The sequence below is a fragment of the Crinia signifera genome, chromosome 4 (genome assembly GCF_055691185.1).
Source record: "Crinia signifera chromosome 4, ASM5569118v1, whole genome shotgun sequence".
NCBI classification, from domain to species: domain Eukaryota; kingdom Metazoa; phylum Chordata; class Amphibia; order Anura; family Myobatrachidae; genus Crinia; species Crinia signifera.
In genome coordinates, this window is record NC_139220.1 from 287,843,441 (window position 1) to 287,915,529 (window position 72,089).

The following is a 72,089-nucleotide window of genomic DNA, read 5'->3' on the forward strand; positions in this document are numbered from 1 at the left end:
CGCCTGTTGGAGTACCAGCAGTCAGGATTTGGTATACAACTATAGGACGGAAAAATTACCTCCGATAGAACTGCACGATTCCATGTAATCTGTACCCCCTCCCAAAGCATTTACCTTCTTTGTTTTGATAACTTAAGAGGAACGTATCAATGTGAATAGGAAAAAAACAAAACAAAAAAAAAGACAATTTGCCTCTTATCAGCCTATTTCTCTCAGCCACGACCCATTTATTTGGTAGAACAGATACTGTAGTTTGTATTTTCCCTATCTCAGTACTGTTTCTAAAGCATTGTAGGCTTTAATACATTGCCAATTGATAAAAAAAAAGTCACTTTAATGCAGATGGGGAAATCCACAGCCATATTGTTATAACAAACTGTTCTTTTTCAGAGACACATCTTCTACAAACAGCAACTATATGGTGATATTGAACCGCTACAAATACTCTGTAAACGTGTCAGGACAGTACTGCAGTAGTGTTTCAGAACTTGCCTTTCAATGACACCCATGCTTATTGCTCACGCCCCATCTATCACGTGCTGTACACAACATTTCCTAGTTCACAGGTGCCAACCTCTGGCACACGCAGCCCTAACTCTGGCTCTATAATATTTGAAAGAATTGGCATTAAGTAAGGTTTAACATTCACAGTAAGGACCAATCGAGAAGGGACGCATCACTATATGACGGGGGGTGCACTGGCTCTGGATCATGGGGCCTCAGCTGCCTCTTCTTCTGCTTCTTCCTCCTCCTCCCCCCCATAAAGTGTCCCAACAGTATCCAGCGTTATGAAATCATTATAGTCCTGTGGAAGAGCAGTTTCTGTCGCTTCCAGCTCACTGCGAGAGTCCTTCTGATCAGGGTCCTCATCAGGATCTTCATTGTGATGGTTTTTAACAACTTTGCCATCTTCATCAAAGACAACATGGTCGTCTTCCTCCGCAACTAGGACTTCATAATTGGCCACTCCCTTCTGTACCGTGGCATTTTCTGCTGTGTCGGTAAAGGGATCCTGTCCCTGGAAAGGATAAATGTAAGTTTATTAGTCTGACTGGCTCAGTACTGTAATTCAATTGTACAGTGAAAGTATCAGTATAAAAGGGGCACCAATATTGATCAGTGAAGGGCCTTCTTTGTATGGCAGGAATATGACAAATTAGTCAGAATCACTGCATACACAGTAGGCCACCAAGTCCGGCAGATCGGAGAGACATATCCAGCACTGGACTAGCATGTACCCTCTACCGTGTGAACCGTCCCATCAGAAGTGGGGCACAACTGACTGAATGACCTGGCATGCAATTGAATTAGCCTGTGAGCAATATATAATTCACTGTATACAGGATAGCCGATGTATCGTTATTGGCTTTGTACACACTTCATTAGGTGTGTCCCCAACATAAGACCTATAGAGGTTGATCCTATTAACCCCGAAGGGTGTGGATGAATCGCGAGATGCGAATCATGACACCGGGCCGAATTCGCTGAAAAGTGCTCGCACCTCCATAGGGGGAGGAGGAGAGGGAGGTCACAGCTGATGTAGGAGACACATAGTAGTTTCCTCAGCATATGTAAACCTTCAGCTGGTTTTGGATATATATATCCCATGTACAAGCAGGACTCACTTCTTTCAGTATTTTGTTGGGGAATATGGGGAAGATGGAAAGAAACCTGAGCACAAGTTGCACCTCTAGTCAATTTGTATTAATTAGTACAGAAAACAATGAACCGTGACAATATTATTATGTCCACGATAGTCAATGAACCTACAGTGGCAGTGCTCCCAGGCGCTGATGAAGCTCCTCCCGGCGAAACCACCGTTTGACCCTTGACCGCTCACACGGCAATTAACAGTCCCAGACCACCGCAGCACATAGATACCACCCGGCAAGCAGTGGCAACAACATTCCTGGCGTGTGCTCTCCCTCACTCTCTCCCACCTACTCCTATACATAGAGGAGTGATTACCACGCTAACTCAGGCAGCATACAGAACGCTGCCCGCCTTCAGCTTGGGCAGCCTTACTACAATCCCCGCTGCACTGCTTCTAATTTGCTGAATCTTAGGTAAACCAGAGGCTTACATACCCCAACTGATTACAAGCAGCCGATTCATGATGCCATTTCCAGCACAGGCAGCATAGTTATCTCTACTACTCTACCTCCTCTTTACCTCATGCAGAAGGGCAGCTGATGACGCTCACTTGCTATCAAATAGCAAGCAGCAGCTCATCAGCTAGCCAAGTGTAAGATGTACATCCATAAATTCCACTGTCATTTACACTTTCAGGAGCACTCATTACCCTAGGTGGGGTTACGAATTAACCCCACGCTAACCGTTAGTTATGAGGGTGTTCGATCCTTCCGAGAAAGCAGATGCTCTGCCTATCGGAATTAGGTTCTGTACATATAGATTGAATAACACATCTCGCTCACTGGCCCACAGGACGATCCTGGGGATCAGCAGCAGCAGCTGTGTTCTTTACAACTGTGGAGCCACTGTATCTTTTCATACTCAGTCTCCACATTTACAATACCTTTATCTATAAGCACACTTCCGCGGCAAATGCTGACATGCACCACGGGGTGTTTCTTTCCTTATTATCAAATACTATTTCATATTTATGCATTATTAATAAGGAACTGCGACTGGACTGTACCAGGGATAGGGCGATCCCTTCCTGGTCGACTTTTATAAACTAATAATTATCATAAATTTGGTTTAATATATTTTGCTAGCTTATAGCATTTATATGTGCCCAAAAGGTATCAGGGACTCCACATTTTGAGAATTTTTCTGACATAGTAATTCAAGTCTAAATCCGATACATCATTCTTCCAGAGATCCCTGAACCTTTCTGGTAAATTCACATGCTAATTTTCTAGATGTGCAGAGTAAACCATCACTGTGTTATCCAATGACTCAAATTTATGAGGGGATATACTTGAAACAATACAGTGAAAAGACTGTTACCGGTACACATCCTTTTTACATTTCTCACTTTATTTCATGTTCTATGTTGTTTGTCTGTGTCCATATCTAGATTTTAAATTTTCTTAAATAAAAGTTACATTTTATAAAGCAAAAATCTTTTTTTTTTTTTTTACACATACAAAAGTGTGCCTAAACAAAAAGAGTACTTTTTCTTCCTTTTGCTCCCTTCTTTTAGTATCGGGGGGAGCCAATCTCCTGTGGAAGTGCACCAGCTCCATCAATGTGGATTAAACCAGAGCGATGGAAGGCATGGCACGGGAGACCAGTTTAGTAAGAATGGCCAGCTGTACCAGCTAAGAGAAAGTCCCAGGCCATACAGTGACAAGTCAAGAGAGCTTTAGTGTGGAGTAGGAAGTACATGGTAAATGTCCTGTAAGAAAATATGTAGCTTGTTGCAGAATCTGGAGAATTTAGGTACAACCAAACATTAAGAGCCATAGATCCTGATACAGAACCATCTGAGACTATAAAACACCATTGGAATGGTCTTCTTGTAGATTTACTGAGCTAAGAGCTCCTATTGTACAGGGAAGGACAATCACGTGGTAGCTAATCAGGAAATCATGGCACCATGGGAATGATAGCTGCGACCACGCTGCATTCCCCCATACCCTAGAAGGTCTGTATAAGGAAATCTGCAAGATAATGCAGGACTGGATTGTAGGACCATGGACAAACCTACAAAGACTCACAGGTGACACAAGAGACTCCGTGAATTATGCAGCACTTGTAAGTACCTAAAACATAGGTGTAGGGTACACCATAAGAGACTGTTTTAGGAAACGCCAAAATGTCATAAAGCTCATCAATATTGAGGAATTGCTGTGATCAGGGAGGATTTCTATCTCTCCAGGAGATAAGTGGTGTCAGACCTCATTATGGAAACCCTGGCGGCTAGGATTCACAAGAATTAAACTACCCACAGTATATGTACAGGGCCTTCTGAACATAAATTGTATTGTATGCCGACAGTATTAATAGCTCTCTCACATCCGGCCCGATCCCTTCCCTTTCTTCTCTATGAAACACGATTTTATTCTCAACATTCTGGTTATAATAGAGAAGACTGAGGTCCTTGAATTTCATATTCCACAATCACTCAGACCGGATACGGAGTCCCTGCTTCCCTTTAATTGGCACAAAGAAATAAAAGTATCTCCGGATCTTTCTGACCCACCACTATCATCAATTGTTTCAGGAAAACTTCCCCCGCCATTTAGATACCATTAAATCTGATCTCAATATGTGCTCCACCCATTTTATTTCTAGGTAGAATAAAATCTGTTAAAATGAACGCGTTCCCTAAGCTCCTTTACTTATTTCAATCCCCCTCTGCACATATAAGGGTATCCTTATCTAAAGAACCATATTTATCAGAGCATCAAGCAATAGAACACACCTAACCAGGGAGTTGCCTCTGAAAATATACATACCAGGGAGTCCAAATTGACCTGAATTTCCCCACCGAGTCATGTAACAGCGCAGTGATATACTCCAAAACCAGACTTTGTTGATTACAGCCTGAATGGAAGGGGCAGCAGGTTGTTTCCAGTTTGTTGCAATCAACAATCTGGTGGAGTTGAATACGTGGCCACATCCCTCTCTACATTTTTAAATTCCTACAACACCAAACCACCCATTTTATTAAGACAAGAAACGCCCACGTATTAGACTTAAACTGCTTCAATGCTCTTCTAGACAGGGCAGTCTAAGCATTCCTGACTTCCGAAAATATTATGCTGCAGTTATCCCAGTGCGTTCAATGGTGCAACCCCAGGGGTGCAGGAAAGGTCTGGGTGAATATTGAGGCAGGGGAGTTAGGACTGGCCACAATGTCCTCCCAGCAGTGTGGATTAAACATCCTCGTATATCTCTTTCCCACTCTGTGGTCTCTCGGTCATTAGCTGTCTGGGATTTTGTTAATAAAAGTTTTAGTTTAGCGCCAAACCCATTCTCCTCTGACCCCCCTTTGTTTCCTAACCCAGATTTTCCCCACTGGTCCTCGTAAATCTTCCTTTACTAAAATGGAAAATATTTATAATCTGAACGATATAACCAGTGATACCAATTTTCCCCAGTTCTCGGACATTAGTGATGGAACGACAATCCCAACCACAGATTTCTTTCCACACGAAAAACTATAACAGTTCTCACTGCTAGACCCTTAAAAACTTCTTTTAAATATATCTGCTGGAAACAATCCTCCACTAGAGGACTAATATCTATTATCTATACACTCTTAGGAGAGGACTCGGGTTCTACACAAAATCCGCATGAGCTAGCATGGGAACTATAGATTCTGAAGAATGGACTGAAATCTGGGACAATGCTGCTCCAGCTCGATATGTGTGACTATTAAACTTCTATACCACTAGTATTATATCCCCGCTCATTTAAAAATTATGTTCCCGAATGCTTCACATAGGTGTTGGAGGGGTTGCGCAGTGGAGGGTTCATTTATACCTATTCTGGTGGTCCTGTCTGAAAATGACCAATACTTGGAGGGAAGTTCAAGTCTATTTGACGTTACTGTTCCCTCTGATCCCAAATACTTCCTGCTTCCCAATCTTACTCACCACCAGAATAAACTATTCCATCATATATCTTGCTATGACATGTCAAATTGCTGTTGATTGGAGAAAGCCCTCCCCAGCCCCCTTTGCAAGAGATTATATTCTGTATTTGGGATGTTTATAAAATGGAGTACATGACTGTTTTTATACACAATTCCTGCAAAACATTTACTAAAACCTGGTCCCCTAGGCTGTGCTCTCAAAGTACTCCTCCCACCCCCAACTTGGTTTTTAAAACATTTTCAACCGCAATATGTCACCCGTTTTTTTTTTTGCTATCCTATCGGAGGTCATCCCTTCTTTCTCCCTCTCTTTCCTGTCCGTTTTCTTTATTACTATTCTCTCTATTTTTCTCGTTACCCTCTCGGTTCTACTACTGAAATGTTCTTCCAGGCGGTCTGCCATACCGCCGTCTCAAGGTTCTTTTTCTTTTCTCTGATAACTTAAAATTTTGTAAAATGTATTGAAGGACAGTATGCGAGATGCCAAGTTTACAACCAACATAAGCCCAGGTCACGTGCGTCTCAGTAAGGCACCTATGGTGTAAAGGCTCCTAACCACTAGGGCGCAGTATCACATGCGATACCCACCAACTCACCCAGCAAGGGCTACATGCATCGATGAATATTCACGGAAGCCTGTAGGATCTGTGATGGGAATGAGACTCACATCGGAAGAAAATGACATGCAATGTGTCTTTTTTTTTTTTTTTTAAGTGATCCATCCTTCCTAGCAATGCGTCGGAATCGCATACAAAAAGTGGCCATATCGCACTAGTGGATGGCGGCCTTGAATGAACTGGAGAAGTCCTTTAGCAGTGTACAGAAGCGAGAATAACCCTTCCTCCAAATCTCTATAAGCAGCGTGCTCCAACCCTGAAATAGGAACCCTCTGAAACGCAATATGTGCTTAGGGTTTTTCTTTTTAGTGTCTTTTCTACAGTGCCAAGCATTTTGTAAAGGCTGCCATACATCATGTTGCATTTTGTTTCCTGATAGCATCTACCTACAATATGTTAATTTGGGGGAAATATAAATGTAATTCAGCCTAGTAGTGAGCGTGCAATGTTCTCCAGTATGGTATAATCAATGTCCTCACCTTATTATATTTCTCCAGCAATTGTAAAACTTTTTTGTCTGTTAAAATTGCCTTTGCCGCCGCAAGGCAGTTGCTTTTTATGTCCTTGTTTGCAATCTGTTGAAGACAAAACAATTCATTTGTTTACAGTAAACACTGTCCTGGAACATGGGGGAGACCACGCAGCCCCTGCAAGAATAATCGGAGTGGGCACGGCAGCTGGGAGAATCGAGCTTCGATATAGTAAGTAGTACAATTAGAAGGGGGAAAATATTTACTATTGTTCTAACAAGGGCAACAGTACAGTGCTGGAATACACAGTCGAAATACCAAGCGCAAGCATGCCGGCGCGGGTTAGGGTCAGGTTGTGGAAGGGGCAGCGGCTTAGGGTTTGGCTGCGGGGAGGGGAAGGTTAGGTTTAGGCACTAGGGAAGAGGGTTAGGATCAGGCTGCTGCAAGGGAAGGTTAGGTTATGAGGGCAGGGAGAGATGGTACATACAGAGCACCTCTCGGGAGTCTCCAGATCAGAATGCAGTTTTCGGTCTTTTAACCGCCAGCATATTGTATGCATCCCCCAGAAGCAAATGATTGTCTATAAAACACCTTTCTAGAGGTTCTGCTAATGTTACAAGCCGCTGTGCGACTTATCTCCATGACAGGTCCCGGTTGTTGCCCAGCAATCAGGACAAGGAGTCTTCCACCAAAAGGGATGACTGTCCCCAACGGTTGCTGGGCCAGCCTGGAGAAGTAGCTGCATATTATTTAATTATTTATTAACAGTTTCTTATATAGCGCACACATGTTCCGCAGCGTTTTATAGAGAATAGTTGAACAGTCACATCAGTCCCTGTCTCAGTGGAGCTTACAATCAAAATTCCCTAACACACATTCATTCTAGGGTTATTTTGTTCGGAGCTAATTGACCTATCAGTATATTTTTGTATTGTGGGAGGAAACCGAAGTGCCCGGAGGAAACCCATGCAAGCAAGGGGATTATAATCAATCACTCCAGGCTGGTTGCTCTTCCTCTATATAAAAAAAAAAAAAAAGCCAGCCCACTAAAGTTTTGACAGTTAGAGCTTACATTTATATAGCTATTATCACTGTTCTCTGTCAGAGATCCTGTTTATCTATCCTGTCTGTTATCTGCTGTCAGTCCAGCTTACTTAATGGGTTACTGCTTCTGTTCCAGATTCCAGTAGTTTCCATCCTCAAGGTGCTGCACATACCATCTCATGCACTGAATCTGCATACCAATCCATGGTGTCACACTCACTTAGCTGCAGTTTAACTCCACTGTTTCCAGTACTGTATACTCCTATTGCTCCAGCCTATACCCTGTGGTCTGCAGCCAATTGGCTAAGATGTAAGTCCTGGCAGCATCCTAAGTACTGGGGTCTACAGCAACAATGGAGCAATGGGAATCTCAGGCTCGCGATTAAGAACAATAGTGCAAACCCTTTCCGCTAGCCATATTGGGGTAGATATATGAAGTAGTGATAAGAGTGGAGAAGTGCATTCTATAAAATTATACATAGCCTCTGATTGGTTGCCATGGCACATTCCTCCACTCTAATCACAGCTTCATTCTTCTACCCCAATGTGCCGTATCCACAGGCTTGCAGACTCTCACAGTGACAGCAGTATATACAGGGTAGTAATCAAGCGCTGGTACACACAACTGGCAAGTGTAAAAACATTTATGGGTACTTGTTTCCTAGCACGGCGCCCATCGCATCGCATGCCATAAGGCATACGATGCGATGTTACGCGATGGCAGCCAATGTTATACAATTTTAAATTGTATAACATCGCATTGTATGCCATATACGATGGTATACGATTTAAAATTGTATAAGCACCCTAATGGGTGTTGTTTTCAATGTTAAATGTGCCCCCTATAAGATAATTAATTGAAGTTGATTTGATATAGTGTGGCGAGCTCAGCGAGCCCGAAGCGTGGCGAGCCCTGCTTCGGGCTCGGTGGTTCGCCACACTATATAAAATCAACTCCACGCCGACGTGGATAGTGGGGGTATGAAAAGGTCCAAGGACGCGTACCGCCTCCCCTCATGGGCTCGCCACGCTTCGGGTTGGCGTTGATACTAGGGGTGCATTTAACATTGTAAGCACCCATTAGGGTGCTTATACAATTGAAAATCGTATAAGGGCTTATACAGTTTAAAATCGCATTGCTTCGCATGCAGGCATATGGCATGCGATGCAATGTCATACAACTTAATATCGTGGGCGCCGTGCTAGAAAACAAGTACCCATTTATGCTCTATTCCATCAGGGGGATAGGTGGATAGATCACTCCGTCAAAGGAAGGCATTACAGTGCTAACCTTGCATTTATTTGAATGTTCCTCTGATTTTGTGTGCTCCAACAGCAGCTGCGGTTCATCCTTGATGAAGACATTACAAGCCACGCAGTGGGCAACTGAGATGCGATGCAGGAAATGCTCCTGTCCTATCCCTGATAGACAAACACAATGGATGCAGAGTAAGAAGCAAATAAAGGGTCATACTTGCAAGAAAACAAACAATCAAACAGAATGGCACAATAGCAATAAGGAAAAAACAGGAATGTTCAATTGATTTCTATAGGTGGGAAAGAAACAGGAATAGAAACGAAGGAAAAGAAAGGCCTGATGCCACACCTGGGAATGAGCCTCTGATCGGGCGCAGATTCTGCCTCTTCTGTTCTCGGGACACTCTCCTTTTCTGATACAAAAGGTATTCCTAGAAATAAAGAGAAAGAGTGAGAATCACTTCTGATGGGAAGAGCAAACCTCACAGGCTGCCTGCTAGTTCATCACCTACCTGAATAAAGTCCACTCTCTGGTTGGGTAAGAAGATATACAGGTACTTTATGATGTCTCGGTGTTGAGTGGAGTTTATGTGCATCTGATGTTCAATCTCATCTTCAGTGTTAAACTTGCACAAGTTACAGGAAAACATTGTGCCTACATCCCCGTTCCCTTGTCGGTCATCTGATGGGGTCCTTTGGAAACAGAGTAGAAAGTTTACAAAAAGGAAACAGAAACAACATTTGTTGCTGGAACTCCTGTATTCGTACAGAAGTTGAGGCAACATCAATACTAAACATGGATCATCCATTATAGTTTGGTCTTTTCCCAACTAGCAGGACAGCTAGAAGTTAGCATCAGATTTACCTGGCTACTAGATACTGTTTATAGCATAGGAAGCTGTATACTCCTAACGGTCTAAGCTGGAACTACCCAACTCATAATAGTAAGTAAGGCAGCAGAGGGTTAGGATAAGTGGACCATAAAGGGCGCAGTCCTTACTGATTTGCAGTGGAGGCTGTCTCTTCTGTCTTGAGCTTCTGGTTTGACTGACTGTTCACATCGTCTAGGGAATTAAACAGTTGCTGTAACCAAAATCTCTCACTCAATGATTAACATGTACTGTAACAAAGCCTTCCCCCACACTCACTTTTCTTTGTGCCTCCATTCTGTGTTTCAGTCTCCTTTACCTAAACAATAGAACAGAAGACATTATCCCCTTTTCAGTCTACGAACAATGCAATTTTTTACGGCTATATATGCAGAATTATTTGCAGTAAGACACGGCATCCATACAGCTGGCAATTACCTCTACTACACAGGCAGAGCCATCACCGGAAATCGTGGGGCCCGGGACTGCCAAAATAGGCAGCTATTAGTTACAAGTCAAGGTTTGGCCTTCTAAATGATTGCCGCTTTAAAAAAGCGTCAGATTGGGCAGCATCCTGCATCTCTGACAGACTTGGGACTCATTTGCTCCCACATCAGTTACATTAAATAGGACACGATGAACTATTCAGGGAGACTTTTCTTTAATCACTTTGCGGCAATGATGACATAAGATACATCCTTTCTAAAATATTTTAATTGGACATGAAAATCAAATTAACGTTAGATTAATCTATGGTGCAAGATGCCGTCTTCAACTATTGAACATTTTTATGCTTCCATATCAACGTTTGCCTTAATGATGAAAATATACCATATTTCAAGTTCTTATAAGCACCGTAGACTTCAACAGCTGTTCATGAATGCGATAGAAGGGTTTCTTATTTTTAAGGTATGTGCTTTAGGTTTGGTCATCTGTTAAAGAGCAAGAAAAATGTTGCTAGTTGGATGCATAATCCATCTTGCAAGATGAACAGTGTTTTCCCTAGAGCCTTTACCATGGGCCCAGAGAACAGCTGCGGAGGCACAGCATCAGGTACCAAGGGTCAGCGTGACTTATAGGAGCAACATGAAGCCGCCCTACTAAAAAATACGATCTGGCCAGCGCTTCCCTCCACTGTCTCAATCCAGGCCCATACCACACCCTGGATACCTCAATGCGGGGGAGAACGCTGCTATCCCAGTGCCATGCTGAGCAGTGTGCATACAGGAAACTAGCACAACAGCTACTGCACTACTTCTGGCGGGTGGCCAAATTGGCCTCCTTTTAATGTAGTAAACATCTAAATTTGCAGTGAAGTAAAAACGGGCAAACCCAATATTATAAAAACTTTGCTCACCGTGGCGCCTGATTTTGTTGGTTGGCTGGCAGCTTTGATTGGTTGTTTTGGAGCCTGTGTCATGCCTGCCAGGGAAAAGGAAAAGTAGTAGTGAGCATGCAAAGAGAAGCCAGCATTATCCCATAGATAAAGTAGTAAGAACAAGAGCTGTGGAGCGACCGTATGGCCAGTTACCGTGGAGTGATCGGTCATAGCTCTGCCTGATCTTTAGTTTAATATTCTATGAATTTGTGCCCACTGCCCGTGCCCACATTATGTGCCCTAAAGACGATTGCCAGGTACTGGTATAACAAAAATAAATGAAAGTAGATATAGTTCTAGTGGCAATATGGCCTTCACTCATTCCCCAGACGGGTGTGGTATATTTCCCCGACAGTCGGGATTCCGACAGTCATTACTCAGACGTCGGAATCCCGACTGCACAGCGTGGGGAGCGTAATGAAGCCCCTTGCGGGCTCGCTGCGCTTGCCACGCTGTGGGCACGGTGGCTGCGCTCGCCACATATTTTATTCTCCCTCTATGGGGGTCTTGGACCCCCACGAGGGAGCAATCGGAATCCCGACTGTCGGGGAGCCATCCTGCACCCCCCCAAACTTAGTCATTCACGTCAGAGTTTGGAGAAGCACGTTCCCTGCATCTAGTTAGATTCCTGCAGAGAGACTTTTGCCCAGCCCAATGTCCCCAACCAGGAAACCAGTGTGTGACCTTAACTGTCTAGGCCTTTCTATTTACCCATATAGCTGGGGACGGGCAAGGTTACAAGCCTCCTATCCCTTGCAACAACAAGCTGATCCAGTCTATGGGCCCGATTTAGAGGCACACGGAAAGTTGATGCACATAGGTGCGCAGTTGCAATGTGCGAAACCTTTACAGCGCCTGTGTAACAGAGGTTACACACACACACACACACAGGTGCTGCTATGTTTGGGTCAGACAGTATCTGGACCTTCCAGGGAAGTGGCTAGTAACGCAGGCAGATGGTCTAACCGGTGGCCATATTATGTAAGCATCAGTGCCGATAGCAGAAATATAATATAATACACACACACACACACACACACACACACACTGCAGAATCCAGGAGAACCCTGGGACAGAACATACGTACCACTCTTTTTCTTTGCAGAGCCCAAGCCTGGAATTGTCTTGATTTCCACACAGTTCTTTTTTTTGTATTTTATGAGGTTTTTTTTGCTCATCTAAACAAAACAAACCAGTGCCAGAGAGACAAAGATTAAAGTGAGGGAAAAAGACTTCAAACATTTTACAAATCTACTAAACTGCAAGAGTGCTCCCAGGATTCCTACAATGCACCTGTAGAGGCCATCGCTGGAATAATGATTCCACCAAATAGTAGAAGAACCAAATGTTGTTTAGTCTAGGAACAAACCACATTTTAAAAACCCTCTTCATGGTATACGATATAATATATATATATATTTATTTTGGTACTTGTTTCCTAGAACGGCGCCCATGATTTCCATCATATGGGCTTCTAAAAATCTCATCGCATCCCCCTGGAATATTGCGATGCAATTTGATTTTTAACTGTACAAGCACCCATGCCATGAGATGTGATGGGTGCTTACAATGAGATGTAACCCCCAGTACCCACGTCATCCCGTGGCCTCCGACATTTTCATACCCCCACTATCCACGCTGGCGTGGAGCTGATTTTAGATAGTGTGGCGAGCGACACGGGGAGGACGTGGAATACGAGCCCAAAGCGCGGGGAGCCCCAGGAGGGGACACTGATTACTTTACATGTATTCCGCGTACGCTCGCCACGCTTCAGGCTCGCCACACTATCTAAAGTCAACTCCACGCCGACGTGGATAGTTGGGGTATGAAAATATCGGAGGACACGTACCGCAGCCGCTCGCCACGCTTCGGGATTGCGTAGACACTGTGGGATTGCGTGGATCTCATTGTAAGCACCCATCACATCTCATTGCATGGGTGCTTGTACAATTAAAAATCGCATCCCATTTGCTGGCATGCGATATTTAATTGTACAAGCATCGCACACCACTAAATAAACAAGTGCCATATATTTATTTATTTCCAGGGGCTGATCAGCATAAAATTAACCAAGCATGCACACTCCAAAATTCCAGCAGTGAAAATTTATTTAATACATCACCATCACTCGGATCATTTAAAGAGGGGACTACCACATTCACAAATGATCAGAGTTGCTAGATTACCAGCAACCTGGATGGGAGATCTGAGAGTCTCGATAGCGTGGTACACAAGTTTAGAGACAGGGGATATAGTGAACAGGAGTTGGTAGAGGCCAAACAGAAGGTGATGCAAATGTCCAGAACAGAATGGTTAGGATCCTCTCAGAAAAGTAATGACAATGTCTTAGCACATGGGTCCTCAAAGTGCGGCCCTCCAGATGTTGTGAAACTACAAATCCCGCCATGCCTTGCCACAGTTTTAACACTTCCTTATAGCAAAACTGTGGCAAGGCATGCTGGGATTTGTAGTTTCCCAACATCTGGAGGGCCGCAGTTTGAGGACCCATGTCTTAGCATGTGACTACTCCACTGTACAATGGGCCACAAAGGCTTTGTGGCCTATAGTTAGTACTGATAAGGACCTCCCTATTTTTTAAGGATAAACGCCCTATCCTGGCCTTCACTCGTGGTAGGAATTTAAGGGACAGGTTGGTACGGTCAGATATTACTGGGTTAGGAAGAGGTGCCCAGTCCAATACGTACTTGAAACCGCTAGGATGTTATAGCTGTAACAACTGCATTACCTGCAAAATTTTAATTCCCTGCAAGTCGTTTAAGCACCCACATTGCCAGAAAAGTTATGATGTCCGTTTCGTACTTTCCTGCAACACCACACATATGGTATATATTATTGGTGTGTGTGTGTGTGTGTGTGTGTGTGGGGGGGGGGTATAGAAATTGACCAACCAGTGGCTAGGCATTTCAGAGAGGTAGGTCACTCTTTGGACTCTGCGATACTTTATGATCGATCATGTGCCCAAGTCTCTCAGATGTGGTGATCGATCTGAGGTATTGCTAATGAAGGAATCACAGTGGATCATCCGCCTGGGTACTACAAATCCGGGCGGACTGGATGAATTTTTTTTTACTGGAATAGTCTAATCTAGTAGGAGTTCAGGGTAGTGATGCCCACATAGTAGGGGGTGTAGAATTTATTACAGTATTTTGTCTGACCATCAGATGTCATACATTAGTATTTAATAATTGACTAGGTCTTTATAGTTTCTGTTTTTGATAGTTTACATATTTATTTTCATTTTCTTCTATTTTTGTATGTATATTAGTTTGTTTTTTGTAGACAGGTCATTTTTTTGTTTCGGCTTGTTGCATTCTGTGGGGCATTGGGGGCAGTATCACTGTGCCTTGGTGCAGTGGGCAATCCCCATATGCCTCACTATATGTATTTGTGTATATATATGTAATTATATGTGCCTAGTCTGAAGTATTCTCAGCTGTCCAGAAGGGGCTGCCACAACTCTGCAGGATGGGAGATTACAGAACAGGGGTGTGGAAAGCAGGATTACTGAGTTGGAACGCACGTCTGCGAGTTCAAACTTTCAGGTGGCGCGAACCCGTAAGTGATGTCCGGTGAACGTCCGGCAGAGGGGACGGCGGCGCCGGACAGCGTGGGTGATGGACGCGGGACCCATGAGGTACATATGGGGGTAAGTTATCACTGTCAAACTGCTTCTCTCCTGTGTATTTGCTGCCCTGAGGACGGGGGAAACACCAAAAGCGCTAGGCGCTTAATACACATGCTTTATTCTTAAGATGTATTGATGTCTTCATTTTAAGTGCCTCCCTCCTCCCGGATTCTGTATGCAATTTTCTTGGGGATGGCACCTGCATTTGTTTATTTGTTCTTTACATAGTTGAATGTGCTGACAACAAAATCACACAAATTATGAATGGAAATCAAATGTATTAACCCATGGAGGTCTGGATTTGGAGTCACCCTCAAAATTAGTGGAAAAACACACTACAGGCTGATCCAACTTTGACGTTATGTCCTTAAAACAAGTCAAAATGAGGCTCAGTAGTCTGTGTGGCCTCTACATGCCCTCCCTACAACGCCTGGGCATGCTGCTGATGAGGTGGCGGATGGTCTCCTGAGGGATCTCCATCCAGACCTGGACTCAAGCATCCGCCAATTCCTGGATGTGGTGCAACATGGCGTTAGTGGATGGAGCGAGACATGATGTCCCAGAAGTTCTCAATTGGATTCAGGTCTGGGGACCGGGCTGGCCAGTCCATTGCCTTCATCCATTGTCCAATGCCTTAGTCTTGCAGGAACTGCTGAGACACCCCAGCAACATGAGGTCTAGCATTGTCTTGCATTAGCAGGATCCCAGGGCCAACCGCACCAGCATATGCTCTCACAAGGGGTCTGAGGATCTTATCTCTGTACCTAATGGCAGTCAGGCTACAGATGGTGCGTGTCTCCCTCTTGCAGGGGATGGCAGAAGATTCGCCATCCCCTGCCGTAAGGGGGAGGAGACAGACAGGCGTTCCCGGCCCCCCGCCGACAGGAACCTGAGACTTCTCACACGCACGCGCGTCTCAGTCAGATGGGGCGCCTCTGCGCCAGATTCTGTCGCATCGCCAGCAAAAATGAGAGGCGCTCCATCTGTACCTCTGGCAAGCACATGGAGGGCTGTGCGGCCCTCCAAAGAAATGCCACCCCACACCATTACGGACCTACTGCCAAACCGGTCATGCTGGAGGATGTTGCAGGCAGCAAAAGGTTCTCCTTGGCGTCTCCAGACTCTGTCACGTGCTCTGTGTGAACCTGCTTTCATCTGTGAAGAGCACGGGGTACCAGTGGCAAATTTGCCAATCTTGGTGTTCTCTAGCAAACTTCAAATGTCCTGCACGGTGTTGGGCTGTAAGCACAACCCCCACCTGTGGGGGTTGGGTCCTCATCCCACCCTCATGGATTCTTTTTCTGACCATTTGAGTAGACACATGCACATTTGTGGCCTGCTGGAGGTCATTTTGCAGGGCTCTGGCAGCGCTCCTCCTGTTCCTCCTTGCACATAGGCGGAGGTAGCGGTCCTGCTGCTGGGTAGTTGCCCTCCTCCTTGTCTTCTGATGTACTGGCCTGTCTCCTGGTAGTGCCTCCATGCTCTTGACACAGACACAGCAAACCTTCTTGCCACAGCTCGCATTGATGTGCCATCCTGGATGAGTTTCACTACCTGAGCCACTTGTGTGGGTTGTCTCATGCCACCACTAGAGTGAAAGCACCGCCAGCTTTTAAAAGTGACCAAAACATCAGCCAGAAAGCATAGGAGCTGAAAAGTGGTCTGTGGTCACCACCTGCAGAACAACTCCTTTATTTATTTTATTTTTTTTGAGGGGGGGGGGGGGGGGGGGGGTTGTCTTGCCAATTGCCTATAATTTCCACCTGTTGTCTATTCCATTTGCACAACAGCAAGCAAAACTGATTGTCAATCAGTGTTGCTTCTAAGTGTGATTGACTCGGAGTTACATTGTGTTAAGTGTTCCCTTTATTTTTTTGAGCAGTGCGTTATAGAAACCACTCCCTGTCCACAGAGCGCACCTATCTTACACACACACACACACACACACACACTCTACACTCCTAGCCGCATCGTAATACTTTTCTATACCCCACCTCAAATATCTTCATCTGATGCAGGTATCTCCCCCTCAGGTTCATTCTCCCTCTCACATCACAAACCCAACCATTTCCCCTCAGCATCATGAATGCTCGCAGACTAAGCATCTCCATCCCACTTCCCAACATCTGTCTTTTTATATAATCCCTATCAATTTGCCTCTTAAACACAAGCCTACCTCCCTAAATGGTTTTGCAGAAGCATCTGGCCACCGAGCACCACAAGCTCTCAGGACCAATACCCTGTCACCCCTAACCACAGAACAGGAGGATATTGCGGCGAGCTGCGACTGCTTCAGGACTGCACCTCAAACTTTGGACTTCTATGAAATGGCCTGTTCCACTGAAGCACAATTCTGTGCTCACCTCAAGTTTACATAACCCAGAACTAGGGGCGATGCACAAACAAATCCAGCTGCAGCATGCACTTATAAATGTAGGAGCAACACTTTCACAGGATGGTGAAACCCTAAGGAGCACTGGCTTACCTTGTAATCTCTCGGGTTAAACGGTCTTGAAAAGTTTGGGCGAGGTCTTACTGGTCTCTCCCAGAAGACATTTCCCCTGTCATTTTCCCAACCTGCATTTCCGTGAAATGCAGGATTTCCAGAGTCAGGGTGGAAGGGGGGTCTGTAAGAATGAGAAATTGTACATTGTTACAGACTTTAGGGGCTCAATCCAATTAGGAGTAGGTCTGCGAATGAGTTTAGGTCCTGAAACTCACAAAACTTTGCACAGATGGGAATGACCAAGAAATGTGAGATCCAAATAGAATTTGCAGTACAGTTCCGTCAAGTTCAAGGTTTCCAATTTATTTTTTAGAACCCCAATAAAAAAGGCATATATTTGCCAAATACCTAATTATCAATTAAGGGGGGCTTCTGAAAAAAGTTGCAACATTCTCTTACCTTGAAGATTTTCCCTTCCTTTTTACACCACCCACTGGGGTGGGGGTGTTCGGGGTGCACATAAAAAAAAAACCTTATTTAGGGTTTTTTCTCCCCCCCCAGTATATTCTTGCATGCCATGTTTGTTATGGATCGCATTAGGTGTAACACACAGTAGTTCGCTTAATTTCTTTGTACCATTGCATTTATCCTTCCGGAACGACTTTCCACTTCATGCTAGACATTTTTTCAGTGAGTCCAGCTCCCTCAGTGTGTCCCCTGCACTTATGGCAGCACTGTCCTGTCCCATCCCCACTGAGATTTGTGGTTTGCACTCACTACTGGTGAATAGATACATGCACAGCGAGGGGAAGGCTTCAGGGTAGGCCAGCATCTCTGTAGATGAGAACACGTTGCTGCTGTCCCCCGGGGTGCCCGACTACTACTCTGCCCTTTTTGGGATCAGGTTATTTCTATCTCCAAGTCAATAGCAAGTAGCATTCTGCTACCTCATTCTGGCTCCTTAATCTATACCCTGACCCTCTAATGGCTTATAAAAAATCTTTATTGAAGTTCCTTAATAGTGCTGCTAATGCGGTGATCCCAGTCCGCTGGCAATCTACATCCCCTCCCACTATACAAGAATGGTTCACCTGAACGAATATGAATATGTCCATGGAGGATTTGAGGGTGGCCCTGGCAAAGAATCAGAAGCTCACAGCTACGTGGTTGGAATTTAAGTGTTCTCCATTGTATTTCCTGAACACTGCTTGGAGTTTTGCCGTTTTGATCATCCCTGACTGGCTCTTAAATAGCATTTTTGTATATCCTCTGGGGCACCACACACTTCCACTCCTGTACTTCCCTGCCCCTTCCATTATCCTGTAGGTTTTTGTTTATTTCAGCATTTGCTAGTATTTATTAACCTGGTTTGATTTGCTTTGTAATGGCCACGTTTCTATGGATTTTGTTGGCTTGTTATGCGCGATGTCCCATGATCCATTTCTGCTGCATATAATCCATATTTCTTTGTTTCAGGCATTACCATATGATACATTTTGTATTTTGCTTACAAAATTCCATAAACAGACGTAACACAAGGAAAGATCTGGTCAACTCCGAACTGCCCGGAAAGTGATAAATGCAGAAATTTTCTTCACTAAACTTGCATTTCCGGGTATAAAAGGTGCAGCTGCTTCCGACTTAGTCGGCCTCTTCATTTTTTTCAGCCAAACAGGCATTCACCATCCACAGTATGAAATGCCTAGCTATATATCACTTTAGTTGAAAACCACGTCAAAATGACAGCTTCTGCAATGTAATGTCACTGACCTCTCTCAGCCCACAAACTCTCCACCCCCTATATGCTCCTACCTCCAATCTGTTTTCACAGCTCTCTCCATATCCAGCAAGTTTGAGACAAATCATTACAAGATTGCTGTTCTGTGGACCAATTCGGTCTGTCAGACGGCCTCAAGTGGTCACTGGTGGTCCTATATAATGTATTTGCTGTTGTCTACAGCGTTTCGGGCGTTAACCCATCTTCAGGACACAGATGATACTCAAATCTACCTACCCTACTTGTCAACATCTTCGTTAAATTTCCACTGATTAGTCATTAACAACGTGATAACTATCACTGTTGAGAATGCTTAAACAATACCACCTCACTGCTTAGGTGTCATCTAATCAATATCATCCCACAAACTCGCTAGCTAGGTGTAATTTAATCAATCCCACACATTCGCTGCCTAGGTATCATTCAATCAATCCCATCCCACCCCACAAACTCACTGCCTAGGTGTCATCCAATCAATCCCACCCCACAAACTCACTGCCTAGGTGTCATCCAATCAATCCCACCCCACAAACTCACTGCCTAGGTGTCATCCAATCAATCCCACCCCACAAACTCACTGCCTAGGTGACATCCAATCAATCCCATCCCACAAACTCACTGCCTAGGTGTCATCCTTGATTCTGAGCTGTCCTTTGTTCCCAACATTTAATCAATCTCAAAATGACTCACTTATTCTCTCTTCTGATCCTCGTGACCCCAGACAAACATGGCTGGGTCACTGTATCATACAGCCCACCATGAGCATATGCAAGCTGGCTGAACTAGTGTTCCCGCTAGGCTGTTTTAGCGGGGCACTGCGCCCTGCCCGATTTTTAAAGGGCAAAATGCACCCTGCCCGTCTCGCAGCGCCCCGCTAAAACAGCCTCACGGGGAAGCCCAGCGTTGCCGTTGACGGCGATGCCTGGCGCTTCCCTGGCAGCACAGTGGATTCGGAGGGGCCGGGCCCGCCCCCTTTGAGGACTGTGGTGACCGGGCCCGCCCCCTTTAATGACATCGGCGGCCCAAGCACACCTCTCATTACGGCCGCTGCCCGGGCACGCCCCCTTCATGACGTCGCGGTCCGGGCACGCCCCTTTCATGACGTCGACGCCCCGGGCACGCCCCTTTCATGACGTCGGCGTGCCCGGTCCGCCCCCCCAGCGCCCTGCCCGGTGTCACTCCTAGAGTGAACACTACTGAACCATTATGCAACAAAGGATGTCACCTATCCTGGTGTATTAATGCCTATTCCCTTATAAACTGTAAGCTTGCATGCAGGGCCTTCCTAACTTTCTCTCTGCTATGACCCAGTTTTGTATGATCACTACTGTTCAAATTGTATAGAGCAATAGAGAGTTTGCTATGCTACATATTAAATTAATGGAATATGTAAAGGATGCTACAACGAGCACTACAAATGCTGGCAGTGTGACAGAAATGTGTCTCATGTAAAAATGTCCCATGTGCATAGTAGGGACTGGCTATAGGCCCAACTGATGCTTTTACAAACAATCTAAGAAAATGAAGTATCAATAACTACCCCTCATGGTGAGGAAAGTCTTGTGACTGCATCCCAAAACCTTCATTGTACCAGGGGCCACCATCAGAATTATTCATCATATCATCCTGGGCACTGTCCATTGGCTGATTAGAGAAATGAAACCCTGCACAAAAAGAAAGCCAGAATTAGGAAAAGGTGAACCTTGGCTAGACGTGGGAATGATCTTTAAAACATCTACAAATGCAGAATGGCATGACTTGGTTGGGAAAATACAAGTCGTGATGTGTAATATTTGGAGACAAATATGGGGATATCCTGATAGCAGCAGTAATTCACCACTGCTAATACATTTTCCAGGAGCTACCCTATTAGCCCCGATACGGAACCTTAATTCCCCCGATGTGGCCACTTATCGGGCATTATGCTTTGAACCCCTCATCCCTGATAAGAAGCCCTCAGATCTGCGATAACACATGGGTGTGGAAACTTATCCCAGATGCCATGTGATATTACCCAATAACGACACATATTTCAGCTGAAAAGAGAAGATGCAGTAATAGCATAGCCAGTACTCCCCATCATGCTAAAGTCCCAATACCAGAACATTTTTGGGGGTCCAAAAATGATTGGGGCTAATAAGATACTAGGCTAAGCCAGACTTGTGAAAGTGCATTCCTGCTAGCCCAGAGCACATAACATACTGTATCTACTGCTCCAGATGGAGAGCGCTACAGGAGGTACAAAATGTAGCATGAACAGAGAGGAGGAACTACACAATCCATGATGTTTAAATGTAACTGCCAGATGGGCGTACGTGGGCACCGCCTCTTGCAGCCACATGTAACAAGTTTTCCATCTCTGGAATTAGTTATATTGATTACATTTAAAAAACAGGATTTACTGAGCATTCAATCATTTTCCTCACTTTTAGGGGGATATGTACTAAGCCTGGGAGAGTGATTAGGTGGAGAGAAAGTACCAGCCAAGCAGCACCTAACTTCCATGGTACAGGCTGTGTTTAAACAATGACAGGACCTGGTTGGTAGTTTCTATCTGACCCCTAGTGCCAACCAGCCAGTTTGCCATTTTTCGAAAGCTTAAAACGACACTTAAAAAGTGGACTGGTTAGTATTTCCTCTATATCCATGCCTTGATAAATCCCCATCTCTATATTCTAGGGCCAGAATGTCAATGAAATGCATTTCCAAAATGACAAAACAATAAACAGTACAATAACATGTAATAAATACACTTATTTTAATAGGTGTCAATGGAGGAAAAAACTTACAATACAGTGTCAGAAAGTTACGCTAACCTAAACTTTTACTCTTAACACCATGTGCATTTCAAGCTAGACTGATAAATGGTTGAGCACTTTTTTCTTAATCCATTTAACACCTTTAGCTGGGCTCGACTACAGTGGCAACCAGCAGTAAGACAAGGGGAGTATTCAATCCGGAGTTACGACTGTCGAAACAACCAGACAGTCCTGGACGTTTCTTCATCTGATCCGACAGTACACAGGCCAACAGACGGGCACCTACCGGTAAACTGTTGATGGAAGCTGGTAAACCGTCATGCCACCGGCTTCTGCTGGGGCTTAGGCTCCTGGACTCTTGGAGCAGCCTGAGGACGGGCTCTGGCTCTGGAACCTCTGGATGACTGGAAGCCTCTCCCTCTGCCCCGGAAGGGGCGCTGAGTCCGAAAGGACTGAAAAGACGGACCTGCGAACTGTCGCCTAGGAGGAGGAGGAGCTGCAGACGGTAGGAAAGCCGACTTCCCCCCCGTCGCCTGCGTGATCCATTTATCTAATTCAGGACCGAAGAGGATGTCCCCAGAAAAGGGAAGACCCTCCACAGCCCTCTTAGATTCCGCGTTTGCCTGCCAAGAGCGAAGCCAGAGGGCTCGCCGCGCTGAAATGGCGCTTGCTGAGATTCTAGAAGAGATCAAGGATACATCCTTAGCCGCCTCTCCTAAGAACATAGCAGACTCCTTAATGTGTTCCGCTAAGCATCGTATCTCATCCATAGGCATACCTGCCTCCAATCCCTCGATGATTAACTCCGCCCATTTGACATTTGCCCTATTTACCCAGGCCGAAACTATTGCCGGTCTGAGTTGAGTCCCTGCTGCTACATAAATGGCCTTGAGAGTAGCCTCCATCTTTCTATCAGAGGGATCCTTCAAGGCCGAAGCCCCCGGGACTGGCAATGTCGTCTTTTTGGAAAGCCGGGAAACTGAGGTGTCCACCGGAGGTGGAGTCTCCCACCTGCTTAAGGCGGCTGGCTCAAAGGGATACAGAGAAGTAAAACGTCTGGGAATCTGGAACCGTTTGTCCGGGTTCTTCCATGCTGCCACAAGCTGATCCTGATTTGGGCAGGGAAAATATGCGAATTATACTCACCGATAATTCCTTTTCTTCCTAGAGATCCCATGGCAGCCATGACAGTGGGATATTCCCCTCCTCCTACCAGATTAGACAGGACTTTTTTCAGGGACCGCCCCCCTTGGGTATAACAGCTCACACCTCCCTCTCCTCTGTGTCTTTCGAGTGTCTCCGCACCAACGTCCCTGAAAAACTTCTAGCACAAAGGGTGGGAAATAAGTGGCTGCCATGGGATCTCTAGGAAGAAAAGGAATTATCGGTGAGTATAATTCGCATATTTCTTCTACGATCCCCATGGCAGCCATGACAGTGGGACATACCCAAGCTGCATAATAAACGGGAGGGAGCCAATATGAATGTAACAGAGATTTATTCAAGAGACTTATCTTACGGACAAGGCCTCTTCAATTACAAGACTCCCAAAATGGGCTGTAGACACGTTCAAGGCATAGTGGTTAGTAAAGGTATGGACGGATGACCATGTAGCGGCTTGACAGATCTCCGATACTGACGCCTTGGCCCTTCTAGCCCATGATGTGGCCACTGCCCTGGTTGAATGTGCCTTGATGATTGGAGGCGGTCTCTTATCTTCATTTTTGTAAGCGAATACGATAACTTCTCGTACCCATCTTGAAATGGTTTGCTTCGTAGCCCTAGAGCCCTTCTTCGGACCCTCAGGGATAATGAATAAGTGATCAGACTTTCTGATCTCCTTTGTACGGTCCAGATACACTGAAACTGCTCTCACCAGATCCAGCGTATGATAGGCCTTCTGTTCGTCATTAACCGGCTCAGGGAAAAACCTAGGCAAGGATATTTCCTGATTTAAGTGGAACGCTGATATGACTTTTGGCATGAAGTCTGGGTGAGTTCTCAGCACAACTCTGTCAGGGAAAATCACTAGGTACGGTTCCTTGATCCAGAGGGCCTGAATTTCGCTGACCCTCCTCGCCGATGTTATAGCTATCAAGAACAGTACCTTCCATGTTAGGTACTTTACCGATGAGTCTTCCAGGGGTTCAAAAGGCTGTAGCATTAGTGCTTTTAGCACCAAATTCAGATCCCACGGGGCCACTAAAGATTTTCTTGGTGGCCGTATTCCCTTGATTGCTCTGCAGAACTTCTTTACTAGCTTTTCCTCAGCTAATCTTCTGTCCAACAGTACACTGAGAGCAGAAATCTGTGACTTAATGGTGGCTACCGCCAGCCCCAACTCGAACCCTTCATACAGGAATTGCAAGACCTTGGCCGTAGAGATATCGGCAAACTGACCCTCAAAGTTCCCCCATGAGATGAACTTCTTCCAGGTTTTGTAATATATTAGCGAGGAACCTTCTTTCCTTGCTTTCAGTAACAATTCGGTCACTTGTTCGGATAAGTTATGGCGCTTTAGGGACGCCCGCTCAATCGCCATGCCCTCAGCGAGAAGCTTTCTGGCTCTGGATGACATATTGGTCCCTGTTTCAACAGGTCTGGTATCACTGGCAACACCCACGGTGGTTGCACCGCCATCCTTAGTACTGTAGTAAACCAGGCTCTTCTCGGCCAAAATGGAAGCACTACCAGTACTTCCACTCGGTCCTCTCTGATTTTCTTGAGCACTCTGCTGATCATGGGGAATGGCGGGAAGATATATCCCAGAGTGAACTCCCATTTCACTGAGAACGTGTCCAGTGCCGCGGCTTGTGGGTGAAAGGATTTCGAGCAGAATCTGCTCACCTTCTTGTTGGAGAACGACGCCATCAGGTCTATCTCGGGTTCGCCAAACCTGGCGACTATTTGACTGAACACCTTCGAGTCCAACTCCCATTCTCCCGGCAGAATCCTCTTGCGACTTAGAAAGTCCGCTACAGTGTTCTCTGGACCCGGAATGTACACGGCCGAGATTGATTGCAGGTTGTTCACTGCCCACGACATGATCTTCCCCAACACTCTCAGTACAGGTAAGCTCCTTGTACCGCCTTGGTGGTTTATATGTGCCACTACTGTCATATTGTCTGACATGATCCTTAGGTTGGTATTCCGAAGTTTGTTTTGTAGGCAACAGATTGCCTCCCAAACGGCGAGCAGTTCTCTGACATTGGATGACCTTGCACTCTCTTCCGCGGTCCAAGCCCCCTGCACCGAGCTCCTCCCAAGGTGAGCGCCCCAACCTTGAAGACTCGCATCGGTCGTCATAACCACAAATTCTGGGCTTGAGAGACTGGAGCTTCTCCTTAAGCCAGAGCTCCACCACCTTAACGAATTCTTCGTCTCGGCATTCAGGATTATCTGGAACCCCTCGTGGGTCTGATTCTTCATGAATGGGAGCAACTGCCACTGTAGCTTCCTCATGTACCACTGGGCCCATGGAATGATATGTATACATGATGTCATCATCCCTAGAAGTTGTAGCGCCACCTTCAGGGGGCATCTTCCTTTTGTTAATAACAGTTGCGTCAGATTTTGTATCTTCAGACAGCGGTCTACCGACAGGCTCACTGAAAACTTTACTGTGTCTATAAGGACACCCAGGAACTTGATTGTCTGGCATGGCTGCAGCTGACTTTTTTCTTGGTTGATCACCCAACCATGTTTCTGCAGAAATTCTATCGTAATTTTGACACTCATCTGGACCTCTCTCGCTGATCTTCCTGCCAGCAATAGGTCGTCCAGGTACGGCCAGATTTGGATTCCCTGCTTCCTTAGTTCCGCCACAAGTGTCACCAAGACTTTTGTGAACACTCTCGGCGATGTCCTGAGCCCGAAGGGAAGGCAGGTAAATTGGTAATGTTGGTCGAGAAGCGAGAACCTGAGAAACTTTCTGTCCTCTAGTGACACGGGGACGTGATAATAAGCGTCTTTCAGGTCTATCGACGCTAACCAATCTTCTTGTCTGAGACCCATAAGGATAGAGCTTATAGTTTCCATCTTGAACTTTAGCTTCTTGACAAAGAGATTCAATCCCCTCAGGTCCAAGATGGTCCTGAAACCACCTCTCCACTAAGAAGAGGTTCGAATAATACCCCAGACGTACTTGGTCTTTCGGGACATGTTCTATTGCTCCTATTTGTAGGAGCTGTAAAATCTTCAAGGTGAGAGTCTCTTTCCAGTTTCTTCACTGGAACTCTTGACCTGACAAATTTGTTCTTCCAAGGCCTCCTTAGAAATTCTATTTGGTAGCCCCTTTCCACAATATTGATGACCCATCTGTCTGATATCGATGTCTTCCAGACTTCCGAAAACTGAGACAACCGGGCTCCAACTCTCACCATTGAACCACCGTCATAACTTGGCACCTCTCCGATACTGTTGACGAAAGGACTGGCGAGTCATATTCGGATTCCCCCTGCGGGAGTACTGGCGACCGGGCCGATAACTTCTTGCCTCTCTATAAGTCTGCCTGCTAGAGGTAGGGATGGGAAACCTATTCCTCCTGTCTTGGGGTAGTCTCACGGACTTCCCCCCCGAAATTCTCTGGATCATCGAATCCAATTTTGAGCCAAACAAGAACCCGCCTTCAAAGGGTAGTGCCGTCAGACGATTTTTGGAGTTGGCATCCGCACTCCAGGGTTTGAGCCAGAGCGCCCTCCTGGCCGTTACTCCTTGTGCCATCGCCTTAGCCGAGAACGACACCGCGTCCAAAGAGGCCTCACACAGGTATTCGATAGACTTCTGTATGGTCTGTAAACTTCTCAGCAGATATTGCTTGGAAATCTTCTCGGTTATGTCTGTATGGAGCTCCGACGACCATAGCCTCATTGCCCTTGCCACCGACGCAATAGCCACACTGGATTTAAGCGACAGCGCAGAAGTCTGGTGCAATTTCCTAAGCGAATTTTCGATCTTCCTTTCCATCGCGTCTTTAAACGCCGCCCCATCTTCCAGTGGTATGGTTGTTCTAGACGTCAGCTCTGCCACCGCTGCGTCGACCTTGGGCACTAGACACCACTTCAGGAAATCCTCATCTTTGAAAGGATACATTTTATCCACTCTCGCCCAACCAGCCATCCTCTTATCCGTGTTGACCCATTCCTTATTGATCATCTCACGGACTACTTTGTGAACCGGGAAGGTTCTTCCTTTCTTCGATCTATCTTCGAAAAGTGGATCTGCTGCAGTGTCTGAGGCTTCCGGATAATTCATGGATTTGTAAATGCTTTTCAGCACACTTTCCACCAATTCGAGGTTGAAAGATCTTACATCTTCCTCTACTTCACCTTCCTCAATGTCTTCTGCCTCCACTGGGTCTAATTCCTCCGAGGAACCACCCCCTTCTGTCAGCATTCCAGCCTGCTCCCGAGACCTCTTGGGCTTCTGAGACTGCAAGAATTCTTCTTTGGAGACAAACGACTTTTGCATCCAATCCATCAGTTTTTTAAGGACATCCGATTGGTCCGACTTATCCACCTTAGGCTGTGGGATTTTGGCACATTCTTCACACAGAGTCCTCTTATCGGCACTAGCAAATGCCTTGTCACAACTCATGCAAGTACAGGTAAGGAATTTCTTCTTAGCTGTCCTTTTCTTATGAACAGGTGATTTAGGCACACTGGAAACAAAGCAGAAACCTAACTAGTATCATGCAAAATAAAACCAACTAATGCCCAAAAACCAAAGGGCTTACCTCAAAGGGGCAATGTCAGGCTGCTGGGAAGAAGGTGCTTGCTGCTGCTGGCTTTCCTCCATGGTTCTGCTGCTTGTACAACACCACAGGTCCTGCAAAGCATGTCCGTTTATATTTAGGACAGCTTAACTCCTTGCATGCCAGCAGCGCTTATGCCTGGCGATTTTTGCGCCCATTTCCGCAAAGCGGAACCAAAAATCCGGTCCCCGTTTCCGGGGACATTATTTAGGTGCACACTTGGTGCACCACGCCGGCGGAAGTGACGTTTTACGCGCACTTCCGCCGCACGCGTCTCAGCACCCGGCAGCTCTAAGCGTCGGCTTCCAGCCAGACGCTTCCACGCGCTGACCATCCGGCGATCAGCCACGCGCCAGCCTCCCTGCCAGCTCTGTCTCCCAGCGTGACAACCCAGCTCCACAGCCTTCAGGTAACGCTGTTACACACCCACACAAAAAACGGGGATCATGCAAAATGACATGCTGCCGGGATTTTAGGCAGATAACTGGCGCTAAGCACAGCTCTTACCCATAGTAGCTGCTGGAGGCAGGTATCTCAAAGGCCACACTCCTCCGCAGCTCTCCTTCTTCCCGGGAAGCCATCCCATATATGCAAGAGGTAGCCCTGTTTAAAAATAAAATAACGCCCTGCCTGTCCTATCTAGACGGAGACAGGAGAAAAAGACACAGAGGAGAGGGAGGTGTGAGCTGTTATACCCAAGGGGGGCGGTCCCTGAAAAAAGTCCTGTCTAATCTGGTAGGAGGAGGGGAATATCCCACTGTCATGGCTGCCATGGGGATCGTAGAAGAAAACTACTGATGCCTTCTGAACCCCGCCAAACAGATCAAATTCCTGCGGCTCTGGTCTGGGATCGTCCGGTAAACGAAGAACCTCCTTTACCGCCATTATAAGAGCCTCTATCCCTAAAGGAGTCGGTTCTCCCTCAGGAATGACATCCTGAACCTCTTCCCATTCACCATCCTTCATTTCGTGAAATGGATCCTGTTCCTCCTCTAAATCATCCTCCACAATAATAGCCTGATAAGGACGCTTATTGCTGGATGTGGAAGGCCTCTCTGGTCTGATCATGGAGCTAGCTAACCCCTCCACAGACCTTGCTAGGGCTGTAGCCCACGAAGGCTCAGCTCTGCGAGCCAGCGCCAACTCAGAAGTGAGTTTTGACATAGTACCCACTAAGGTTGAGGCCCACTGGGGCGCCTGAGACCCCGCCAGTGATGCAGATTCAGCACCTGAACATGACTGACAAACAGTGGCATTACCCTCAGCAGTGTATTGAGAAAACTTTGCTGTACAAACAGTACAAGCGAAAACCTTCTCAGAGGCTTTGGACTTGCCCGTCATGATTCCTGCCCGCCCGGTCCAATACCGCGTGCGATACAGGATTTTACAGACACACACACACACACACTGAGTACAGATACACCTCTCACAAGCCAAAAACCTCAGGGTTCCGTGAGACCTGGAGGAGAATGAGCCCTGTTACACCAAGACCAATACAGCGCAAAACACTGTGTCAGTGATATCTTTCAGAGCCTTCTAAGCTGCAGTCACCTGTGAACAGGAAAGAGTCAGCCTTACTGTGTATCTGCGTAATGGCCGCGCCATGCCCGCCTCCCTGAGCAGCGTGTCCCCTCTCCCTCTTACCTAGCCAGCGAGTACAGACCTGACAGCGCCCAGAGCCACCCGCTTGCTAGCACTCCTCCGTGTAACGGCACCGGCACTTAGTACTGCCGCGTGAGACCTGTACACGAGGACGCGCCGTTTTCAAGATGGCGGCGCCTCACAACGCTGCAGAGAACCGCGTACAGCGCGGCAGGCGGGGAGCAGGGGACGGCGTGTGGAAAGAGCGCTCAGCGCCTACTCACCACCGGAGGCTTCCACTTCGTGACTGGCGTCCCCTTTGCTGGAGGGGCGGCAGGAGCACGGAACTTGTGCAGGCAGGCACCTTTAGCGAGGTCCTGACTGACGACCTGGATCTCCAGGGGCGCTGAATACCCGGACCCACACCTTTCAATAGGTGGGGAAGGGATTCTACTACCAAGCAAAAAGTACTTGTAAAAAATATATATATATATAGCCAAAAAGCTTGAAAAAATGTGCAGGAGCAGAAAAACTGTGACCTAACTCCCTGGCACAATTTTCTCACTGGGGGATTGTGGGTCTTAGAGGGGAGAAGCCAGTATCCCCTAATTAATATTAAGAAGTGCCTAGCTCCCAGCATTCCCAGCTCTAATACCCGATGTGATTCCAGTGGTCCCTGCTGCATGTCAGAGAAAACAGGATTTACTGAGCATTCAATCATTTTCCTCACTTTTAGGGGGATATGTACTAAGCCTGGGAGAGTGATTAGGTGGAGAGTAAGTACCAGCCAAGCAGCACCTAACTTCCATGGTACAGGCTGTGTTTAAACAATGACAGGACCTGGTTGGTAGTTTCTATCTGACCCCTAGTGCCAACCAGCCAGTTTGCCATTTTTCGAAAGCTTAAAACGACACTATTTCCTCTATATCCATGCCTTGATAAATCCCCATCTCTATATTCTAGGGCCAGAATGTCAATGAAATGCATTTCCAAAATGTCAAAACAATAAACAGTACAATAACATGTAATAAATACACTTATTTTAATAGGTGTCAATGGAGGAAAAAACTTACAATACAGTGTCAGAAAGTTACGCTAACCTAAACTTTTACTCTTAACACCATGTGCATTTCAAGCTAGACTGATAAATGGTTGAGCAATGGTTGAGCACTTTTTTCTTAATCCATTTAACACCTTTAGCTGGGCTCGACTACAGTGGCAACCAGCAGTAAGACAAGGGGAGTATTCAATCCGGAGTTACGACTGTCGAAACAACCAGACAGTCCTGGACGTTTCTTCGTCTGATCCGACAGTACATCAACAGTTGGTATTCAATGTACCGACTGAAAAATGTCAGAAAGTCTGCAAATTGTCGGTAAACGGCTGCGAATTAGACAATCCATGACAAAGCAGATCCAGATTTAAAAAAAAAAAAAAAAAAAATTGTATCTGGCACCCTTCAATGCTGTTAACCGCAACAATGAAATGGTGAGTGCTGATATTTCCCGTGTCAGGAAATAACTGCACAGACTGAATACCCACATGGACTGAAAAGCTATAACTGAACTTTATTCATCACAAACACCACAATTATGGGCAACCCATAAACTTGGAGAGCGAGGTAACTAGTATGCATGCATGCAAAACCGACCAGTTTTGTCAGCCCTCGAGTGTTTGCAGGATGGCTTTGTGCATGCGTACTATGGGCCGTAAGCATGCGCAGTGTATGCGATCAGGTCTGAATCAGGCCCTATGTCATATCACATTCGTCTGTGAAGTCCCACTGCTTACTCATTGTGCTGCGGGGGAAATCTATGCTGCAAAAGTGGACAACAAACTTCCTACTGCAGCCCACTGGGCGTGGAATTGTGGTATGTGACATCACAACCTGGGGCGAATGCACTTATAACAAAATGGAAGACGTTATGCTGTCCCATAACAATATTTTTTGGCAATAAAAGGAGGAGGGGATATTAATGAAGAAATAGGGGCAATAGTTTAACCCCTTCAGTGGCAGTCCCGGAAATTTTCCGGGCCAAGCTGCGGTGCCGCAGCGGGCAGTCCTGGAAAATTTCCGGGCATGCCACTAATCTACAGGTGTGCGCCAGTGGTGCCTGCAGGTGTGCACCACTAGCGCATCACCTCAGCAGTGACCCCCCACTAGGCCGCTCCCGTCCCCACCTCCACTGTTGGCCCCCCCCCCAATACCTTCGCTCCGGCGATCGATCACCTTTGCTCCCCTGCCGCCGCCATTACTTTGGGAGAGATGGTGGCAGGCTCAGGGGACTCGGGATCGCTCTGGTGTTCAGGCGTCTGAGTCCTTCCGAGCCTGCTGCCGGCTAGTGTGCTGCTATGATTGGCAGTGGCAGGGGAGGTCCTCTGGAGTGGAGGGGAGTGCTGGGACTCATCTAACCCATCAGTGGACGGTTTTTCTGGGACAGGAAAAAACTGTCCTATTTAGGTACTCCTGCCCCAGAAAAACCCACCACTGAAGGGGTTAAGGGGGGCCTAAGGGCACAGAGCAAAAGAAGAATAAAAATATACTTTTTAAACTTTATTACATAAATCTCAATTTCTGAATGATTTTGTCTAAACAAATTGCGTAGTTACTAGGAACAGAGTTTTCAATGGAAACACAAACTAAATACAAGCATGGGGGAGGGGGGCTTGTATACCTAGCCAAGGTAAGAACCCTCAGGCCACTTCAAGTAGGTTTGTCAATCTTATCCAAGAAAACAAAAAATTATAAAGTGACAAATAGATAAACGACACTGTAGCAAGTTCAACGCGGCCTGTGGCACTCACCTGGTGGATTTCTCCTTGGACCCCATGGCCCAAATCCTGAAAAGGAAAAAAAAGAAGGGGTTAAGTGTTGGAGAAGTACTACATCAATAGCCATGTCCTAAAGGAGAATTTCCCACATAACAGACAAAGGTAACACTGATCAAGCTGGCAGACCCCTAAACTAATACATAATATAAATTAAAACCAAAACAATTACAATCTGAGCTCCCCAATATCACAAACCATCCAACAGGATTTACCACTGGTACAATCTGACCTTTGCGCTATTGTGGTTACCTGCAGAGCATTACACCTCACCCCAATTGATCAGGCCAGGTACTATATAGAACAGATGATGAGACTGTTATACTGGTGGGCTGTAGCACATCAGCGAGGCCAGTCACCAGCGACTGCAGCACATTATACATATAAGATAATAATGAGAGGACGGTCACTGGTAGTATATACTCTCTGCAACTCTATGGATGCGCATACCATGTTCCCCATACAGCAGTACTGGGCATCGCAGTATAAACCTTGCCAAGGCCTGCCCCCCACTCTACTCACACATTAGCATGGGTGCCACAGCGGGTGCTATTCTCCCAGACTCTCTGTGTGGTGATGGAAGTAAAAGTCGCACAATGTCTTCCCGCCTATGTGGCCCCAACAGCAGCAGTACGTGTGCGGGCGGCTGCTGGGTACTGCTAGACTTTGCCCACAAGATACCGCGGCTACTGCTCGCTCTTACCCCCGTATGCATGATCCATGTCCCCAGCGACTGCAGCAGCACTAGCAGTGTGACTGAGGGAGAGTCGCTCACCCCGTTGTTCGCGGAAGCAGCTACCGCGCCTACGCATACCGCCCCTCACGCCTCTCATTCTGACTGGCCGCTTCCACCGAGCCAGCGATCGTAGAATGAAACTCGGAAGGTTATTTGCTGGCGCGGCGGATGTGACGTCACGACGCGGAGTCCACGAGGCAGGGAGCGTGTACGTCACGGCAGTAGGCAGGCAGCCGTAGGCCCCTTAGGCCGTAGCCAGCGGCAGCCATGTTGTTGTTGGCTCAGCTGCCGAGCAGGCTGATCGCGGCAAAGCGGAGGCTGCTGAGCTACACGCCGCTGGTTAGCGTTGTGTGAGAGATTGCCGAAGAGTGTCCATGGGGATGTTGCTGCTTCTCATCAGCTTTTTTTTTTTTTGCAGTTCTCTTTCAGTATGCTGGGTGCAGCTTTTGCTTTAGGTCCAAACGTACTTGCATTTTTTGCAAAGCGTGTATGGACAGCAATGATGGGGAAAACTGCTGGGCTGAAAATTGCTCAGTGCATACTAAATAAGAGTAATTTTCACTCGCCTAAATGATTTCCCCGGGTAGTGGACGACTTTCCATAGCGGGCATTATGGAAAGCCTTTCACCCCTTCACTCATCTGCTGGTAATACCAGTAGATGAGCGGCAGGGCCATCAATGATACAGGAGTGCATATCCGTGCTCAACGCTGTCCTGTACACGCTGGGTGGCTTTTGAGCTGAAAAAATGTAAAACTCAGCTCAAAATCACCCAATGTACCTCCGAACATTTTAAAATCTGTAATCGGAGTCACTGCCGGACCAAAAAAGGGGTGGGGCATACCTTTGACCAGAGAAGGTGCGGCCTAGTGCCATGATCCCTGTTCTCCCATATTGATGGCAAAAGTATTTGACATCGGCCATAAACCATCAATGATTTTGAATCATCGATGGTCCATGGCCATCCCTAGGTGTGCCCAGTGCTCCCCTAGCAGCTGTGTAGCCTCCTGCCCTCTATCCATCACAATTAAGAGGTACCGTATGCTGGCCCACATCATCACTTCAGCGGTAATCTATGGCTCCCCCCGCCTGTGGGACATTGCCACTAGTGGAAGGGCCAGTCTCCAAATTATGGTACTGTGTGGCTGTAATCAGGAGAGTTGGGAGGCACAGATACAGCTGTGCTTAGCTGTAGTGCAGACGCGCCAAAACAGCCGATTGCGGAGGCGGGTGCACAAGTGCCTCAAATACTTGCGCGTCCATTGCTGCAAGTGGGGATACACGAGGGTCGCTCAGATGAGAGCAGGGACCTCTTACCTCGTGCTTATCCTTTCTTCAATAGTCTTCAACTGCACCAAAGCATGCTGTTTGCTGCCACCTGGATACTTATGTTGCAGTAATCGGCTGATGTTCCTATAATAATTTGCCCTGTATAAGTCCTGTATTATTTTCAACTGTAAGTCACTGTTTTCCTGTTTTGATTATGTTTACTTTCTACTTGGACGCTGCAGAACCCTTGTGGCACCATATAAATAAAGCATAATAATATTAATCTTGTGGCCTTATTGGATGAGCATACATGGGTATAAAGGGCTATTTACCATACCTCCCAACATAACCCTCTCCAGGAGGGACACAATGCTCTGTTTCTGGACTTCCCTGGTAATGTATGATTGCTATTACCTGTGTGGAAACACCTTTCTTACCATTTACCTGATTAAAACAGGTGATGGCAATCATAAATTAAAAGGGAAGTCCAGAAACAGAGCAGTGTCCCTCCTGGAGAGGGTCATGTTAGGAGGTATGATTTACGAATAATTGAAATTACGGGATTTGTTTATGTAGCAGGAAAATCCCTTTATCAGCAATTTCCAACAAAATTATTTGATAAATAGATGTCTTCTGACTGCCTTCTAACAGGTTGCTGGTGACAGGAGAGTGCGCACATTGTCAGCAACCTAGTGCACTGGACACTGGACGATATTTAGGTTTTGTTGTTCTGGCTCATCAGAATCATCAAAATAATGAACAATATTTCCTAGTGTTTGCCCAGCATTGCTCTTCCACATGCGAAATCTGGACAAAAAGCTCTTCCTCACAACTCCTATGTTGGGTATCTGGACTGATCATAGACTGATGATAGACAGTCATATGGTCGACCACTAATGGTCGACAGGGTTTAAAGAAAGACACAATAGGTCAACAGGGTCTAAAGGTCGACATGAAAAAGGTAGACATACATGGCGAGCCATGCGAGGGGACGCGGTACACTTAGACAATGTCTATGTCGACATAGACACCCTAAAAACATTAAAAACCCATGTCGACCTTTTGACCATGTCGACCTTTAGACCCTGTTGGCCTTGTGAAGGTCGACCTTATGTGCAATCCTGGCCATTTAAAGAGTTCTCAATTCGGGACTGCTCTGACACCTGCTGCTGTCCATTTTGATAGTTGCAGGAATCATTGCCTATACACCTCAGCAGAAAAAGCAGAGTCCCTGGCTGCCAGCTTTGGGCATCAGTTACAGTGGGGAGCAAAAGTTTGGGCACCCCAGGCAAAAATTCATTTCAATGTGCAAAAATAAACCAGGGAAAGATGGAAAAATCTCCAAAAGGCATCAAATTACAGATTAGACATTCTTATAACATGTCAAAAAAATTTACAAAAAATGGCGTCTGCAAAAGTTTGGGCACCCTACAGAGTTTATAAAATGCACCGGCCCCTTTGGACAGCTGAGACCTGGCAGTGACATGGATTGTTCTCAATCATCGTCTGGAAAGACCAGGGGATGTCAATCTCAAAGGTTTTAAAAGCCCAGACTCATCTGACCTTGCCCCAACAATCAGCACCATGGGTTCCTCTAAGCAACTGAGAATAGTTGACGCTCACAAAGCAGGAGAAGGCTATAATAAGATAGCAAAGCGTTATCAGATGCCAATATCTTCTGTTCATAATGAAATTAAGAAATTTGGTGGCTGTTTCCCCGGGCTTCAGTCCTACCAACCTTTGTGCTTGCATTGAGAATTTAGATCTTCATCTAATTCTCCACCACCTGCGGTAATAAGCCATTTGGTTCACTCATCTCCAGTTTCATGTTATGTATTTTTAATAAATGATTTTACACTATATATTCCCTATCATCTTTGTTTAGGGTCACACTCGATATCCATATACCTTATGAGGGGAAAATATTTGGAAGCTTAACCACATCCAGTGGGGAACCCCCATATCTACACAGGCTTTTTCTACACAGAGAAGAGGACCCCTTGTTTCCTCTGAGGAACGTATGGTATTTATTCCCATTCACATTCCTTTGTCTGGAGAAGAGGATCGTATTCCATGACATAGGAACGTATTATTCTCTATTTGTCAGCGCCAATGGAAGTCAGATCAAATCCTTTTCTTGCAATTTGTTATTCGAGTGGTTTTTAGGGCGACCACATTTTTGATCTGTCCATCACAAGGCAGCAGACCCAGCACACACCCATCATTAGACAACTTCTTTGTAACTCATGCACATGGTCAGGCATATTTAATTTAAAATTGATTATAGTTACACCACTGACGAAGGCATACCTAACTTCAAGCATGCCTCTCAACTGTCCCTCTTTCCGTGGGAATGTCCCATTTTTTGGGGGTGTTCCTGCTTCCCGCCCATGGCCTGCAGTGTCTCACGTGGGGGGGGGGGGGGGGGGGCAGTTGGGAGTCCTCACTGTCACTGCTGATTGCATGCTCCCACAGTGTCAAAACAAGGGCATAGCCTCATGGGAGTGATGCAATTTTTTAGGCCACACCTCTTTGTCGCTAGACCATGCTTCCAAATTTTGGCCTCACGCAAGCGTCCATCTTCGCTCCATCCAAAAGTTGGGAGGTATGTACAAGTGTCTGATTGATTGCTATGGGCCACACAACTGCTTGTCTCTTTTGGAAGCTTTAGTCAATCTACCCCAAAATATCATGATAAACAGAGAAAATATTCATTTGTTTTTATTGTATTGAAATAAATAACTGGTTTCAGATTTAAAATAAGAGTAAACTATATAGAGAGAAAGATTAGTTTCAGAGGTTTTTTTAGGCAAATAAACATCAAATGTTGCATTTCAACGTCGCAGTGTCTGTAGTCTGCTTTGCTTCTTCTGTGTGCAGTGACGAATTCTGACTTCTGATTGCTAAGCACTCTGTAAAGAAATGACTTTTTTAAGCGCATTTACCATGGTGCACTTTACAGTACATAGTCACTTTTTCTAAATCATACGGGAAATGCTGACTTTTAAGCATACTTGCATACTCTCCCAGAATGGCTGGGAGGCTTTTGAAAATCGGGTGGTGCTCACAGTGGTGCTCAAGGCCCTCAGAATAGTGGGCATGTGCCCGGCCAGCGCTTCCCATGTGCAACTTCTTCCCAGCAGCCGGAGTCAATTCCCTGCTACCAAGGGGTGGGACAATAATGCGATTTGTGGAGCAAGGGTGAGTCCCTGAAGACACAATTTTGCAGACACACACACCAGCATAATGTACCATGCCTGACTGCCATGTGGCGCTGGCTGCCTCCTCTAGGAGGGGGGCCTCAGCATATCGGCAAATGTTCTTAGGGGTATATTTACTATAAACTGGTTTGGCAAAGCTGCTACGACTGCTGTGCTTGCAAACCACCATAGTAATTGATGAAATACACAGATTTAGCGAATGCATGCGAGGGGATGTCAGATCAAAGTCAGTCTAGACTGACTTTTATCTTGGCCGGAGACGGCCGAATTCGGGGCGAGTGCTGATGTCATGTGACATCTGGTCCCATCCCGAGCAGGTATCCATGCAATGACGTCAGGTCCCATGCGAGGGGATGTATAAGCACACACATCCTCTCGCATGCAAATGCAGGGATTTGCGTGGTGGGGGTGGGAGGATTTTACCTGTTCGCTAGGCAGCGAACATACGCAGCCTAGCGAACAGGGCTGAATCAGGCCAAAAGTGAGTATCGCACAGAACTTCCACATTACATTCTCCATGCTTATATTACTCTCTAACGGCTTGATTCAGCATAAAAAAAGCATGAAAAACTCATGTTGACCTTCTCATGTGCTGACCTTTTCCATGTTGACCTTTTGCTTTTCTCGACTTTTTTGTACTGTCGCCCCCAATGCATGTCAACATTTTGTCAATACACCTACTGACTGCCTCATTGTTGACCTATTGACTGTCTACCTAGACATTGTATGTGAGCTTTGCCACACCCACCTCCCCAGGGGCAAACGCAGAATTATATATATATACACACACACACACACCATACATACTGTACATACATACACAAATAGCTTATACACACACAAACACATATCACATTTTATATATATATATATATATTATAACAAACACGATTTTGCAAAGACCCATGAATGCCGCTTTATGGAATTCCTGCATTGGAGCCATCTGTGTATTGTATCTACCCAATCAGGGCACCAGGGCATTTGTCTACACGGAATCGGAGTGCCAGCTCACAGCACCAGTGTGTATATATATATATATATATATATATGCGGCCAGGGTTTGGCACTCCCTGTAATTCGAATCCACCGAGCCGGTGCCTTAACTCTAGAGAAATACAGGAGCGACACGGTGGGGCACTCATAGCCTTTCCAAAGAATGTAGTCAAGCCAGTAAGCAACAACATTTCAATTTATAACCTGATGACAATTTATTTTATAAATTGAAACTTTGTTGCTTACTGGCTTGACTACGTTCATTGGAAAGGCTATGAGTGCCCCACCGTGTCGCTCCTGTATATATATATATATATATAATCTCCAAATCCGAGTAATGCCTTCATAAGTCCTCAGACAAACCAGCACCAGTAAACGTTTTGCAAGTAAAATATTTTATAATCCATGAATAGGATCCATTTTCAAAATCCAAAGTCCCAACATCACATGGCAATAACAGTTTGAGAAAGCACTCTCAGGTATACATTACGTATCCGGCTTCACTGGCCTCAGAGAGGATCCCTTAACGGGCCGTTTCGGTGTTACTCACGCCTTTCTCAAAAGGGGGGATGAGTACGGCTTCCCGGGATGCGGCAATCGACAGTCAGGTGGGCGAACACCTCCAAGCCACCGTGGTGGCTTGGGAGCCATCTTGAGTGGCGTGGAGGTGTTCGCGAGTCAGTGTGCGGCTTTACAATTAATAGATAAATGATATTATAGATGCCACTAGACTGTTCGATATGTGTGGCCGTAGGCAGAGTTAGTGCAGGAGCCTGCCAGCGAGAGATGGTCTCCCCGTAGTGCTCAGATACAGTTACAGTCTTTGTTATTACACTGAGATTATGTCAGGGTTGCCGACTTTCTCATTCTCCTCTCCGGGAGAAGCCCGGAGAGGAGAGATTCAGTAGCCGCTCAGGGGGCGGGGCTTAAGTGTGACATCACTAAGCCCCGCCCCCATGCTGGTAAACCAGCAAATTCAGTGATCTCCGTGGAGGGGGCGGGGCTAAAATGACGCGATTGTGTCATTTTAGCTCCGCCCCCTCCTCTGAGACCCGAGGATCGCGGCATTTTAATGCCGCGATCCGGGGGACAGCGGGGGTCCCCCCTGAATCCGGGAGGGTTGCCCACCCTTCCGGGGGGCCGGGAGGGAGCCCCGATTTTCGGGAGACTCCCGGAAATTTCGGGAGGGTCGGCAACCCTGGATTATGTGCGGCAGACTGGTTCTACGTGCCACTGGACCGTGGCCATCAAATGCCAAAGATGGGTACTTGCGCTTTGTATTTCTGGTTCATATGAAGCCACGGTGGAGTCAGCTTGCTCAGGGGTTATTGCTGGTGCTTGGAAGCAGCTTAGGAAGACATGTTTCGCCCCTCCCACGGGGCTTGATCACATAACATACATATATAAACACACACACATCATATACACATACATAGCAAATATATACACATCTTATACACACATGCACACCAGCATAGTTATTATAGCCCACAGCCTATACCCCTTCACCTCGGGATCTTAGTCACCTCACCTCCCTCATGAACATTGAACACAGACAAGGTAACTGCTTGCTGCTCCTGCCCCCACTCACTTCAAAGACAGCGCGGCCCTGGCTGTATGTTACGTCTTCAGCCTGAGAGGAGCTGCTCCCTCTGCCTGCCAGTGGCGCATCTTCACCTCACAGAGGGGTAGATTTATTAGGCTCGGTGAAGTGATAAAGTGTCTGATTTTTATCACTGGCCAATCAGCTCCTACCTGTCATATTTCAAACAAAGCCTGTAACTTCACAGTTAGGAGCTGATTGGCTGGTGATAAGAAACAGACACTTTATCACTTTACCGAGCTTAATAAATCTGCACCAGAGTGAGACGGCAGCTGCAGCAGGAAGGAGGGAGAGAGCAGTGACAGGAGCACTCGGCAAGTGACCCGCCGCCCGGAGAAAAACATGTAAACACCAGAACGGGCAGTAATGATACATCAGCGGCCAAGGGGGTTTCTAGATACTCGGAAACCCCCCCTGCGTGCGCGCCTGCTCCCCTCTCATAGCATAACTCTAACCATTTCCCTGGTGGTTATCCCTATCCTTTCTGCTAATGCCTATCACTAACTTCCCTTCTCATATTCTAACCCATGGGTCTTCAACCTGTGGCCCTCCAGATGTTGTTAAACTACATGTTCCAACATGCATTGCCACATTTTTTTTTCTATAAGAGCATGCCAAAAATGTCAGGGCATGCTGGGACATGTAGTTCCACAACATCTGGAGGGCACAGGTTGACTCCTCATAATGACCAACGCTCCCCCAAGTGCCTAACCCTAACCTCCACTCCCATAGTCTAACCCACTGCTGCCAGTCTGTGTAGAATATAGGCATGCCACATGTCGATATAGTGAAGATTATGACTACATACCTCGCTGTTCAATGTTCTGAATTTACATGTATTATAATGTAAGATTAAAATGGTTTATTCAAATAAATACTTACTGTACCATTGCTGTTAGAAGTCTTCATTTTCTCTTTCACATCATGGGGTAATGTGTCAAAAACCTCCTTCTCAACTAGCAACTGGTTCCTCTTGAGTAAAGAGCATTTTTCCAGTTCCGCAGGCAATTTTTCAAGTGTATTGTCCATTATATCTAGATGTGTTAATTGTAGTAACTCTCCAACAAGCGGTGAAAGGACAGAAATGTTGTTATGAGAAAGTATCAGCGTCTGGAGCTTACTGCAGGAGAAAAGATGGTTGGGCAGTGAAGTCAGCCTATTGTGAGATACTGAGAGGAACTCCAGGTTTACAAGCTGTCCAATCTCGGTTGGTAGGGTATGGATCTCATTATTCGACACATCCAAATGGGACAGTCTGGCCAACCTGAAGACTGCTACAGCAATTTCTGTGAGCTTATTTAAACTTATGTACAGAATTTCTAGGCTGGATAGTTTAGCGATGTGTGGAGGGATAGTAGAGATCTTGTTATTGGACAGACGCAGACAAACCAAGTTCTTCAACTGCTGGAAACCAGTGAGTTCCCCCAGGGAGCTCAGACTGTTATTGCTGAGGTCCACCTTCTGGAGTTTCACCAGGCTGAACACAGAACTGGGTATCCGATCCAACTGGCAGTAGAGTAACCTAAGGTCAGTTAGGTTTGTAAACTTCTTCAGGTTGGGGACAGCGGACAATTTACAAGTTTCATTATGGATTGTAAGACTTCTAAGTGTATGGACCAAATCCATTACAGCTGGAGGAATTGTGGGTGTATAGAGCTTGAGTGAAATAAACTTGAGCTCAGTAAGATCCTTGAATGGCTGTAAAACAATCATCTTATTTTCAAACTGTAGGCGGCCACTAATATATAGTTCCTGCAGACCTGAAAGGTTGTACATCCAAGATGGGATCTCATCTGGTTTGCTGAAATTCACTCTCAGAATTTCTAAGTTCTTCTTTAGAAAGGTCAGAGCTTGTGTTTCCACCTTCACATTACTGTCAGTCACCCACAATTCCTTCATCAATTTGAGGTTGGAAATAGCTGCCGTTAAAGTCATAATGGTAATGGCCTCAAGCTTCAATACCTCAAGCTCCACCAAATCAAAGACCTGTGTTGGGATGCCAGGCATCCTGCATAGTCGAAGTTCTGTCTTTCCCTTTGAGTTGATGGTCAAGCACTGCTTCAGTTTCTCTTGGTTCCAATAAAGGTTTAGGTTAACTTGAAGCAACTTGGTCTCACTAACATCCGACAGGAACACTGCAAACTTCCAGGAATAAAGCTTATCATATTGGTCGATCAAGTGAAGGAGAAAGGCAAAGTCGTTGGTTACATCCGGGATATCATCTAAGCCTGATTCTATCCGTATAGTTTCAAATGAGTATTCCTTTAACTTGTAGTAGAAGATCCAGGTTACTGTGTAAAAGCATATACAGGTGTAGATGCATAGTACAAACAGGTAGCCAATGGACAACATGCTAAACATTCTCCACATCCCATGGATACAGTAATAATCGGTGTAGCCGGTAATATTTAATGGCTCAACACAGTGGACCACGTGCTTCATGCGTGGTGTATAATACGAGACATATGCAATAAACGATGTTGCCTCCAGCAATCTGAGAATAGTCTGCCTCTTGTACATGCAGTAAAGTATGTCTTTCTCTTCTGTGTGAAGACGGAACTTTTTAACTTTCTCAAAAAGAGCCTTGGCCTGTTCCCCTTCTTTCTTGTCCAGAATTTTTATAGTTTCTCCAGTGTCAACCACAGTTCCAGCACGCCTCTCTGCTGGTCTCTCAGATTCTCCCAAATGGACTTGGCTAGTGTCTTTCTGTGAGGTTGCTGGTATTTCAGGTGATTCACTGCTTTTGAGCGTAGATACAGCTAACATTACTGAAGAAGAATTATCTACTTTGATAGATAATTGAGGCATTTGCTCATATACTGTCTGTGAAAGGGCTTTAATGGTCCAAGGCGAGTTTAGACACTTTCCTAAACAAGAGATAAATTGATCGATTTTTGAACTGGTCCCTGGAAACTTAAACCAAAAATTGCTGGTAATCAAGAAAATCATTGAGTTGGTCAGGATAAGATAAGGAAAGAACCTGGAGTAGGAAAGGGCTAAGTTATCGTAACACCATTGGTTAATCAGTAAATAATACTGGAAATCCAGCTTTGTCTTGTAACCTGATGGAAACAGGTAACTTTGCACCCCACTCGATGAAGTAAGATTAACTGCAACAGTTCCTTGATGATAACTTGGTGGTATAGGAGTACATAGCATTTTCTCAGAAGAAATCTATCACATAAAAAAATATATATTATTATTAGTACAAGTAAAATTGATGATTTTTTTGTTAGAAGAAAACAATGGAGATTGAAAGCCAATCAGAAAAAAGATATGAATTGTAGGGGGATGTATCAAACCTTATAGAAAAAATCAATTCTACCACAGGCGCTGCAATTCCACAAGCTGCATATAAGACTATAAAGATGGTCAGCGGACCACTCGAATGGATAATAATGGAAAGGATAGGTCTCACATGCGCTACAGGAATATCCAGATAGGGTTTATTTCCTCCAGATATACAGGGGGAGATGTATCAAACCTACTGAAGGGACAGGTGATGATTCCCATAGCAACCACTACTAATCGTGCAATCTTATAATATTGCTCACATGTACAGTATGCCAGATAAAAAAGCTTTTATTTAAAAAAAAAAAAAAGCAATGCAGGATCCGATATAAGACAACACCTGTAACCATACTAGATGTGACCCGGGTTGAAAAAAATGTTCCACACACTGCTAATGTAAAAAATGTAGACATTCAATTTAATTGCAATTGGAATTGAGGGGTAGATTTATTAACCCCTTCCTGACACAGCCAGTTTTTGCCTTCCTGACAGAGCCCTTTTTTTCAAATCTGACATGTATCACTTAAGTGGGGATAACTTTTTTTTGCTTTTACTTATCCCAGTGATTTTGAGATTGTTTTCTCGTGACACATTGTACTTCAAGTTAGTGGTAAATTTTCGTCGATACAGTCTGTGTTTTTTTGTGAAAAATACCAAAATGTCGTAAAAAAATGGAAAATTTAGCAATTTGCAAAAAGTAAAATTTTCTGCTTGTGAGACAAATAATCTTACCACTCAAAATAGTTAATAACTAACATAGACCATATGTATACTTTATGTTGCCATCATTATTTCAACCTCATTTTCATTTTTTTGGACACTAGGAGGCTTAAAATATGAATAGCAAATTCTCAAATTTTCAAGAAAATTTCAAACACTGATTTTTTTAGGGACCAGTTCAGTTCTGATGTGACTTTGAGGGACTTGTATGTGAGACACCCCCATAAATGATGCCATTTCAAAAACTGCACCCCTCACAGTATTCAAAACAGCATTTTGGAAGTTTGTTAACCCTTTAGGTGTTTCACAGGAATTAAAACAAAGTGTAGGTGAAATTTCAAAACTTCATTTTTTTTGCAGATTTTCAATTTTAATACATTTTTCTAAGGAACACAGTAGATTTTACTAGAGAAATGTGACTAAAAATTGATTCCCCCAATTCTTTTGTTTTCATAAATATCCTATATGTGGCCCTAGTGTGCACGTTGACCAAACCACAGGCTTCATAATAGAAGGAGCACCTACTTGATTTTGGAGCCTCCTTTTTATGAGATTATTTTTTAGGCACCATGTAGGTTTCTAGGCACCATAAGATGCTAAAAGTTAGGAACCTCCCCCACAAGTGACCCCATTTTGCAAACTACACCCTTCAGGGAATTCATCTAGGGGTATAGTGTACATTTCAAACCCCCAGGGGTTTCACCAATTTTGATACAACTGGGCTGTGAAAATGAAAAAATTTAATTTTTCATTTTCACAGCTCAGTTGTATCAAAATTGGTGAAACCCCTGGGGGTTTGAAATGTACACTATACCCCTAGATGAATTCCCTAAAGGGTGTAGTTTGCAAAATGGGGTCACTTGTGGGGGGGTTCCACTGTATGGGTGCTTCAGGGGTCATTCAACCAGAATCTGTGCTGCAAAATCCAAATATCACTCCTTCCCTTCTGAGTCCTGCCATGCACCCAACTGGTATTTTTTGGTCACATGTGAGGCATTGCCATACTCGGGAGAAATTGGGGCACAGATTTTGGGGTGCTTTGTCTCCTTCATTCCTTGTGAAAATGAAAAATTTTGAGCCAGATCTGCATTTTTGTGTAAAAAAATGTAATTTTTTACACAAAAATGCAGTTCTGGCTCAAAATTTTTCATTTTCACAAGGAATGAAGGAGACAAAGCACCCCAAAATCTGTGCCCCAATTTCTCCCGAGTACGGCAATGCCTCATATGTGACCAAAAAATACCATTTGGGTGCATGGCAGGACTCAGAAGGGAAGGAGTGATATTTGGTGGTGGAATGAATGGTGGGTGCTATGTCGCATTAGCAAGACCCCCGAAGCACCAATACAGTGGAACCCCCCCACATGTGACCCCATTTTGCTCACCAGCTTTGGGAGGGGGGCTGGCGCTGCGGCTGGTGGGGGGGTGGGAGGGCTGCTGACGCTGCGGCAGCCGGGTGGGTGGGAGGGAGGGGGGGCTGCCGGGTGGGAGGGGGGGGGGCTGGCGATCGGTGGTGATCGGTGCTGTACTTAACAGCACCGATCACCACCGATCACTGTGTTACCGAGCGGCTTAGCCGTCGGTAACACAGAAAACGCTGCAATTGGCTGTTCACATTTGAACAGCCAATCGCAGCGATCGCCGCGAGGGGGGATGTCTGCTGTCAGGGACAGCAGACATCTCCAAACTGTCACCACGTCTATAGACGCGGTGACAGTTTAAAACCATGACGTATATATACGTCTTCGGTCGGGAAGTACCTCCCGACCATGACGTATATATACGTCATATGTCGGGAATATCTTTCTATCTATCTGTCTATATATATATATATATATATATATATATATATATATATATATATATATATATATATATGTGTATATATATATATACACATATATATATGTGTATATATGTTTATATATATATATATGTGTATATATATATATATATATATATACACATATATATATGTGTATATATATATATACACACATATATATATACACACATATATATATATATAATTCAGTACATTACATGTTATTTTATTTATTTTATTTGTGCTGCGGCTGGCGGGGGGGTGGGAGGGGGGGAGCGCTGCGGCTGCCGGAAGGAGGGACTGCAGGGACTGCCGGGTGAGCTGCCGGGTGGGTGGGAGGGGGGGCTGGCGATCGGTGGTGATCGGTGCTGTACTGAACAGCACCGATCACTGTGTTACCGAGCGGCTTAGCCGCCGGTAACACAGGAAACGCTGTGATTGACTGTTCACATTTGAACAGCCAATCACAGCGATCGCCGACCGGGGGGGGCATCCCTGCCCCCCCTGGGCAGCGAGGGGGGATGTCTGCTGTCAGGGACAGCAGACATTTCCAAACTGTCACCGCGTCTATAGACGCGGGGACAGTTTAAAGCCATGACGTATATATACGTCATGTGTCGGGAAGTACATCCCGGCCATGACGTATATATACGTCAAATGTCGGGAAGGGGTTAAGCTCAGTGAAGTGATAAAGTGTCTGGTTTTTATCACCGGCCAATCAGCTCCTACCTGTCATTTTTCAAACCAAGCCTGTAACTTCACAGTTAGGAGCTGATTGGCCGGTGATAAAAACCAAACAGTTTATCACTTCACCGAGCATAATAAATCTGCCCTATAGTGTCTAAATGTTATACATTAGCAGTGTGTGGAACATTTGTTTTCAACACCACTATACCATACCAAATACCCGGGTCACATCTAGTATGGTTACAGGTGTCGTCTTATATCTGATCATGCAATGCTTTTTTTTTTTTTTTTTTAAATAAAAGCTTTTTTTATCTGGTCTCGGTGAGAATCCATCCAAAGAAACCTTAATAAGAGTTCACGCAGCCTATGAGATGTAAGCATACATGTGAGCAATATTATAAGATTGCACGAGTGAGGTGATCCCGTAATATCCCCGGAACTTTGGAATCTCTGGGAACACTCTTTCCATAATCTCCGTTTGCACCAAAGGAGAACATTGTATTTAAACATAGAAACATAGAATTTGACGGCAGATAAGAACCATTTGGCCCATCTAGTCTGCCCCTTTTTTTACCCTTCAGGTAAACTCAACCCTTTTAATCCTTATTTCTTTGTAAGGATATTCATATGCCTATCCCAAGCATGTTTAAATTGTTCTACTGTCTTAGCCTCTACCACCTCTGATGGGAGGCTATTCCACTTATCCACTACCCTTTCTGTGAAGTAATTATTTCTAACATTTCCCCTGAACCTACCTCCCTCCAGTTTCAGTGCATGTCCTCGTGTTTTATTACTTGTTTTCCTTTGAAGAAAATTTCCCACCTGTACTATGTTAAAACCCTTGATATATTTGAAGATTTCTATCATGTCCCCCTTTCCCTTCTCTGCTCCAAACTATACATGTTAAGATCTTTTAGTCTATCCAGGTAAGTTTTGTGATGTAGGCCATGAACCATTTTAGTTGCCCTTCTTTGTACACTCTCCAATGTATTTATATCCTTCTGAAGATATGGTCTCCAGAACTGGACACAGTATTCCAGATGAGGTCGTACCAATGACCTATAAAGTGGCATTATTACGTCTTTTTTTCTGCTACTGATTCCTCTGCCTATGCAACCAAGCATCTGACTAGCCTTCCTCATTGCTTTGTTACATTGCCTCCCTGCCTTTAAGTCACTTGAACTAATGACTCCTAGATCTCTTTCCTCCTCAGTAGTTTCCATTATAGTACCCTTGATACTATATTGAGCCTTTGGGTTTTTGAGTCCCAAGTGCATAATTTTGCATTTTTTAGCATTAAACTGTAGTTGCTATTCTCTTGACCAATTCTCAAGTTTACTTAGATCATCAGTCATTTGATTTACCCCTCCTGGTGTGTCTACTCTGTTGCATATCTTTGTATCATCTGCAAAAAGGCATACTTTCCCTTCAATACCATTTGCAATGTCACTAACAAAGATATTAAAGAGCACTGGTCCAAGTACAGATCCCTGGGGTACTCCACTGGTAACATGTCCCTCCATAGAATGCACTCCATTTACTACAACTGTCTGTTTCCTATCCTGCAACCAGGTTCTTATCCATTTAATTGTTTTATAATCCAATCCCACACTTTCAAGTTTATTTAGCAGCCTGTGATGTGGGACAGTGTCAAATGCCTTACTAAAGTCTAGATATGCCACATCTACAGCCCCCCCTTCATCTAGTATTTTGGTCACGGAGTCAAAAAAGTCAATGAGACTTGTTTGGCATGATCTCCCTGCAGTAAAACCATGCTGTTTTGGATCCTGTAAATTGTTTAATTTAAGATATTCCACTAATCTTTATTTTAATAGTGTTTCCATTAATTTCCCTACTACTGATGTAAGGCTCACTGGTCTGTAGTTTCTTGCTTCTTCTTTGCTTCCGCTTTTGTGCAGTGGAACTACATTTGCTTTTCTCCAGTCCTCTGGAACTGCACCTGTATCTAGTAACTGGTTGAATAAATCTGTTAATGGCGCTACCAACACATCTTTTAGTTCTTTTAGTATCCTTGGATGCACTCCGTCTGGCCCCATTGATTTATCCACTTTCAGTCTTGAAAGTTCTGTTAGGACTTTCTCCCTAGTAAATGTACCTCCATCTACCTTATTTTTATGAATATCCTTGCAACTTAACTGTGGTCCCTTCCCTTCTCCTTCTATAGTGAATACAGAGCAAAAGTAATTATTTAGATGATCTGCAATTGCTTTGTCTCCCTCCACCAAATTCTCAGTGTCTGTCCGCAGTCTTATTATTCCTCCATTTGATTTTCTCCTTTTACTTATATACTTAAAAAAAGTTTTGTTTCCTTTATCTACTGACTGAGCCATTTTCTCTTCAGCTTGTGCCTTGGCACACCTGATCACTTTCTTAGCCTCTTTGCGTCTGGCAAGATACACTTCTTTGTCATTATTATTTTGAGTCTGCTTGTATGTCCTAAAGGCCATCTTTTTTGCTTTTACACTAGTTGATACCTCTTTAGTAAACCACACTGGCTTCCTTTTCCTGGTACTTTTCTTAACCCTTTTGATACAAAGGTCCGTTGCCTTTAGTATTGCACTTTTTAATTTTCTCCACCTCTCCTGCACTCCTTTCAAGTTCATCCAATCCGCTAATGTGTCGCTTAAACATCTCCCCATTTTTGCAAAGTCAGCCTTCCTAAAATCCAACACCTTAGTTTTTGTGTGACTGGAGTTGGACCCTGCCTTGATACTAAACCATACTGCTTGATGATCACTGGATCCCAGGTTCTCACCCACATATATGTCTGATATCCTGTCACCATTTGTGAGTATTAAATCTAATATTGAGTAGGCTCCCTCACCAATTGCTTGAGAGATGCTCCCTGTAGGGAATTTAGAAATTTGCCACTTGTAGATGATCTTGCAAAAGACTCCTCCCAATTCACATCAGGTAGATTAAAGTCTCCCATGATTCTGACTTCTCCCTTTAAAGCCATTTTAGTGACATCAAGCAATAGGCTCCTGTCCAAATCCTGCCCCTGGCCTGGTGGCCTATAGATGACCCCAGTACGAATAATGTCTTTCTATGGTCACCCAAAGGGCCTCAGTTTTTTCTTCAATGTTTTGTATTAAAGTAGCATTTATGCTTTTCTTTACATACATTGCTACCCCTGCTCCGATTCTTCCCATTCTGTCCTTCCTAAATAAATTGTATCCTGGTATAGCTATGTCCCAGCCATGGTTCTCATTACACCATGTCTCTGTGATAGCCACAATGTCTAGGTCATCCCTTGTCATTATAGCAATTAGATCAGGAATTTTGTCTCCTAGGCTTCTAGCGTTTGCACACATAGTTTTAAAAATTTTGCCTGTGCATCTGTTATTTATACAGTCTTACACTATTGTATATTCTCCCCCCTCTTTTTTCTGAATCTTGGAATGTATGTGAGGGTGAAAACTCATCTGGAGGAAATATTCCCTATCTGGACATTCCTGTGGCGCATGTGAGACCTATCCTTTCCATTAGGATGTACCCAACCTTCTAAAGAGAAGTTACCTTTATCCACCAATCATTGTCTAGTGATCATTTATAAAGTAAATTCTAAACAAATGAAAGATGGAATCTGATTGGTTGCTATGGGAATCATCACCTGTCCCTTGAGAAGGTTTGATACATCTCCCCCTGTATAACATGAACCACCGGGGAGACCTGATACACACACAATGGGCCTTATTCAAACCTGATCGCTGCTCTACAAAACTGCAGAGCCCTGTGATTAGATAGCTGCTGCCCGCCATAGTCAAATCCAGCTGTGTGCAAGGCTACGAAATGATTAGGAAAATCACACCGATCTGCGAATAGCAGCAAATCCATTCGCAACACACTCACCATCGAATGATTTTTCTATTGTGTGCAGTCTGCGCATGATCCCGGGGACCTACCAGTGCAATAGAAACAGGCTGATTGGGGACAGAGCTGAAAACACCTGTGCACGCCTGTGTTTTTTCTGACACTCCCCTAAAATGGACGGTTACCACCCGTAAACGGCAACTTCGTGTCAATCACACTGTGGCTGGATTTCTGAACATTGTTTTTATGATTTTTGTCTCTGTTTGGCTTCCTGTTGGGACCCAGACACACATGCAGTAGTTCAATATCAGTCGATGTGTGAATTCGCATAGCAGCGTCTGAATAACCGCCAATATACAACAGTCTCTAACAAGAAATAGATATTACTGTAGTTCAATTTATCTCACAGGCACCATCACAAAATCACAAAATCATCAAATACAAATAAATAAATAAATAGTATTTTGAAGACTTTGTCTTTTGAGCTTTACACAATGCTGTGATGTCATGTCATTGTGTCCTATTCTACTCAAACCAACAGCAACATTAATTCTCAAAACTATTGGCAGATCCTCTGATGGTAATAGGTGTCAGCGTTGTGCGATGGAGATTAGTCCACATGGCAGTAGAGGCGGCACAGACAGGGCCAGATTAACAATAGGGTGGATTGAGCTGCACTCACACTTAAAAATAGGCCTGCCATCATGACATATTGACATAATGGTGATCACAGGCAGTGCTATTTTTCAGCAGGAACGGTCCGGAACGCCGTTCCTGAAGTTTAAATAAAAAATGACGTCATCAGGAACGGCGTTCCGGAACCTGCTCAGTACTCGGGTCGCGGTGGGGGGCTCATCGCGCGCGAGGGGAAAGAGCGACTGAATAGCCAGTGAGTGTGCCTGGCTGTGACGGGCGGCGTGCGTCTGGCAGTCGCAGCTGTCCTACTTCATGCCGGCCGCTGCGCGACTCTGTGGGTAGCGCTGTCCACAGCAACTACGCAGCGGCAGGCGGGCAGTCCAGCAAGAGAAGGGGGAGCGGCCACGACCTCCGGAGCAGCCGCGGGAGAAGCGGCAGAGATGAATTGGTGAGTGTGGTCACGGTGCGGTGCTCCTAGCAGCAGCGAGTCAATCTCACCCGCTCCCCGTGCTGCGCTGCCTGCTGCTGTGTACTTGTAGTTCTTATTCTGCAGTGCAGTCACCACAGCAGGAGGCAGCGCAGCACGGGGAGCGGGTGAGATTGACTCGCTGCTGAGCTTGTGCAGCCTTCAGTACAAAAAAATTACTTATGTCCATCTGCTGATGAAGGGTTCCTCGCTCAGGTGCTGTCTCCCACCTCCAGGCCTCCACGCTCCTGCAGCAGTGCTCCTCTTCCCCTGCCCCGCAGTTGCTTTTGGTGCCTGAAAATGATGAGCTTAGTGTGTGTGATGTAACATGTAAGGGGCATCAGTCTGTGATGTAACGTGTAAGGGGCATCAGTCTGTGATGTAACGTGTAAGGGGCATCAGTCTGTGATGTAACGTGTAAGGGGCATCAGCCTGTGATGTAACGTGTAAGGGGCATCAGCCTGTGATGTAACGTGTAAGGGGCATCAGCCTGTGATGTAACGTGTAAGGGGCATCAGCCTGTGATGTAACGTGTAAGGGGCATCAGCCTGTGATGTAACGTGTAAGGGGCATCAGCCTGTGATGTAACGTGTAAGGGGCATCAGTCTGTGATGTAACGTGTAAGGGGCATCAGTCTGTGATGTAACGTGTAAGGGGCATCAGTCTGTGATGTAACGTGTAAGGGGCATCAGTCTGTGATGTAACGTGTAAGGGGCATCAGTCTGTGATGTAACGTGTAAGGGGCATCAGTCTGTGATGTAACGTGTAAGGGGCATCCGTCTGTGATGTAACGTGTAAGGGGCATCCGTCTGTGATGTAACGTGTAAGGGGCATCCGTCTGTGATGTAACGTGTAAGGGGCATCAGTCTGTGATGTAACGTGTAAGGGGCATCAGTCTGTGATGTAACGTGTAAGGGGCATCACGGTGTGCGAGGTAACGTGAAAGGGGCATCACGGTGTGTGATGTAACGTGTAAGGGGCATCACGGTGTGCGAGGTAACGTGAAAGGGGCATCACGGTGTGTGATGTAACGTGTAAGGGGCATCACGGTGTGTGATGTGACGTGTAAGGGGCATCACGGTGTGTGATGTGACGTGTAAGGGGCATCACGGTGTGTGATGTGACGTGTAAGGGGCATCACGGTGTGTGATGTGACGTGTAAGGGGCATCAGGGTGTGTGATGTAACGTGTAAGGGGCATTATGGTGTGCAAAATCCAGAATAGGATTGAAGCAAGGGTTAAAAAAAAAACATAAGGCAGACCAAGGGGCGGGGCTGTGGGTGGGTCAAGGGGCAGGCTGTGGGCAGGCCAATGTCTAGGAATCTCTCAACACAAAGGTGGCAACCCTAGCTCTGCACCAGGGGTCCTCAGACAAGAGGCCCGGCATACCGGTGGAGGCCCACGCTGGAAAGAGGGAGAGCTGCCTGAGGTACACTCGCCACTAAGGGGGGAGGAAGGATTAGGAGGCGCAAAGTAATTTCTGTAACTTTCAAACACCTGTCTGCTCTCACTTCTCTACCACCACCACCCTCTCCTCCTCTACCATCCCCCTTTCCTCCTCTTTTAAACCCCCCTCTCCTCCTCTAACCCGTTTCCTCCCCTACACCCCCTCTCCTCCTATGCAACCCCCTCTCCTCTTTTACCACCCCCTTTTCCTCCTCTAACCTCTGTCTTCTCCACTATAACCCCGTCTCCTGCTCTTCCAAGGAGTTGCAGCCCTCTGCTGCCAGTGCCACGGATCAGGAGGAGACACGTTGCTGTGGATGGCGGGAGGAAGTCGTCACCGTGGATTGGAAGGAGGAGGCCTGGGTGCCGCAGATAGGAGGTTGAGGCTCTACACCAGGGGATCGCAGACAAGAGGTCCTGGCATGCGGTGAGCGGGAGGAGGAGGCCCGGCGCTGGAGAGAGGGAGAGCTGCCTGAGATACACTCACCACTTTGATAGTTACAGAAATTATTTTGCGCCTCCTAATCCTTACTCCCCCTCAATCAAACACCTGCCTGCTCTCCCTTCTCTACCACCCTCCTCTCCTCCTCTACCGCCCCCTCACCTCCTCTACTCCCCCCCTCTCCCCTATACCACCCCTCTTCACCTCTACCACCCCGTCTCCTCCTATACCATCCCCTCTCCTGCTCTACCACCACCTCTTCTCCTCTACCACTCCCATATCATCCTCTACACCCCCTTTACTCCTATACTACTCCTTCTCTTCATCTACCTCCCATCTCCCCCTCTACCACCCCCATCTCCTCTAACCCCTGTTTCCACCCCTAAACCCCTCTCTCCTTCTCTACCCCCTCTCCTCCTATACAACCCCCTCTCCTCCTCTGTCCCCTCTCCTCCTCTACCACTTCCTCTCCCCTTTTACCACACCCTCTCCTCCTCTAACCCCTGTCTCCTCCTTTACAACCCCATCTCCTGCTCTACCACCTCCTTTCCTCCTTTAACCCCAGTCTCCTGGAGTATTGGTGTGTGTATGTGGGAATATCGGGGGGGGGGGGAGAGTAGGCAGATACCTTGCACCGGCCCTGCGGCCCCTCCCCCTCCCTCTCTCCTCCCATCTCTCTTACTCCTTATCTCCCTTTCCTCTCAACCCACTCTCCCTTCCCCCACTCTCTTTCCCTCTGTCACTTACTCTCACCCTCCTCTCCCTCTCTCTCCCCCTCACACACTCTCCCTCTCTTCATTTTCTCATTCTGCCCATCTCTCACTCTCCCCTCCCCCTATCCTCCCATCACTCACTTTCCCCTTTCACCCAATCCCTCTCTCCCCTCTCTTTCTCTCCTCCTCTACCCCCTCCACCTACCCCCTCGTTCTCTTGCCCCCTCTCTTATCCCCTCTCACTTACTCTCCCCTCTCATGCATCCTCTCATTCTCTGCATTCTCTCTGTCTTCGCTCTCTCCCCCCTATTTTTATGCTCACTTACTCACTCCCTCCTTTGTCTCTCACTCACACCCTCCCTGTCCCCTCTCTGCCTATTCTCACCCCCCTCTCTCTATTCCACTCACCTCCTCTCTCCCCTCGCTCTCTGTGCCTCACTCATCTCCCCTCTCACTGTCCCCATCTCCCGTACCTCTCACTCCCATCCCTCTCTCCACCTTCCCCAGCTCCCTATGTCTCTCCCTGTAGCCATCTTTGTCTCTATCTCTCCCCATCACCCACTGCATCACCATCTACCTCTCCATTGTAGCACTATCTCACCATTTTCCTCTCTCTCCTGTCACTCTGTCTTGCCTGGACATTACCCTCTGCCTACATTACATTAGGAGGAGGGAGAGTGCAACATGCAGTGTATAAATAGTGCCAGGTTTCCATGCGCCCTCTAGCTAGCGGAAGTCTAGCTTCCCCAAATATATATATATATATCTGTGTGGGCCATATGTATAACGGGCATCTCTCTGTGTGGCATATGTTTAATGGGCATCTCTGTATGTGGCATATGTATAACGAGCATCTCTGTGTGGCATATGTATAATGGGCATCTTTGTGTGTGGCAAAGGTATAATGGGCATCTCTGTGTGTGGCATATGTATAATTTGCATCACTGTGTGTGGCATATGTATAATGGGCATCTCTGTGTGTGGCATATGTATAATTTGCATCACTGTGTGTGGCATATGTATAATAGGCATCACGGTGTGTGGCAAAGGTATAATGTGCATCTCTGTGTGTGGCATATGTATAATGGGCATCACGGTGTGTGGCATATGTATAATGAGCATCACGGAGTGGGGCATATGTATAGTGGGCATCACGGTGTGTGGCATATGTATAATGGGCATCTCTGTGTGTGGTATATGTATAAAAAGGGTTACGGAGTGGGTGGGGCATATGTATAATGGGCCAATTCTCGGCGTGCAGGTTGCAAAACTGCGGTATAAAGTAGTCTTTTCCTGCAATGCTGTGCCCCTTGCAGTGAGGTTACACCCTTGCACGCCTAAGGCGCGCGCATATTCTCCACTTTGCTGCTGGGGATTGTTATGTTACTGCCACTGTTGGGAGGAATTATATGTTTTTCTTTTTTTTTTATGTAATGCCCCGCCCCTTTTGTAGCTCCTCCCATATCACCGCCCACTTTCTGCCCCGCCCACAGTTCCTGAACCTATTTTCCTACAAAAATAGCACTGATCACAGGCACCAGCTGGCTACATGGTTGGGCCATAAATCATAAGCACCCTCTGTCACTTACTGCCTCTCCCCAATGTCACCATCTCCCTGTCACTCGGTGCCTCTCCCCAGCATCACCCATTGAATTTTACCATTTCACCCACTGCCTGTTACCCATTGCCCATCTTCAACTGACTCTTGCCATCACCCTCTCCTTCCTGTCATCCACTGCCTTTCACCCTCCCTCTCCTGTTTCCCACTGCCTGTCACCCTCTCCCTGTCACCCTCTACCTCTCCTTAGTCGTATGTCATATGACATATTGGGCCTTATTCTAGTTCACTCTTAGAGCATACCTCCCAACTTTCCATGCGAAGAAATAGGGACACTCGCGCGGCGAAGCCGCGCGAGCGCCCGAAAAGGGGGCGTGGCGTATGCAAATGAGGGCGCGGCTTATGCTAATTAGCCACGACCTCATTTTCATACGAGAATAGACGCTGTGCGCATGCGCACAGCGTCTATTCTACTACATTGGGGGGTCTCCCAACTGCCACCCCCCCGCAGCGGGACAATGCCTGCCGCGGGTGGGACGTCGGGACAGGACCCGAAAATCGGGACTGTCCCGACGGAATCGTGACAGTTGGGAGGTATGTTAGAGGCAAATTCCTTCTTAGATGGACAAAACCATGTGCACTGCAGGTGGGACAGATGTAACAGGTGCAGAGAGAGTTAGATTTGGGTTGGGTTTTTCTTCAAAGTGAGATCGATATTGCAGTGTAAAAATAAAGCAGCCAGTATTTACCCTGCACAGAAACAAAATAACTCACCCAAATCTAATTCTATCTGCACCTGTTACATCTGCCCCCCTGCAGTGCACATGGTTTTGCCATTTGAGAAGGAATTTGCCTCTTAGAGTGAACTAGAATAAGGCCCATTATGTACTTGGGGTGGGAAAAGTTATTGCAAGTTTGCAGCAGGTAAAGGAGGCAAGATTTCCATTTGCAGCCAGGAGTATATTAATGCTGGATGTCTAAAGTAGCCGGCACATGCGTGTACACAGTCACACATGTACAGTGATGACAGTGGGGCGTATATAATATATAGCAGTGGTGACACAGTATAAGGAGCTTGTGTATAGTGGCACACAGTCTCCACTCTAGGAAAAGCTGAAGGGCACGACCTGGAGAAGTCATGCAGAGAGCTGCACATGTCCAGCAGCACACTTGGTAGGTCAGGGGTTACGCCTCTGGATCTGGGCTTATATGATGGAGGACACCGTGTGCAAGCATACCCACACCTCCTAACTGTCCCATATTCTGTTATTGGGGGGGGGGGGGGGCAGTTGGAAGTCCCCCAGCCCAGTGCTGGTTGCTTAGAGGAATAGATGCTGTACGAATGGCAAGTTCTCTTATGTGTTCTGCAAGCATGTGAGCCTGGAGCAGACTTATATGGGGTCAATGTGTTTTATTTTTGTGTTCTATGGGGGACCATCTGCTATGTTGACCATTTTCATGTCGATCATTTGACCATGTTGACCTAATGCATGTTGATCAATAGTGATTGGCCTATTGACCCCATATAGACAAATTGGTGACACTAAGGAGTTTATTTACTATAGATGGGAGTTCTATTGAAGATGGAATATTGCTATGGGCAACCAATCAGAATCTTCTTATTTATTTAGCACATTCTAGAAGATAATAGATTTAATCTGATTGGTCACCCATAGCAACATCACATCTTCAATAGAACTCCCATCTTAGTAAATAAACCCCTAAGAAAGAGAGCAGCGTCCTTCCCCTCATGCGACCGATGTCATTGATTTAAATATGCTCAATAGCAGAATAATAAGCTGTGTTTTTCGGGGGTGTACAAAGCCTACAAAGAACCAAGAAAAAAAGAACATTAAACATTATTCAATTGCCTCTAATCAATAATCGGGGGTAATTGTCCTGCCGCAGGGCTATTCTGTTAGTCCCGAATAGCAGGCGTGTGTGAAACAATGCACCTTCCTTTCTGCTGGTCTTTGCACCTAGCACTATGTGTATCTCTCTGGTATACTTACTAGTAGACTGGCAGCAAACATGGATACCATAAGCATGAAGATGTTCATGTAATCAGACATAACATCCCACCATGGTTTCAAGATCCGTAGAGCAGGGTCTTGTGCACTGAAACTCTTGAGTTCAGACAATGGAATCATGCTCTAATGAGTTTAGTACCAGTTTTTCCAACACAGATGTGCAATAAATGTCTGCCTACAGAAAAAAAGAAAATGAGCTTAGTTTAATTATTAAAATATATTTGATCAGACCTCAGTGTCCTGTTAAGGGCTCACAGAGTTATCCCAAAGATATAGGAATGTTCTTCAGTGCCATTCAGTAGCAGATTTGACCTATGCCACCTCAGTCTGTGACTGCACTGGCTTCACCATGGCTGGCAGTGACTTCCTATTGAAAGTGCTACCTGTCACTCACAGACATTACAGGCAGCCCCAGAGGGAGGTGATTTCCCCCTCCTGGAATGCCAGACCAGACTGTGACGCAGTATATGTGCTTCCAGTAGGAAGCCTCTCCCTACAGTAAGTACTACCTGGCTGTGGACTGCAGCATATGCATATGCAGTCCATAGACTCCAGTGGTTTGCGCCTGCAATCCAGTTGTTGCTTGTGCCCCAGCGCCTGACAGATCCATTACGTAGGTGCTCGGACTAGGGATGGCCATCGATGGTTGCCATCGATTACAATTCTGCAATTGCTTAAATATGCAATGGATGACCATCAATATTTTTACATATCGATGGTCATCCATTGTGTTTGATTGATTGGCCTTTTCGGGTTGGCGTCAAAAGTGGGGTGGCGTTAACAATGGGGGGGCCATTTCACCCATGAGGGGGGGGGGGGTTAGCAATTAAAATTGGGGTTTTGGGGGCTTTTTACATTGATTCCAATGTAAAAATCTCGTCGATCGCGTCATCTCATGCATCTTATGCCGCACAAACACATAAGATGCATGAGATGCTTGAGATATCAGCCCCACACATACAATCTAGATCGTGGGCGCCGTGCTAGGAAAGCAGTACCGGCAAATTCCCTCTAAAATGGACAGAACCCTGTGCGCTGAAGGGGGTTGGGGGGGAGGGGCAGATGTAACATGTGCAGAGAGTGGATTTGAGAAGGAATTTGTCTTTGCAAATGAACCAGACTAAGGGCCAATGTGTATGATATATTGTTCTAATACCTCTAGGAATGATATAGAGGGCAGTATTCAATGAGAATTTTGACGATGTGCAGCGAATCCTGTTTAGGATTCTCTGCACATTCGCCACTGCCCGCCGCGTTCCGGAGCCTCGCCGGCTCCAGTATTCAACGAGTCAGGGGCTCACTGCCCCTGACGATGCCGCAGGAAGCCTGAGGACAGCGGCAGGCAGGGAGATGGAAGTCTCCCTGCCTGCCCCAGAACGTTGGTGGGGGGGAGGTGGGCTCCCCGGGAGCCAGGCAGCACAGGCTGCCCCCGGGATAGCCAACAGGGGACCGGGTATTCACTACACCCGATCGTGCATATGTAATGATCGGGTGCAGTGAATATATGAATATCTAATGAGCGGCTCGGCTCGGCTCCCGGCCCCCTGCTGGCTGCTCTGTGTAAAAAAATAAAAATAAAAAATATATATTTTTAAATTAAATATATATTCATGTGCTTACAGCACATGAATAAAAATAGAATGCCCCTCCTCAGAATAAAATTCCTGATTTTTTTACATCAAATGTAAAAAACAAAACACTTTATTTTAAAAGTTCACATTCCACTTCACCATAAAAAGATAGCGATTGCTACTCGGTGAATCATGGCGATAAAAACCTTGAAATGTATTCGCCATCTGGTCATTGAATAGGGCGATTCACCTTTTTAGTCAGAAATTCGCATTACTGCACGAAAATAGCACAAAAATCGCCGTAGAACATGGCGAATCAGCCTCATTGAATACTGCCCATAGTGTATAGTATATATAGTGTATAGTGTGATATATACTGTATGATACAGTATATCGCTTAAAAAACCCCTTCCCAACACCCCATCCTTCCCCATGTGACATCATGTCCAGTGAAAGGGGACATCTGGTCCAGGAAGAAGCTTAGCACCCAGTGACCAGTAGCACGCGCACATCGGACGTGTCGGCAGATACTTAGAACTATATATACACATGTTGTTTTCTGCACTCACTGCATTGTACACACTATTTCCACCTCTGCATCTTTCCCTTAAACTCTGTATTTCCAGGGCTTCTATGAAACGTTTTGCAAAGCTTCAGTATAATTTAAGAAAGATTTCCTAATTAACATATAGTACAGTTCCCCATATGTTGTGGTACTAGTAGCCCCAGCATGCCCTGCCCTCTCAGCCTCAGACCTGCAGAGAGGCTGGAACTTGTCAATGTAATAAACATGGTGATTTGGGTGACAGGATATGATGGGACTTGTAGTTTAGCACTACCAAAAGGTAACCTACCTCAGCACTACTGGAAACTTCAATTAGGAATAGAGTGTTACCTTCTTATGTGCTAGGATACTATATCTGCCCACTGTCTCCTATCTTATTTACTAGTTGATATTTTCACTAAAAATGTAGCAGTGAATTTGCCTGTGGCTCCCTCCTCCCTAACTGCCACCAACTCCTCAAAGATGGCCGACAGTCTGTCCTCTAAAACCATGGCAACGCCTTTTAAAGCTAGGCCCAAGTTTAGCTCCACCCCTACTGGACACCAATGCTGCTCTGTCTCCTACTAACCATAGATACAAAACTCTTTAGTACCAACCTGTGGCGTTGTCTCATGCACATCAAATATACAGGGGTAAATATGGGAGTCCTATGGAAGATTCTACTTCTTATAGATTTAGCATCTTCTAGAAGATATTAGAAATCCCATCTTAGTGAATTCACCCCTAATTATAAAATGTTTGAGGCTTTGTTGGACATTAAGGCTTTTTTATTGTTAGTTAGTTTTATTTTTTTTTAAGCTCAGCAGTGTCCCGACTCCTCCTGAGAGGAGAGAGCAGCAGTCCTGGACTCCTCATAAGTAGCCTCAAGTCCAGTGCAGGTGCAGTTGCTAGAGCTGCACATATCTTCTGTGCATGAGAGAAACATTGATGTTTTGAAGCAAGAAACGTGCATCATAGAATAGTTGCAAACCTTCAACTAGAGAACATGCCATAAACATCAATGGCAATCATTTCTACTGCACAATCTGCAGCTTCTAGAACAGGCGTAGGCAACAGGTGGCTCTCCAGCTGTTGTGAAACTACAAGTCCCAGCATTAGGGAGTGCTAAATATGTGGCATGGCATGCTGGGATTTATAGTTTTACAACAGCTGGAGATCCATTATGGCAGGTTTACCTACCTGACCCTCTCCTTCAGGGAGAAAATGCTCTGTTCCTGGACTTCCCTGATAATGGGCCAGATTCTCTAAGCTTCAAAAGTGATAAAATGGAGAGTGATAAACAGCCAGCCAATCAGCTCCTACCTGCCATGTCACAGACTGTGTTTGAAAAATGGCACACAGGAGCTGATTGGCTGGTTGTTTATCACTCTCCATTTTATCACTTTTGAAGCTAATGCTGTGTACACACGGGGGGGCTATAGGGCTGAAATCGCTGGAAATATGGTCGCTGGCGACCATATTGTCAGTGATTGGGAGTGTGCCCCGGCGATAAATCGTCGGGTGCGCGCTCCCGTTTTCAGCCCCTTTCTAATCGCTGGTCGCAGGAGCTTGCTCCTGCGACCAACTAATTACCTCTGCGGCACCACCAGCAGAGGTTCCTTTTCATCAGCAACCATCTCTGGTCGCTGATGAAAAGGAGACACTGGGCAATATATTGCTCAGCAATAAATTGCTGGGCAATATATTGCTGAGCAATATATCTCCCCCCGTGTGTACGGGGCTTTAGAGAATCTGGCCCAATGTATGATTGCCATCACCTGTGGTGAAACACCTTTCTTATCAATTACCTAGCTCACCACAGGTGATGGCAATCATACATTACCAGGGAAGTCCAGGAACAGAGCATTTTCTCCCTCATGGAGAGGGTCAGGTAGGCAAGTATGCATTGAGAGTGAAGTCCAGGAGCAGAGCATTTTCTCCCTGAAGGAGAGGGTCAGGTAGGCAACCCTGCATTATGGGCTTCATGCTGTATGCTCATACTACTAATAGCACTCTGGGCTGGTGGTGACTGAGGAGGGGTTTCCCCCAGAGACTACAGCCCTGCATTAGATTAGCAAGCAGAGCATCCAATAGAAAGCCACTGGACAGCTTACTCCCGGGTCTGCTTCCTGCCCTGCATCAATGAGGAGTGACCCTGTTCCTAATGGAAAAAGTATATGGGGGGCAGAAATCACTGGGGAGATTAGCACGGTGGCAAAATGTCAATGGGGTTGGGGGAAGGGGGGCAGCTCCTTGGTAAAAATCTACCACTAGTCCCTAGCATCTTCTAATACACTGGTTAGGGAACAAAAAATGAAATTCCTGGGGGAAATGAACGGTTGCACTGCCAAGGCTCAGCCAGGCATGCATATGAATCTATATGCATGCCCATCTGTATCTCAGCAGCACGACCGTCCATTACCCCAGGAATTTTATTGAATGCATGCCCGGCTGTGTGTACAAAGACCTGATGCAGTGCAGTGCATTAGGCCCTTGTGTGGGGCAGACTAGATGGGCCAAGTGGTTCTTATCTGCCATCAAATTCTATGTGTATAACCTGCTTCCCTGCGTGATTCCCCAGGCCACGCCTTCAAGTCCGCCCACTCCTTCAGTAGAGTCGACTAGTTGCTGCACCATCGTGGCAGCGATCAGTCTGTACTACCGCTGCAGCACCGAGTTCCTCTGCCTGGTTATAGGCAACTGTCAAGGTATACCCATCTCTAGTGTAGGGAAAAAATGGTCACTAAGGGGGAGATTTATTAAGCTCAGTGAAATGATAAATGAACACATTTACTAAGAAGATGAAAAAAAAAACACGTAAAATATTTATTTTATTGAAGATATGGGGTTGACAATGGAATGGGACAACACATTCAAATTGTGTTTTTTTTAAAAACTAACCATGTTTTTTATTCATAATGAGAACACTGTTTATGGGTGTATTTTATCTGCTGGATGTAGCAGAATATGCCCGATGGCGAATGCTGGGCTGCCATGATTTTGATGTACTCTGCTGTCGGTCTTCAGTAGAATTGAGAAGTTATGGAGCGACAGATGGAACCTCCGATGTTTCTTGCCCAAGAGTGACATCTTCAGCATTCAGCTGCTCCTCGTCTTGTCGGTCATCGGTCCCGTCACAGTCCTCACACTGCATTAATAGGTCGTCTTCCTTTTCTTTCCCATCACAAGACTCCTCAGCTGTAATCGGCAGCGTGTCATCAGCCTTCTCTGCATTGGATGGGGGGACATTCTCCTCCTCAGTTTCCTGGCCTTCTAGGCCTAGCTCCGCGCTAGTGCCGCTTACTGCGTTCTCATCATAGTCATCTGCGAATGGATTCTGGCCCTGAAAGATTAAGGAGAAAACAAAATATACATCTATGTAATAGCCCCTGTATTTTCTTTAGGCAGTATTCTCCATGGTTTTCCTAATAATGGCAGAGCTACATGGGCACCTTGGAAATAATGTTATGGGGGTCACACTCTCTAGCTTATTTTTCTACAGAACAAGATGTAACTTCACCATTTTCCTCACTCACGCCCTAAGCTCTCCCTAAGGCCGTGCTTGCAGTCATTCCCCCCACCCCCCGACACACACATACACAGCCTTATTCTAGTTCAGTCTTTCTGACAAAATCCTTCTTAGATGGACAAAACCATGTGCACTGCAGGTGGGGCAGATGTTACTTGTGCAGAGAGAACTAGATTTGGGTGGGGTTTTACTTCAAAGTGAGATCTATATTGCAGTGTAAATATAAAGCAGCCAGTATTTACCCTGCACAGAAACAAAATAACTCACCCAAATCTAATTCTCTCTGCACATGTTACATCTGCCCCCCTGCAGTGCACATGGTTTTGTCCATCTAAGAAGGATTTTGTCAGAAAGAGTGAACTAGAATAAGGCCTACTATCCCAACCAGTAGTTGGCTACGAAATCCCATAATGTAAATTTAAAGTTCCAGTCAGAAATCTCACTGTGTCTATTCCGAGCATGACTTGTACTGACAAATAATGAATCCATCTATGTTATTCCCCCCATAATTTATATTTTATACCAACCATACTTTTAATATCTTCTTTAATAGTAAGCCCATAAAATATATTAAAGAGCTGACACAAGTCGTATGTGAGCCGCTGGCCATACCCCCCAGCCCCCGTCTCAGGGAGTAGACATTGTGCACAGCATCTATTCTATGAAGAAAGGTGCCGGGCAAGAGGGAATTTCAACTGCCTACCCACCGCAGGACACTGCTCGCCACAGGTGGGACGGTCTTGTGAAAATCCGGCCAGTTGGGAGCTAGGACCTTGTACTTCTACAAGCAAACACACTGGCTCTGGATGGAGATCTCTTTGGCAATATCATATATAATCTGGAAATGGAGCTCAGTGAAAGCCGGAGTAGTCAGACTCCTGTTTTGTAGTGGAGCAGGTATTCTGCAGGGTCTCTATTGGAGTCACTGGAGCAGGTTTAGTGTTATTGGAAGTTGCCAAAAACATAGGCCGATATCGGTCCTCTGCAGCCATCTTCCAAGCACGATTACCAACAACCCCTATAATGACTGGGTCAGTTTTTAAGCAGTAAAGGAGTTGTTTTAGGAAGAAATACAAGATGCAAATTTGAGTACAATATTAAAGAAAACACAACAATCTGTGACTAACACTGTAAGGCTTCCCAAGGCCCAGATTTTAGTAACATATGCACGTTTGCTTCAGGGGCCACAAATATCTAGTCATGCCCTTGGACCTGCTCATTGTAACGCAATATAATCTGAACTGGGGAACTATCGTGGCACAATATGAAGTGGAAGCACTATAATGTGGCATAAAATGAACTGGGGGCACTAATGTGACAGATTATGAACTAGGGCCACAATATGGAATAATCTGAATGGGGGTAATGTATGACACAATGAGAACTAAGGCACTACTATGGGGCGGAACATGAACAGAGGTTTCGCTCTATAAAAGGGGTCAGGGAACTTTTTAACCTTTTACCCCAAAACATATTTAGTTACCCCCTTGATTTGTACCATACACAGCCATTATACATATGCCGCACACCGTGATGCCCATTATACATATGCCACACCTGCAATGCCCATTATACATTTGCCACGCACTGTGATGCCCAATACAGATATGCCACACCGTGATGCCCAATACAGATATGCCACACACTGTGATGCCTTTATATATTATGGCACATAAGTGTGCTGTTTACCTATATGCTCATTGCTATTTTTAATTTTTTTTTGTCTCAATGCCAGGAGTTACATGCGTGATTTAAGGTTACGCACTCAATGCCAGGGGATTCCTGCTTGATGGCAGGGGTGTCATACTCAAAGCCAAGGAGGTTTTATGCTTATTGCCAAGGGGTAGCAGTCTGACAGCTGGGCAGAGAGCTGTGGGCTGCCCGCCTGTCTTCAGACCGAGTTCGCAGCTGTTTGAAATCTCGCGCTGGGCCTCCAGCCACCGACGCTCCTGATTAGCTACCGAGCCACAAGTCTGGTGCTAGATTTCAAACAGCCATGGAGTGGACCACCTCTGAAGACAGCCGGGCAGCCAACCGCGTCTGCCCGGCTGTCACACTGTTTAAGTGCTGCAGCAGTGCAGACAAATGAAATTAAATTCCAGGGGGTAATGGATGGTCGTGCTACCTAGAGGCTGTGTCTCAGCAGTGCGACCCGTCCATTACCCCCAGGAATTTCATTTTGACCCCATTTGGGGTAATTTACCACTGTTCCCAGACCACTGCTCTAGAAGCACTGGGATGGGCCCCTTCTAAATGTTACTATGGGCCCCACAAAGTGCTGTCTACACAGCTGCTCCTGTGAACTGCAGCAGCTTTCTGGCATCTGCTAGTCGGTATGCAGTCGGTACACACCTTTATGTAGCTTTCCAGTTTCTCATTGATCAGTTTGTTATTCAGGATACTTTTTGCTACAGCCAATGCCGTCTTCTTAGAGTTCTCCATCATGCTCTAATGTGGGGAGAGAAGATAAAGAAGAAAATGGTGACATTCTGCCATAATCTCATGACATCCCATTGTGTGGTTACTCTCCAGGCAAATCTTCCCTCAGCTCTCATGCTGGCCATCAGGAAACTGAGAAGTGACCACAATGCCAGGGACAGTGGATAAAAGAAGTTAGAAGATGAACATTGGGTCCGATTCTGTGATCTGAATTCGACCCCTGCCCAGATGGTCGGTGTTTGCGTATACGCTTTTCTGCGCATGTGCAAACCCCAACAGGGAAGAGGGACGTTCCCATGAGTCCGCGGAGAGGCCAATGCGTGTGGAGAGCGGGCGGCTGATGTCACATCCATAAGCCCAAAAGCCCAAAAATAAAAGTCAGTTGACACAGACTTATTTGCGAATGCAGGACAAATCAGTCGATGGTCGGCAACCATTGTGCGATTTCTCCTGCAGTGGAGGCAGGCGAGGGGATTCACCGGGGCAGTCTCTGGCGGTCAGTAAGCTGCACAGGTTACCAAGCAAACCATAATCAGGCCCATAAACCACTCATTGCTCTGTGTATGTGGCCATCTTAGCACCATTATGCCTGGAGTTACCAGGAACTACCAGCTGCTAGTCTGGGTATTGCTCCCATTCCCGGGGTGGCATTGGCAGTGACCACAGCTGTACCAGCCGAAGCCTGATGCCGTTGTAAAGATTCTCATTACAGGTTACTAAACAGGCGGAGAGTAGCACAAGTGTCCCCAGTACAGGGAGTAACCCTCGTTATACACAGGACTCACCCTGCGGTGCTGGTTGTGTAGCGGAGATTTGAGATGTCGCTGTACGGCGGTATAGTTCATGGGGATGAATACGTCACAAGCGGCACAATGAGCGGCTTCAACTTTCTTCACAAAATGCTCCATTCCTAAATCTACAAAAGACAAGAACACAAGACCTTATCTTCCCCACACTCCTAGAGAAACAAGTGATGCCTTGCTATTACACCCAGCCACATTGTACTCACACACAGGATGTGGGTATAAATGTGCCGCAATTTGCTTTCAGTTGTGTTACATTCTTAGAAGCGCCCACACGATACTATGGAACGGGTGCTTGCACATATCCACAGATCATGGCAAAGGACCCGCATTTGCCACGATTAGCTTGTAGGGCCGGTCACATTTGTATGTATGGGTTTCAGCACCAACTCTATTCAGTGTGTCATATTCGTTCATTGACTTGTGCACATAAAGTAGCTTCAAGGCTAAAATGCAAAACAAAGAATCCCTCTGCTGGCCAATTAACAAAAGGAAACTCCAACTCCAACTGTGAAGAGCAGGATAATAAAGCAACACTCAGGTGTTTGCGATGCAATGGATTTACCAGGTGTACACTAGCACCCAGCAACAGTGGCATGTACACAAACACTACAGGCTCTGGTAAGTTGCCCTCAACAAAAGCTCACAGAAGGAGTAAAATGCAGCAAATAATGTGAAATTGAGGCAAATCAGTGGTAAATCTGTCCTGATTTAGGGGTCATTACCCTGGGTGAGGTCCTGATCCCGGTAAATTTGCTGGATTGTTGTGCTGAGGTCTTCAATGGTCTTACGCCGTTCTCTAGTTTTCTTACTCTTGTGAACCACATACTCCTGAGGAGAAACACGGTGATATTAGAGCACAGTAATAGGAGAGGGAAAGTAGCGCTTACAAAGGCAGTTGGTGTACCTGCAGGAAGTCAGCTGACTGTTTGGGAAGTTTCCCCCCCACATAGTGGAAATGCTCCTTATGGAAAGCACTCTGTAGGTGAGTGGACATCTCCTCGTCGTAAAACGTTCGGAACTTGCACAGAGAACAGACAAACTGGATTCTGGGAGAGAAAGAAGTTTGTTAGCGATGTTGAATTAGAGAAAAGTCCTTCCCGCTGTGTAAAATGAGACTGGTCCCGTACCTATCCACCATTCTCTCTCGCAGACGTTTGCCCTGAGCTTCTGGGTTTTTTTTTACAGGCGTCGGTTTCGGTTCTGTGGAATGACAGAAATGTGAAGTCAGCTACCAGGATCTTTTTAGGTCACTTCACAGTATAATCCCTTAATCAGTGCTTTGTTTTCATGTTATAGAGGTTCTAGTAAATTACCCTTTCCATCTTTAGTGGTTTCTTCACACCCTTCCCCTTTCTCATCACTCTTCTGGAAGACAAAAAAAACGAATGATGATCTATACAATGTCTCCTTACAGCGACACAGGTAAGAAAGAAGAACTTATGAAAATATTTTCCATACAACCCATATATTTCTGTACTTTTATGCAGCATAATTGAACTCGTCCAATGGTTTTATAAACTAAACCAACTACTTATGCGTCCACATACTGAAAGGTATTCGCTAATAATCAAAGTGACTTACAGTCTTTGTGGTCGTTCCGGCCCCCGCAGCGTCTTCATCTGAAAGAGAACACATGAACCTTGAGCCTCATTTCCTCTTTTTGCCGATATGCTTGGACATTACGTTGGTCGAACCATATCAGGAAAAAAGCAGCTACAAACTTAATATAGCTTGCAGCCTCCTATTCACCAACACAACTATTGCGTGTCATTCACATGAGAATGTTGTGTCATTCACATGAGACAACGACAAGGTGGAAACATTTGAGATCTTCTCAAATAAATCGGGCTATAATTTTTACTTTTTTATTTGACTAAAAATAGCCGATGATCAATATTCATGAATAAAATAACAGTTGCAGCTCATAAAACGTGTTTTTGGAACCAATAATAAACCTCGTTGCCCTGTAGAATGGACTTGTAGATAAAAATAAACCAAATGATTTATGAAAGCTGTAAAATAATATTTTGACATGACTGAGTAAAGAAACCAACGGATACACAAGTATCCAATTAGAATTGGAACCACTGCTTCTTTCTATGCTAGTCTATATCATTACCTTTGTGCTATAGCGCTGGTCATGTGATCATCATTCCCTTAAGCTTGTGACGGCCTTTGGTCACTGTCGACCATTCTTAGGTGTCGTCCAATAGTGGTTTACCTAGTGACTGTCGACCTAGACATTGTTGACCCATTATCCCAGAAGTCTCTGGGGGAAGATTCTCAGATTGCGCTATCTGGAGAATCACAACCAAACCGCGACACCATTGATTTTTTTTTAAAACAGCTGGGCAAATATATTTAATATATCCAATTTTGTGTTTTGGATGCATCAAACATTATTGCATTCTAATTTATTCAGCAATCAATTGGCTTTTTTTTTTATACACAACTATAATATTCTTATATGTAAAAATATAGATGTGTGCATTTTGTTTACTAGCTTATAGAGAATGACGTTCACATGACCAGTGCTAGCACAGGGGTGAACACAGTGCCAATGTGTTTCCCACTGATGGTCACAAAAATCTGACTAACTTTTCCCGCCCTGTATTCGTCCTCTTCTTTCACATCTCACCTTTTTCTGAGTCAGACCCTTCAGACTTTTCCCCGTTGTCCTCTGAAGTTGGTTTTATTTTCTTTTCTGGTGGTGGACCTCCATCTTTTACAATTTTTTTCTTGGCTGTCTAGAAAGAAGAAAACATTTACTTAATAAGAGTAATGGAAGGAATTCCATGTAAGACCATATACATATGTAAAATGGACTGTACCTATATTTGAGGAGGCAGCTCCTCAATTAACCAGCTATTAGTGAGATGACAACAAGACCTTTGTCCATCTGTGATGTCTCTAACCTCTAGTGATTGGACAGGTTGCTTCCAAATGAGGAATGGTTAATAAAATGGCTGCCTCCAATACGTAAACGATAGGTGTGCAATATAAACAATACAGTTTGAACGTGGATGTTGGTCTAGAATACTCATGAATTAAATTTGATAGCCAGGAATGCATGGACATCAAACCCCACACCACGTAAGAGTAATACTACTTTCACATAGCAAAATGCAGGCTCGCACCGGGACTTTGAAATGGTTCAGTCTTGGCGTGAACCTGCAATTTGGGATGTTATTGCCGGTTCGCTGACGCCATCGGGGTGGGGGGGTGGAGTCAGTGCTTAGAGCTCCATAGTGTTAAGGGAAACATTTAACCTGTTTACACCGCCAAGCAACACGGCAATGAACCAGTAAAAACTCTTTTTTTTTACCAGTTCGTATTGCCATGTTGCTACCCGTTTAAGGGACACGGTAACCCCTTTCACATCGCACTAATTACCAGGTCAAACCGGCTTGTACCCGGTAATTAGTTGCGATGTGAAAGGGGTATAAGAGACAGATAAAACCAGAAAAGAATCCATGTGAGTAAAAGCATACTGGCAGACAGGGGTTACATAAATTCATAGTAATAGCACGGAGGAGGTGCCAACATCACTACATGTAAATAAGCAGGGCGTGTGCTCCTGGGCAGAGCGGGTGGTTTTTCTTACTCTATCTTTCCAGTTGGATTTGGTCTTCTGCTTGAACCCTCCTCCAAAGTAGGAATTGCCAGTGAATGCTTTCAGTCCCTGAAAACCAGACACCTCTGGTAAAGCTCCAGGGCTGAGGAGTGGCAAAGGGCGTCCTGCTCCCCGAGTCACATCAGAGGATCCAAAGTTACTCCTGAAACCTCCCCTTGAGCCACCGCCCCACCCCAGCTGCGTAGGGCGAGAGGAACCCTGCTCCCTCCAGCTTCCATATGCTCTCTGTGGCTCGGAGTAGCCATATCTGGAACGATCCGTCCGATCGTAGAGACTGTAAATGGAAGAATGACAGAGATTAGTCCTCAGGGAACAGAGCGTGTTTTACAGAGTCACACCTGAAATAATTAGCTCCACCTGTGGATCTTTTACAGAGGGCCAGCCGGTAATGGCTACACCTAGGAAGAGACCAATCAGATGGCTAGACTGCAGAAACGCGCACAGAAGCGCCAAGGCTAGCCGATATTCATTTCTTAATGTACAGCTTTATTATTACAGGTGCATAACATTTTACAAGAAGTAAATAATAAATGTAGCTGCAATTACCAAGAGACATAGAAGTAATTCAGTTACGCCATCACGGTGCAAAAGATGTATAATGATAAACTGATATTTTATTTTCTTATTATCCAATACTAAGACCATCATAAGGAGTAAACCTCAAGGCCCATACACACTGGGCGATTTTGAGCTGAAAGTCGCTCAAAACAGCCCGTTTGAGCGCCTTTTAGATCAAAGCCGCCCAGTGTGTATGGCCCGGCGATGAGTGGTGAGCGCTGCTGCGTGCTCCCGCTACATCGCCGGGAAAGCCGCTCATCTGCTGGTTATACCAGCAGATGAACGGCTTTGCATAGCACTGTGAGGGGGAAATATAGGGAGGGGGTATTCGGCGGAGTGGCCTCTCTGGTGCACGGTAATCTGCGATCTTCGCAGCTTCCAGAGCCAACTGGAATAAAGCGCAACATTCAACATTGGATAACTGCTCACAATAGGTGTCAATTTACTAAAACTTCCATTGCCCATAGCAACCCGATATTTTCTATTATTTTCTAGTAAGCAATAGAGAAACGATAGACAGAAGCTGCGATTTTGCCCAATTCCGATGCATTGGCAAAGAAATCAGGCAAATCGGATGCATTTTTTATCTAAATTGTAAGTGCTGTACATAGGATTTGTTGGATCGGACAGCCGCCGGCACTACTTCCAATCACCACACGCAATCCTGCTGCCTGGGTGGTTCAAGGGAGATTGGAAAAGTCGCACAAGTGTATGGGGTGAAATGTGCGATGAGGACAGCTATCCAATCACTGCTCTAGTCTACACAAAGGAGAGGTCAGCCAGATGGAAGTCACAATGTTATGCTGCTTTCACATTGCCAAAACGTTTAAGACCAGGTATTTTAAAACAGTATTTAAACCAGGTTTGAGCCACTTGACCCCTTTAACATTGCAGGTGAAAAATGGTATATTACTGTTTTAAACCCCTTTCATACTGCAGTAAATACCAGGTCTCAAGCAGGTTTGCATTGTGAAAGCAGCGGAGAAGAGGACAGACAGTAGCACTGAGACAGCATAGTGCATATGTAATGAGTGGGTCAGCTCATTACATATGTAATGAGCGGGGGGTAGCTCATTATATATGCACATATGTAATGAGCTGAACCCGCTCATTAAATATGCACTGCACTCTCTCAGTGTCTGCGCTGCCTGAGTCCTAAATACCGGTTCAAAGCCGTTCACACTGCATAAAAAAACATCTCTGAACCGTGTAGGACTCTGCTTTTTACCCATTAGCAAATACTGGTTATTTGTAACCAGTAAATGCAGACTGGCGCTTTCACACTGCAGCTCTAACCGTTTCAAAAGGCTAAAAAATATACTGGTTAAGAGCTGCAGTGTGAAAGAGGTATTACAGTTTCCTTTGGCCGAGGAGGTGACTATATTGGACAGCACTGGATCCAACCACTAGAACTCCAATAATTGAGATAAGGGCATGATAAGAGGAACCATTATTTTAACCGTCTTGTTGTTTATTTTTGCAAATTAAAAATAGAAAAAAAAAAAAAGGATCTGTAATTGTTTCACCGCCCACAAAAGATCATTTT

At 45.6% G+C, this 72,089-nt stretch overlaps 3 protein-coding genes across 4 annotated transcripts in view; all 3 read right to left on the reverse strand.

Moving 5' to 3' along the window:
* Window positions 1-313: 313 nt before the first annotated feature.
* LOC146075571 (uncharacterized) lies at window positions 314-32,889 on the reverse strand. Of its 2 annotated transcripts, none has more exons than XM_083184926.1 (13): window positions 32,698-32,889; window positions 31,971-32,006; window positions 20,614-20,737; window positions 17,336-17,477; window positions 12,292-12,382; window positions 11,184-11,248; window positions 10,106-10,145; window positions 9,958-10,021; window positions 9,470-9,650; window positions 9,307-9,388; window positions 8,992-9,122; window positions 6,666-6,761; window positions 314-1,018 (listed from the first exon to the last, which is right to left on the reverse strand). In XM_083184926.1, exons 1-13 carry the CDS (start codon window positions 32,825-32,827, stop codon window positions 710-712), a joined length of 1,491 nt encoding a protein of 496 aa, XP_083041052.1. In that variant the 5' UTR covers window positions 32,828-32,889; the 3' UTR covers window positions 314-709. The 2 variants fall into 2 exon arrangements, with proteins under 2 accessions (XP_083041052.1, XP_083041053.1); XM_083184927.1 differs by having other exon boundaries at window positions 32,770-32,877.
* Window positions 32,890-36,746: 3,857 nt separating this feature from the next.
* On the reverse strand, window positions 36,747-60,054 carry LOC146075572 (volume-regulated anion channel subunit LRRC8C-like). The gene is made up of 4 exons (XM_083184928.1): window positions 59,888-60,054; window positions 57,445-57,637; window positions 40,698-42,989; window positions 36,747-36,910 (listed from the first exon to the last, which is right to left on the reverse strand). The coding sequence occupies exons 2-4, from the start codon at window positions 57,580-57,582 to the stop codon at window positions 36,902-36,904; spliced, it is 2,439 nt and encodes an 812-aa protein (XP_083041054.1). The 5' UTR covers window positions 57,583-57,637; window positions 59,888-60,054; the 3' UTR covers window positions 36,747-36,901.
* Window positions 60,055-62,391: 2,337 nt separating this feature from the next.
* AKAP8L (A-kinase anchoring protein 8 like) overlaps window positions 62,392-72,089 on the reverse strand; it is a 13,258-nt gene continuing 3,560 nt past the window's right edge. Inside the window, exons 3-12 of the mRNA XM_083184929.1 lie at window positions 69,956-70,259; window positions 68,990-69,098; window positions 67,933-67,970; window positions 67,665-67,716; window positions 67,479-67,551; window positions 67,256-67,397; window positions 67,074-67,179; window positions 66,331-66,461; window positions 65,459-65,554; window positions 62,392-62,920 (exon numbers count right to left, since the gene is read on the reverse strand). Of these exons, the coding sequence (XP_083041055.1) occupies window positions 62,618-62,920; window positions 65,459-65,554; window positions 66,331-66,461; window positions 67,074-67,179; window positions 67,256-67,397; window positions 67,479-67,551; window positions 67,665-67,716; window positions 67,933-67,970; window positions 68,990-69,098; window positions 69,956-70,259 (1,354 nt within the window). The 3' untranslated portion in view covers window positions 62,392-62,617. The remainder of the gene's footprint in view (window positions 62,921-65,458; window positions 65,555-66,330; window positions 66,462-67,073; window positions 67,180-67,255; window positions 67,398-67,478; window positions 67,552-67,664; window positions 67,717-67,932; window positions 67,971-68,989; window positions 69,099-69,955; window positions 70,260-72,089) is intronic.

Coding starts and splice junctions, on each gene's coding strand:
- LOC146075571 (XM_083184926.1), bottom strand. CDS start 32,827: ATGAGAGGCGTGAGGGGCGGTATGCGTAGGCGCGGTAGCTGCTTCCGC. Junction 20,738..31,970: donor TCCAAGGAGAAATCCACCAG/GTGAGTGCCACA, acceptor CTTTTTGTGCAG/GGTTTCATTTCTCTAATCAG. Junction 11,249..12,291: donor CTCTGCAAAGAAAAAGAGTG/GTACGTATGTTC, acceptor TTTCCCTGGCAG/GCATGACACAGGCTCCAAAA.
- LOC146075572 (XM_083184928.1), bottom strand. CDS start 57,582: ATGATTCCATTGTCTGAACTCAAGAGTTTCAGTGCACAAGACCCTGCT. Junction 42,990..57,444: donor TGTTTGCTGCCAGTCTACTA/GTAAGTATACCA, acceptor TTTATGTGATAG/ATTTCTTCTGAGAAAATGCT.